This window comes from Pipistrellus kuhlii, unplaced genomic scaffold (genome assembly GCF_014108245.1).
Source record: "Pipistrellus kuhlii isolate mPipKuh1 unplaced genomic scaffold, mPipKuh1.p scaffold_m20_p_3, whole genome shotgun sequence".
In the NCBI taxonomy this organism is placed as follows: domain Eukaryota; kingdom Metazoa; phylum Chordata; class Mammalia; order Chiroptera; family Vespertilionidae; genus Pipistrellus; species Pipistrellus kuhlii.
In genome coordinates this window covers 86,843,890-86,915,223 of record NW_023425529.1, presented here as the reverse complement: position 1 = coordinate 86,915,223, position 71,334 = coordinate 86,843,890, and the positions used below count along the sequence as shown (strand labels likewise).

At 42.3% G+C, this 71,334-nt stretch overlaps 3 protein-coding genes across 7 annotated transcripts; 2 read left to right on the top strand and 1 right to left on the bottom strand.

The window, feature by feature from the left end:
* The first annotated feature begins 24,102 nt into the window (after window positions 1-24,102).
* MTIF3 (mitochondrial translational initiation factor 3) lies at window positions 24,103-42,168 on the top strand. Of its 2 annotated transcripts, none has more exons than XM_045588470.1 (4): window positions 24,103-24,444; window positions 36,769-37,232; window positions 40,297-40,454; window positions 41,487-42,168. In XM_045588470.1, exons 2-4 carry the CDS (start codon window positions 36,770-36,772, stop codon window positions 41,703-41,705), a joined length of 840 nt encoding a protein of 279 aa, XP_045444426.1. In that variant the 5' UTR covers window positions 24,103-24,444; window position 36,769; the 3' UTR covers window positions 41,706-42,168. The 2 variants fall into 2 exon arrangements, with proteins under 2 accessions (XP_045444426.1, XP_036312198.1); XM_036456305.2 differs by lacking the exon at window positions 24,103-24,444 and adding an exon at window positions 31,432-31,451.
* Window positions 41,838-55,848, bottom strand: GTF3A (general transcription factor IIIA). 4 transcript variants are annotated; one of them, XM_036457065.2, is made up of 9 exons: window positions 55,363-55,848; window positions 51,828-51,928; window positions 48,106-48,202; window positions 47,665-47,753; window positions 46,357-46,430; window positions 45,073-45,153; window positions 43,582-43,811; window positions 42,350-42,409; window positions 41,838-42,111 (listed from the first exon to the last, which is right to left on the bottom strand). In XM_036457065.2, exons 1-9 carry the CDS (start codon window positions 55,831-55,833, stop codon window positions 41,947-41,949), a joined length of 1,368 nt encoding a protein of 455 aa, XP_036312958.1. In that variant the 5' UTR covers window positions 55,834-55,848; the 3' UTR covers window positions 41,838-41,946. The 4 variants fall into 4 exon arrangements, with proteins under 4 accessions (XP_036312958.1, XP_045444423.1, XP_045444424.1 ...); XM_045588467.1 differs by having other exon boundaries at window positions 42,350-42,406; XM_045588468.1 differs by lacking the exon at window positions 42,350-42,409.
* Window positions 55,849-58,117: 2,269 nt separating this feature from the next.
* On the top strand, window positions 58,118-60,304 carry LOC118730384 (tripartite motif-containing protein 60-like). Its single transcript, XM_036458332.2, has one exon. It carries the CDS (start codon window positions 58,239-58,241, stop codon window positions 59,613-59,615), a length of 1,377 nt encoding a protein of 458 aa, XP_036314225.1. The 5' UTR covers window positions 58,118-58,238; the 3' UTR covers window positions 59,616-60,304.
* The last annotated feature ends 11,030 nt before the right edge of the window (window positions 60,305-71,334 follow it).

The window sequence follows — 71,334 nt, the reverse complement described above, 5'->3', positions numbered from 1 at the left end:
TCATGAGAGGAACTCAACTGAGTCATTTCAAAGAGTAGATTAATAGTCCCAAATATGGGTGTATCATAATTTAGTAAATCTGTCATAAATTTTTGCCCCTTTATATTATTTATAAGGTTTTTAAAAAATAATGTTACAATTAACACTTTTCAGGTATACAGTTTTTTGCTTGTTAAATTTTTTTTACATAATACTAGAGGCCCTGTGCACAAAATTACCCAGCAGTCACCCTCTCACAGTCCCATAGCCCTTAGGGGATGTCCAGCTGGCGGCTTGGGCCCACTCCCTGCAGGGAATGGGCCTAAGCCATTAGTCAGACATTCTTAGCACTGCAGCAGAAGCGGCGCTGCACTTGCCAGCCATGAGTCCTGTTTCTGGCTGAGCAGTGCTCCCCCTGTGGGATTGAGTCCTTCTGGGTCTTGGGTCCTCCTGCATTGAGCACCTGTTCCCTGGCGGTCAGTTCACATCATAGTGACCAGTCGTTCTGCTGTCCAGTCGATTTGCATACTAGCATTTTATTACATAGGATAAACCACTGGTTATTAACCCTGTCTGTAGTGGTACTACAATCATTTAAGAAACTTAGAGAGAGAAAAAAAAATCAATGTTCAGACTTGACCCTAAGACCATTCAACCGGAATCTCTGGAGAACTGACCAAGAAATTGTGTGTTTTTTTAAAGTCTTCAGAGGGTTCTAATGTGCAGGCAGGGGTGAGAACCACTCCTAAGTGTTATTTAAAGCCTTTCCAAAGATCAGCTAGGACAGTGGTTCTCAGCCCTGGCTGCATATAAAAATTACCTGGAGAGTTTTAAAATGTCTTAATGCCCAGGCTGTTCTCCCCCCAACCCCACAACAATCCTATTGCATCATACTCTCTGCTGGTGGGCTTGGAAATTAGTGTTTTGTTAAACTCTTCAGATAACTCCAACATACAGCCAGGCTGAAGCCCTGATTCCAGGGAGTGATCAAGGGACCCAGAAGAAAAGAGATCTGAAGACTGAACCTTAGTGTCTGAAAGAGGAAAGAGTGGCTAAGCTAGGAGGATAACCAGGAGAGAAAGGGGTGGCAGGCTTCCCCCAGATGTCTGAACTGTGGCTGTCCCTTCCCATTTAAGAATTAAAAATAGAAGATCAGTGTGCATAGGGGAGGTGTGGACTTGTGCTTCTCTGTAGGTCAGTGGGTGCTTCCCAAGGTTCTTTGGGCACTTCATCTCCTTCCCTCCTCAGCCGCCACCTTCCCTGAGCTGCATCTGCCCTCATCACTCACCACCCATTCCCTGGCTGTCTACCTTCCACAAATCATGTTGAAATTCCTTATCCACTGGAAACCTCTCTCCCCATACTCAGTGTTGTTGCTGGTTTACACATTTATATCCATTTAGCATCATTTTCATAGGGTCTTAGAGGGAGAGCAGTTAAATTCAGGTGATTATATGATTATCTTGAACCAGAAATCTATCAACCTTTTAAAATGTGAAGATCACTTTAAATGCTAGACATGTTTTTACAAAACCCATATGATGGAAGTTACATATACTTTCAGTATCCATTAAAGGGCAAAATACAGGAGTGAGAAACCAAGATGGCGGCAAAGGTAAACAACTAAACTGCCGCTTCGCACAACAGTTTCAAAACTACAACTAAAAGACAAAAAGCCGGTGCGTGCCAAAACTGTTATCCCTCCCACATTGGAATAGCCAACCAGCTAAGCATCAGAAAGCTGGCTGAATGGAAGTCTTACAAATAGAAGGAAAGAGAAAGGAGCACAAACGCTGAAAAGCTGAGGTACAGAGGCACGCGAATCGAGCTGGTGGCGGGCGACTAGGCGCACGGCTTTTTTTCAACTCGCAGGGAGACAAGCTGAAATCCAGTTTCTGGGGATATGTGGGAGACCCAGATGCCTATGGAGAGAAGCTGGTCTGTCAGCCATCGGGTCAGAAAGTGAGGGTGACTTTTTTGCAGAGGTGCACTCAGCAATCATTGTTTACTGTGCTGGAGTGTGGGATGCGGGGACTTGGAAACACTGAAAGGCAAAGACGGCTGATGGCAGCCATCACTGTTTGCCATGCCCCAGCCTAGTGACCCTGCCGCGCCCTGAGACCCCGCTGCACCTGAGACGCCGCTCTGCACATTCTATAAATCTGCCCAGGCTCCACACAGCAGCTTTTCCATATAAGTGGCCTGCACCTCCAGTCGGACTGCTCCAAAACCGCCAAATCCCAAGTAGAGAGGAGAAAACTGTAGTGGAATGGCCCATTGTCTTGTTGGAAGAAGCTATCTCCATTGGGATGCGCTATCAACATGATAGGATGAACTTGATCAGCAACGATATTTAGATATGCTGTGCTATTCAGATGTTGTTCCACACAAATTAAAGGGCCCAAATCATTCCAGGAAAACATGTCCCAAACCATAACACTGCCCCTACCAGCTTGAAGGGTACTCATGCATATGGGGTGCATGTTTTCATGCTGTTTCCACAAAATTCTCACTCTACCATTTGCATGATGCCACTGGAAACATGATTCATTGGATCACATGACTTTTTCCCAATGCTCAACTGTCCAATCCTTGTGTTCCTGTGCAAATTGGAGACGTTTATCTTGGTAACTGCAGACAGCAAAGGTGTTCGAACAGGCCTTCCATATCCCATACGATGCAGTGTACAGCTAATTTGCCTACAAACATCAGGCGGTCATAATAATCTGGCCACTCAGTGTGTGTGTGTGTGTGTGTGTGTGTGTGTGTGTGTGTGTGTATATATATATATATATATATATATATATATATAGAGAGAGAGAGAGAGAGAGAGAGAGAGAGAGAGAGAGAGAGAGAGAGCCCCAGTGCATGAATTTATGCATGGGTGGGGTCCAGCCAACCTGGCCAGGGGGCGGGGACATGGGCGATGGTTGGCTGGTCTGCCTGCTGGTCAAACTCCTGGTTGAGAGGACAATTTGCATATTAGCCTTTTATTATATAGGATATACACTGAGTGGCAAGATTGTTATGTGTTCAGAAATCACAATAATCTGGCCAATATATATATATATATCATATAAGCCCAGTGCATGAAATTTGTTCCCAGGGGTGGGGGTGTCCCTCAGCCCAGCCTGCACCTTCTCCAATCTGGGACCCCTCAGGGGATGTCTGATTGCTGGTTTAGGCCCAATCCGGCCTAAACCAGAAGTGGGCCATCCCTCTCACAATCCAGGACTGCTGGCTTCAACTACTTGTCTGACTGCCAGCCTGATCATCTCTTAACCACTCCCCTTCCAGCCTGATAGATGCCTAATTGCTCCACTGCTGGCCCAATTGCCCCCAATTTCCCTCCCCTGCTGGCATGGTTGACCCCAACTGCCCTCCCCTGTTAGCCTGATCACCCACAACTATCCTCCCCTGCTGGTCAACCTGTGGTGGCCATCTTTGACTACATGGGGGCAGCCATCTTGTGTAAGGGTGTGAGGGTGAATTTGCATATTATCTCTTTATTATATAGGATTAAAGGGGTAGGATTTCTGCTTCAAAGAATATGAATACCTTCTAGATTTTGGTGTTACCTTTATAATTTCCAGAAGAGTAATTTTCCACTTCCTTAATATTAATCTAATGGATTATGTTTCAGTTATCTATTACTATCTAGTACACCATTTTATAACTTAGTGGTTTAAAATGGCCAGCATTTTATGCTTTCTCATGGTTTTGAGGGTTGAGCAGGGCTCAGCTGGACAGTTCACTTTGGGATTTCTCACTTTGGGATTTCTCATTCTGGTCTCACTTTGGGATTTCTCATTCAGCTGCAGTCAGAGAGCAACTGAGCACGACCTCAGAATTTAGTATTAAATCACTAGGCTTCTGGCAAATTAACTGCTGAGCTAGACATGAGTAGGAAGGCAGAGAATTCAAAGTGCTTTTAAGATCCAATATTTCAGTATACAATTTTTCCCTCACCTTCCCCACACCAGTTGCATATGAAGGATGAGGGATAAAAGAAGCATAGCAGGGCAAAGTCAGAATAGGGGTCTAAACCCCAAGATATGGGTGGGCTTCAAGAGCATAAAAGTCTTTACTTAATTATTCTAAGAACCTAGCTTTAGCTAGAAATAAAGAGGGTACCAACCTACCCTGAAGCAGCAGAAATAGAATACTTATGTGAACTTTTGTTCTGAATTCTTTCTGCTCCCCACATCTGGGTGTACAGTCAATAATTACTACTTTATTTTTTAAACACTACTTCTGCAAAGCTGGAGTGTCACCAGCTCTAAAACGGACACCAAAGTGTATAAATAGTCCCTCTGAAAGCACAACAAAGGGTGGCTGTAACCTCCACAGAGGAATCAGTATTTTAAATGGGCCTCAGTGCTTCTGAAAACATATTCTATCGTATCACACACACCCGTGCCCCCCTGCCAGCCCTGTCTCCTCCACATCCCACGCCGCTCTTCACCAGCTTTCTCCCACTTCCCACCTCCAAACAAAGGAACAGTAGGGAAAGCTCAAATATAATTGCATACAGTTCCTAGCAACAGCTGGGCTCTCAGCTGAGAACTTCTGGAATGAATGTGGGACTGAGGAGAGGGCTGTGGCATCATCCCTATATTTAGGAAGTTGACAATGGGTGAAGAATGCAATTGGAAAAGTTCCAACTGATCTGCCAATCAAAAACCATCTCCTCCCTGCAGACCAGAAATTCTCCCTGGGAGCTGACAGAAGAGAAGAAGGTGGAGACCGGTCTCAGGTGAGAAGACAGCACTGAGACAGGGAGAGGACTGGTAGACCTTGTGGTGAGGTAAGATCAGGGAGTGATGAGGTGATGCTGATGTCAGGGACCATCCCTGCTTGTCTAGCAGAAGGCTTTCTTGTTGGGCAGACCCAACACTAATTTTTCTTTTGTAGTGGTTCTCACATCACCAGTTTATGGAAACCTGAACTTGCCAATCCTATAGCATTTCATGTAATATTTTATCCTAAAACAATAATGGCAAAATATTGTCATATATAATTATTTTAACTTAGCTTTCTCAATAGCATGTGCCCTGATACCTTTGCTAAAGCTCTTCCACCAGCAGCTAAAGGTGCCCAGGCTGCCATTTCCATCCCTGGCTCTGTACTGGGCAAGGGAAAAACCTATTTGCTACCCATATGCATGCTCAGGACCTCATGCTTTGTGGTGGCACCCACCCATCAGCACATGGTGGTAGTGTCTTATCGCTAGGGTTGTCCTGAGGACTAAATCCAGCCTCTAAGTGAAGAATGTGGAACTGGGTTCCCCCTGGAGCAGGGAACTCAACTACCCCTCAGCCATAACTCCTTAACCTGGATGTAGGTCAGAATCAATGTGGGCATCCTTTCTAAACCCTCACTTAAAATAGGACTTCTGGATCAAGGCCATTCAAATGATTAAGATGTAATACATAGGTCTCAGAAAATGGATATGCCCATTTGCACCAAAAGTGTATGTGAGTGTTCCAGCAAATACTCCTTCATTCCACCAACACCAGGCATTGCCTGTTTATGTCTTTTCCCCCTAGTGTACACAGAAGTCCAGAACCCCAGAGTGAAAGTAGAGGGGAGAGCAGGGGGCCATTACAGACTGATAGACACATGGTTTCTGCCAACCATCTTCTCCACAGACCCCTCCTATTCTGGGGAAGGTGCAGGTTGACTAAATGATGGGCAATCTTTTAAAAAATATATTTATTGGTGAAAGTATTACATTTGTCCCCCTTCTCCCCCCAACCTCATTGACCTCTTTTGGCCCACCCCTACCATGACTAGCAATCTTGAGTTTCTAGCTATTGGCAGAAAGGCTGCCTTGTTCTTCAGCCAGGGCCCTAGCCCTATAATCCTGTCTTTCTCTGCACATCCCTCCTACAAACTTAAATTCCAAAGATTTGTTGGGTCCCAAGAACTGGGATTTTGTCAATATGGATGAACAGTATTTATATATATAATAAAAGGCTAATATGCAGATTGTCCCCTTGACCAGTAGTTCAATCAGGAGTTTAACTAGGGGGCAGGGCTGGTCAACCAACCGCCCACAGCCTCTCCCTCAAGCCAGCTTGCCTGATCAGGGTGGGCTGGCTGGATCCCACTCATGCAAAATTTCATGCACTGGGCCTCTAGTATTGAATAAGAGTGGTGAAAGCAGATATCCTGTCTTGTTTCTGATCTTAAGGGAAATTTTTATAGTTTTTGCCCATTGAATATAATTTTAGTTGTGAGTTTGTCATATATGACCTTTATTTATGTTGAGATATGTTCCCTTAAACCCACTTTGCTGAGAGTTTTATCAAAAATAAATGCTGGATTTTAGAAAAAAAAATTTTTGCATTTATTGATATGATCATATATTTTTATTATTCATTTTGTTTATGTGATGTATTATGTTTATTGATTTGAAGATATTATACTAACTTTGCATTACCAGAATAAATACCATGTAATCCTGGTGTATGATTTTTTAATATATGATTGGGTTCAGTTTGCTAAAGTTTGAAAGTTGTTGTTTTTTTGAGGATTTTAGCATCTATGATCATCCAAATATGTTGGCCTATAATTTTTTTAATATGTTTTTGGAATTAGGATAATCCTGGCCTCCCAAAATGAGCTTGGGAATCTTTCCTCCTCTTGAATTTTTTGGAACAGTTTGAGAAGGATGGGTGTTTATTCTCTTTGAAAGTTTGGTAAAATTCACCTGTTTAGCCATCCAGTCCAGGGCATTTGTTTGTTGGGAGTTTTTCTATTAATGCTTCATTTTCACTAATTATAATCTCTCTATTCAAATTCTGTGCTTCTTCCTGATTCAGCTTTGAATGATTTTATATTTCTAGGAATTTATCCATTTCATCCAGATTGTCCAATTTGTTGGCATATAGTTGTATGTAATATTTTCTTACAATTATTTGTAAGTCTTCCTTTATGTGCTCTGATATTAGGTGCATTTCTTTGGTGCTAGTTGTTACTTCTCCTCTTTCATTTCTGATTTTATTTATTAGGGTGCTCTCTTTTTTTCTTGATGAGACTGATTAAAAGCTTAACAATCTTGTTTATTTCTTCAAGGAATCAGCTCTTAGCTTCATTGATCTTTTGTATTTTTTTTAGACTTTATTTCATTTATTTCTGCTCTGATCTTTATTATTTTCTTTCATCTACTCACTTTGAACTTTGTTGTTACTTTTCTAGTTCTTTGAAGTATAAAGTTAGATTGTTTATTTGAGACTTTTCTTGTTTCTTGAGGTAGGTGGGTAGTGCTATCAATTTCCATCTTAGGACTGCTGCTGCTGTGTGCCATAGATTTTGGGTTGTTGTATTCTCATTTTGATTTGTTTCAAGGTATTTTTTTAATATTTTTCTTGATCTCATTGTTAACTGATTCATTGTTTTTTAACATGTTATTTAGCCTCCATGTCTTCGTGTGTTTTTTAGTGATTTTTTTCTTGTGATTTATTTCCAGTTTCATACCATATGGTCAGAGAAGATGCTTGATGTGATTTCATTCTTCTCAAATTTATTGGGACTTGTTTTGGGACCTAACATGTGATCTACCCTAGAAAATATTGAGTACTTCATGTGCACTTGAAAATAATGTATATTCTGCTGCTTTGGGGTGAAATGTTCAGATGATACCAATTAAATCTATCTGTATGTCTTTTAAAGCTGCTGACTTCTTGTTAATTTTCTTTCTGGAAGATCTATCCATTGATGTCAATGGGGTGTTAAAATCTCCTTTTATGCTTATATGACTGTTAATCTCTCCCTTTATGTCCATGAAGACTTGCTTTATGTATTTAGGTGCCCCTATATTAGGTGCATAAATGTTTGTTGGATTTGTTCCTTTACTATTATATAGTATCCTTCTTTATCTCTTACTATAGCCTTTGTTTTAAAGTCAATGTTGTCATATATAAGTATTGTTACCCCAGCTTTTTTCCTTTCCATTTCCATGGAATATTTTTTTCTATCCTTTTACTTGTAGTTTGTGTGTAACTTTCATTCTAATGTGGATCTCTTGTAGACAGCATAAATATGAGCCTTGTTTTCTGATCTATTTAGCTAGCCTATGTCTTTTGATTCCATTTACATTTAAAGTGATTTTTAATAGGTATCTACTAATTGCCATTTTATTATTTTAACTGTGTTTCTCCTCCCCCTCCTCTTTCTTCTTCTTCTCTTCTCCTCCTCCTCCTCTTCTTCTTCCTCCTCCTCCTTCTCCTACTCCCTCTTCTCTTCCTCCTTCTTATTCTTCCTTCTTCCAGCAGGCCCTTTAACATTCTTATAGTATTGGTTTGGTGAGAACAAACTCCTTTAGCTGCTTCTTGTCTTGGAAACTCTTTATTTCTCCTTCATTTTTGAATGATAGATTTGCTGGATAAACTAGTCTTGGTTGTAGGCCATTGCTTTTCATCACTTTGAATATTTCATGCCAATCCTTTCTAGCCTGAAATGCTACTGTTGAAAAATCAGCTAAAATTTTTGTGGGACATCCCTTATAGGTAAATAATTGTTTTTCTTTTATGGCTTTTATGATTTTTCTTTTTTGTCTTTAACCTTTGTCTTGGCTTGGGCCTCTTTGGGTTCATCTTGTTTGGGACTCTGTACTTCCTGGACTTGTGTGCCTTTTTCCTTCAACAGGGTAGAGGAGTTTTTGGTCATTATTTCTCCAAATAGGTTCTCATTCCCTTGCTCTCTTTCATCTCTGGTGTAGATATTTTACTTCCTGTTATCCCAAAGGTCTCTTAAACTATCCTCATTTTTTAAAAAGTTTTGTTGTAGGTGTTGTGTTATTTTCTATCTTGTCTTCCAAATTGCTGATTCCATTATCTGCTTTTTCCATTCTATTGTTTATTTCTTCCAGTGTATTCTTCATTTCAGATATTGTATTCTTCATTTTTATGGTTTTATGGTTTATGCTTTATGGTTTCTACATCCTTTTACATGCTGTTAAGTATCTTTATAACTATTACTTTGAACTCTATGTCTGATAAATTGCTTGCCTCCATTTCATTTAGCTCCTTTCTGGAGATTTCTCCTATTTGGGGTAGGTTTTGTTTGTTTGTTTGCTTGTTTGTTTTGTCTTCTCATTTTGCTGCCTCTTTGTGTTTATTTTTTGTTTTTGTTTTTCTGTGTATTGGATGTATCTGCTATGACTCCCGGTCCTTTTGGAATGGTCTTATTACTAAGTATCCTGTAGGGTCAAGTGGTACAGTTTCCTTAATCACTTGAGCTAGGGCTCTACGATTGCCTCTTGTATGAATTAGGTGGGCCTTCCTGTTGTAATTGAATCTTGATTGTTATTGGCCTATTCATGCATGAGATTGATTCTCAAGCTGGCTGACTGTGAGTCTCAACTCCAACAATGAATTATGAGATGTTGTACAAGTGTTGACCATATGAAACAGAATTTCCTCACAGGTTATGGTGCCTGCTGAAATCTTCCTTTGGATATGACACTTTTGAAACTTATTGGATTATGCTCTGATGTCTGCAGTTGGTCACTAGATGTGTTGATTCTGGGCCTCTTGCAAGGGAATCTGATGCTGGCTAATATTTGATGATGCATATGACTGTTCCTGGCCATACTGTTTTACAGCTATAAGTAATCCACAGTTTGTGGCTTCTGCTGGTTCTGGTGCACACAGTAAGGACTAAGCTGTGCACCAAGGCTGATTTTTATCAGCACTGGATCTAGAGACAGGTTAGTTAAAGTCCCAAAGCACCCTAAGATCTGCCTCTGCCTACCAGTGCTTGTTGGCTCAGTTACTTAAAGAGCTATGACAGTACTGGAGGTGCACAAGATAGGTTTTCAGTGAGTCATCAAGTAGAATGATGTTCTCCAGAATGATACAAATTCCAACTTAGTGCCAGTTCTTGGTCTGAAGTCACTCAGCAAAAGCCCCAGGGAATACCAAGTCCTACTGCTACCTACTAGAAGCTCAGACACCTTTGTGTGGGGTGGGATATCAGGGAGTTGTCAGGGCGAGACAGGTAGTGTTTATCAAGCCCAAACAGACCAAGGTTCGGCCATGTGAAGGAAGGGCTCTACTATTATAGTTGGACGTGGAAGGGAAAATGATCCCTGTTCTAGAGGCACACAATTCAATCTGTTCCAGCTTCTGTTGCCCAGCAGCATGGGGCCCCCGTGAGTTAGGAGGATGGGGCTAGTGAATTTCCTCTGAGGGAGAGGTGCTGGTCAGGGGGGAGATGGCCCCAACCCCAAAGACACACAACTTAGTCACTGAAAACCCCTGAGTCTTTTTAGACCTCTACCACTATCCAAGCCAGCTAATTCCTCAGTAGGCCCTAAGCTCTGCAGGGTGGGGTGAGAGAGAATCCATAGGGTGGGCCTATTGCTTTCCCCCAGACTCATGCAATTTGGAGGGGATTGCCCCACCCAAGAAAGGTGGCATCTGCAGGGTGGGAGAATGACTCAATACAGGATTCTGGTGGCTGTCCCCTCTTCTCTCTTCCCAGAGCCACAATCCCCAGACTCTCCTCATGTGACTTTAGTCTGCTCTGCTCTACCTCTGCTGGAGCCCAGGTTGAGTGGCTGCAAATGAATTTTTTTCCCTTTTTAAAAAAAATATTTATTGTTGAAAGGATTACAGATGTCTCTCTTCAATTGGTTCCTGCCCCAGACCTTTACACCCTATTGTCTGTGTGCATAGGAAATGCATATATACATATAAGATCCCTGCCCCTTCCTCCTTGCATTCCCTCTGAGATTCATCAGTCTGTCCCATGTTTCCATGTCTCTAGTTCTATTTTATTCATCAGTTTATCTTATTCATAGATTTCTTGTTTGTTTATTTTGATTTTTAGATTCAATTGTTCCCTTGTAGGGGCTCCCTTGTAGGTAACTACTTTTCTCTTGCTGATTTAAGATTGTCTCTTTGTGAGGACCACACCAAGACACATCATAATTAAAATGCCAAGAGCAAAAAGACAAAGAGAGAATATTAAAAGCAGCAAGAGAAAAACAGTTAGTTACCTACAAGGGAGCATCCATACAATTGTCAGCTGACTTCTCAACAGAAACTATGCAGGCCAAAAGGGAGTGGCAAGAAATAGTCAAAGTGATGAATAGCAAGAACCTATAACCAAGATTATTCTATCCAGCAAAGTTATAATTTATAATTGAAGGTCAGATAAAGAGCTTTATAGACAAGAAAAAGCTAAAGGAGTTCATCACCATCAAACCAGTATTATATGAAATGCTGAGGGTATTCTTTAAGAAGAGGAAGAAGAAGAAGGGAAAGATAGAAAATTATGAATAACAAAGTGACAACATATACATATCTATCAACAGTGAATCTATAAATCTGATTAACAGAATAAACTGATGAATATAATAGAACCAGGGGCATAGAAAGAGAGCATACTGACAATTCTCGGAGGGAAGGGGGTATGGGAGGTGTAGAAAGAGATTGGACAAAAATATTACATCTATGGATGAAGAAAGTGTGTGTGTATGTGTGGGGGCAACGGCATGGGAGGGGGTGGGAACTGGTTGGAGGAGAGCTAGGGGGGGGAAAGAGAAACATCTGTAATAATCTGAACAATAAAGATTTTTTTAAAGTATTATCTCTTTGTCTTTAACCCATGTAATTTAAATTATTATATGTCTTGGTGTAGGCGGCTTTGGGTTCCTCTTGCCTGGGAACTCTCCTGGACTTGTATGTCCATTTCTTTCACCAGGTAGGGAAAGTTTCCTCTCACCATTTCTTCAAATAGGATTTTCATATCTTGCTCTCTTTCTTTTCCTCTGGCACCTCTGTAATGGGAATGTTGGTACACTTGAAGTCGTTCCAGAAGCTCCTTTCCCTTCATATTTTTTTTTTCTTTTTTCTCTTGAGCTTGGGTGTTTTTTGCTTTCACATAATTCAAATAATTGATTTGGTTCTCAGAATCCTCTACTCTAATGCTGAATCCTGTAAATTATTCTTTATTTTAGTTAGTGTATGTTTTATTTCTAACTGGCCTTTTTTCATGTCTTTGAAATTCTCACTCGTATTCTTAAAAGTTTCACTAAGTCCCTTGAAGCTCTCATTAAGATCCTTGAGCAACCTTATAACCATTGTTTTGAACTCTGTATTTAATAGTTTACTGGCTTTCATTTCTTTTATTTGTGACATGTTTCTTTGTCTCCACATTTTGGCTATTTCCCCATGTTTGTTTCTATATATTAGGTGGAGCTGCTATGTCTCCTGGAATTGGTAGAGTAGCCTTGGGTAGTAGGTGTTATGGAGGGCCCAGTGGCTCAGCCTCCCCAATCACCTAAGCTGGGCATTCTAGGTGCACCCCTGTGTGGACTGTGTGCACTCTCTTGTAGTTAAGCCTTGATTGCTGTTGGAATCATTGGGAGGAACTGACCTCCAGGTCAATTGGCTGTGAGGACCAGCTGCAGCTGCAATAGAAGAGTTGCTATGCAGGAGACACTCCTATAGAGCAGGACTTGCTTCAATGGAACAACTTTTGGTGCCCCCTGAGTCTGCCCCTTGAGTGTGTTGCCTGTGTACAGTTATAGTCTGGTATGGTCTGAAGCTGTCCACTGGGTGCACTGACTCTAGGGCATCTTGGGAGAAACAAAGTCAGCCACTTCCCAACAGTAGTTACACAAAAATCTGAAGATGGCTGCTACTTGTATTGGGCTTGGAAATGCCTAGGTAAGGCCCAGCTGTGAAGCAAAGTAGGCTGGCATCAGTGCCAGTTTGTGGGCCTTTTATTGATAGGTTGGGGCACAGTGACACCAGCTGCTGCTTCTTTGAGAGGTTTTAACTAAATCTGAAGCCTGTGACGGGACAGGCCATTCATATGGAAAAGCTGCTTCAAATAGCCTGGTTTGTGCTGCAAATTGGATGGGACAGGTCTCTGGGAATCATCAGGACAGATCGAACAGTGTGGTCCATGCTGATGGAAACTCAGATATGGCTGCCAATCAGTTCTATAATGAGGGAGGTCCCAGCACAGGAGCAATGACCCCTGTGAGGACCCCTGTCTTGCAGAAAGTGGCCCCTGAGTTCTTGCCCTCATGCCAGACAATCCAGTTCCTCATTCAAAGCCACCACCCAGTGCGAGAGCTCAGAGGAACAGGACTGTATAAGTTTATGTGCTGGCCCTTTAAGAGGAACTGCATGGGACTCCAACAGCCTCCATATCACTCAGCCACAATCCCCAGCCCAAAGTTACAAGGACTTCTCTTCCCAGTTCTGGAACCCTGGGCTGAGTGTATGGTGTAGGGCTGGGTTCCCTGCTTCTCATGAGAGGCCTCGGGAGATATCCCTCCTGATTAAACCAATTCCACACATGGGTGTTGGATCAGCCTGTTCTGTGCCTCCCCACCTCCTACAAGTCTCAATGTGCTTTCTTCTTCACTTCTCTAATTGTGGAACTTCCCTTCATCCAGATATCAGGTGATTCTTAATGGTGGTTGTTCTGTATTTTAGTTGTAATATTTATGTGGTTATGGGAGGCAGGGAGTACCAGTGTTTACCTACTCTGCCATCTTGGTTCTCTCTTAATCTTTTTCCCAATTAATCTTTGTTTTCCACAAATGAAATTTTGTGTGTTGGCCCTTTAAGTGTCTCTAGCAGACTCCAGTCTCCCCTTGGTGGACAGAAACATTGCTGCTTTTCACATCCAGGTGTTGTGTGGGCACCTCTTCCCAGCTCTGGTGCTTTGGTCTAGGGAGACCTGCTTGGGGTTGAAATCTCATGCTCCTAAGGAGGAACCTTCGCAGCTGAAGTGTCCCTCCAGAACCTCAGCCGCCTCTGTCTGTGGGGGTGGGGCCAGCTCTTTTTGCATCTCTGCTCTTCCTACCAGTCTCAATGTGGCTTCTTTTATAAATCCTTGGTTATAAGACTTCTCTTCAGCTAGTCTTCAAGAGGTTATATAAGATGACTATTCTATAATTTAGCTGTAATTCCAGTTTGGTCATAGAAGGTGGTGAGTGTAACTTCCACCTACTCTGCTGCCCTCTGGATTCTCACACTTCCATTTTAGATTCAACTATTCAGTTTCTTGAAAAGGCAGCAACTACAATATATATACACGTCCACAGGCTACTTATAAACAAAAAATTCACTTCATCAAAAAAGCCTAGGAAAATTAAACTATCTTAAAACAGGCTAAAGGTATTATGAAAAATGAATTAAAATGGCAGGAAATAAGCAAGATTATGTTTATAATCCAATTTCAAATAACATTACAAATAAGGAAATAGGTGATAGAAAATGATTGGTTTTGAATCAGGGAAAATTAAGCTGGTATAATCTAATCTACTGTTGTTCCTACAAGGCTTGTCCATGCCTTTTCTGTGGATGGCACAATTACTTTTCATAGATATGTCTTCTGTTGATTACTTTAAGAGCTAGTATTTGTCAAGCACTTCTATGCTCCAGGAATTGAGTGTTTGGGTCTCTGTGTGTATTTTTTAAATGCTACCAAGTCCATGTGGAATAAACTTTTGTTATCCCCATGTAACAGATGATGAAACAAAGGTTTACAGAGAGTAACTTCACCAAAGAAACAGTGGCCAAGCCAGTTGACCTTCCATGGCCCCAGGTCTGTGTGCCCATTGCTAATCAGTCAGCCATGTGGCTCTCCAGACCTTCCCAAATGTAAAACTCCTCCTTGTCCTGTTTCCTTCTCTGACTTTGTTACATTAATAGTGAAATGCGTCTCTCAGCCCAGATTTGTATTTTCATCCCTGCCGTTGCCTTTGCCTAGGATGGCAGTTATCACCCACTGGGGGCAGCTCCACTCTTGTGTGATGACGTTCATAGGCAGGATCTCTGGTCACTCTTGTGGTGTCCAGGAAGCAGGCAATGGGCTGGCCTAACCAGGTTTTGGGTAAAATGCATCTCCTGTCATACTAGCTATAACTCAGCAGCTTGCCCCCATTCAAGAAAGCAAGTGAGGTAGAGGCCAATTATATATATATAAAAAAATAATAACTTCAAATCCATTCTACTTTGTAAGAAATAAAATTTTAAAAATAAATTCAGTGGCAACTTTTATGACTTAAAAACTTATTCATACTAGTGTGTCACATGTTGACTGAGTATGAAAGGGGGCACTATAAATTTCCAAAGACTACCAATTGTAGTCTATGAGTAATGCATCATAACATAAGGCACACATACTTTTCCACCATTAGCCCACATTATTCTGTTACATGCTCTCATAGTGCTAATTTAAAGTTGCAGTTATAATTGCAGATATAACTTCAATTATATGCAGATATCCATTTTACATTTTATGATGACTATTTTTTACAATAAGTTTTATTACCAAAATAGTTGACCAGATCAGTCATAAAATCCATCAATTATGTACAGAAAATGAGAGAAGTGGTTGGACTGAGTTTCTACTGTGTTGTGTGAGAGATTTCTGTTTTAGAGGCAGCAAGGCCAACCCAATGTTACACATGTGCTCACTTACTAATTCTCTTGACAATGATGATGATTACAGGGGATGGATGCATTTGCAATAAGAGAATCCATACGTAGTAATTAATACAAGGAAACCCAAGACTTCATCATTACTCCTTTATGAAACACAGACTTTCCCTGTGACTTTTCATAAATCATTTAGACTTCCTGTGCTTCTAATTCAGTAATTATTAATTACTATAGAAATAAACATGCTCCTTAGCATAGAAGTTTGTTTCAACAAAAGATGCCAACATCAGCAGTGCTTCCCAGTGACTTAGAAAGATTCCTCCTAAAATAGTAATGAAATCCCTACTGGTCTCTCAGCTCAAAGCTAGGAAAGGAAAGCCTCTAAAAGACATGAAGTCCTACACCAAAGCTCACTCTAAAGCTCACATTTTATTCAGAGAAGGCTGCCTTCTCTTATTTCAGTGACCATTTTTCAAAGGCTTAGTTGTGCATTTTACAGCCCACGACTGTTCCAACTTAATGCACACCAGAGATGCCGGCTTTCGGCGAACTGCTACAACCAATGGCACAGACACAGAAACAGCAAAGATGCAATCAGGCCTTTAATGAGCTGATAGTGGAGAGGGCAAGATATGCCAAGTATTCAAGTAACTTTATATTAGGAGACAGAGAAAAAGAAATACCACAGAATAAGCCTATGTAAAATGACAAGGGTCCAAAGAAGAGAAAGATTCACCAAGAGATGGTACTTGAGCCTGGGTCTGAAAGATGGTTCTGGATTCCAGGCAGAACTTAGGGTACAAATAGGCACAAAGGCAAGAAATATGGTTAAGGATCAGCAAGTAGACATTTGTCTGCTCAGCAGTAGTGGGTGGAAAGAGAGTTGAAGCTGTTAAAATTAGTGGTTGCAATGACAAAAAGTAACAGTAAAAAAATCTGGTCAATAGTGATCTGAAGACAGGAAATGAAGACGAGTGGACCCATTGGGGACTAGAACAGAAAATCATTTCTCACAGGGCCCCACATTCTCTAGTCTTTCTGCATATCTATTTCATTTTCCTCTCTGTAGACTGATTCAATTGTGTGGAGTAAACTTCAGCGTGCACATAGCATTGGCTTACATAGTGAAATAAACAACTTTATAAGGCTTTATAGTGAGTACTGTATTGGTTAGGAGTAGTTTCAGCTGCAAAATAAAAACTTTTTCTTTCACAGTCAAGAAATTCAGGCGTGGTGGGCCATGGTGCCAGGACCCAGGCTCCTTCTATCTCATTGCTCTACATGCACAGTTTCCATTCCATGATCTCCTCATGCCCCAGGCACCATCCCAACTCCAGCTGTCATGTCTACCTTTCAGCCAGCTGAGTAGAGGAAGGAGAGAAGAGCACACTCTCCTTCTAAGAGAACTTTCTGCAAGTTGCATTTATCTGCTTATTTAGGGGGATTGTAATACTTCATCTAAACTGGATCCTTGTAAGAGTGAAAGAGAATGCTATTAATAATTATACCAGAATAATAGGTATAAACTAGGATTTTCCCAGACTTACTAGTACTTGGAATAAGTTATATATGTCTATAGAAATATATTCCATTGGCCAGAACTTAAGTCATATGGCCACACTTATCTGTATTCTGGGCAGCTATGTGCCCAGCTAAAACCCGGCAAAGAGAAGGATGGATAGCCAATTAGTATCTCTGCCACAGTAGCCTTTGACACCCAGCAAGTCTCCTAGTTTGAATTTGCAACTTGTTTCAGCCCGTGGACTGGTTTCCTGTAGGTCAGGCTTCTACCCTATTCCAATCGGCTGTGAACAGGAGGAGTGGGGGGGGGGGGGGGGGGCAGGGCTTTGGGACTGTAGAGCTCCCCTTTCAAGACCCACAAACAGGACCAGAGACTGAGAAAGGGGCCTGGGCAGAGCAGGCAAATGGACTGACTTGTCAAATACAATAGGCTATAGACAGTGACAGAGGGCGATAATCACTAGAGTGGAAAATTACAACCAATGCAGCAGGCAGGCTATGGAAGTCACCAGGAGTTTTTTAGCAAGGAAATGGTGTGAATGGACATCCAGTTAAACAAAGTTAACTTACCTGCGCATTTGGGCTGATTTCAAATAAGGTGAAATGAAAAGGGTAGGTGAGATTGAACTAGACATTGAGCAGAACTTTCGAAGTGGGGAAATTTCTTAAGCTAGGTAGGCAATTATAGCAGCAAGAAGAGGTAGCTGACAGTATAATAGAAAGAAAACAGTAAGAAAACTTATAAACAATAGAGTTACAAATACAAAAACCACAACAGTTTGGGCCACGCAGTATAGTGGCATTTACTACAGATGCAACTGCATTATATACCACTATATTATAATGTGTACTCATAACGATACTCCCTTCCTTTTAAAAATATTCATTATCCTGTGTTTCAGAAAGCAATAAAGTTTTTCACACACTATATAAAATACTTTTATTAAAAGTGGTAAAACATTTTGTGTTCATTTGAAAGATAAGCTTAGGTATCTAGAAGATTCTCTTATACAAAACATCTTATTTTCCAAATAATGATGAGTCCTCACTACCCCTGAAGCAAACCTGTTGTGAAAGGTGCATTATAGTAAGCACGGAAATGTGTATATTACATTCCCCTCGCTGACCATGGGATGAAAACACAGCTCTGGAAACCCAAGTTCAGCATCTTAATACCTCAGCTAAATGAATGTATAAAACTTACTCCAAAAAAAGTCAATCCTATTTATCATAGAAATGCAACTAAATAATATTGAGGCCCTCATATGATGTGGAACACTTGACATCACTCTCAGGTAATCATACCTACTGAAAGGTGTGCGTTTTCAACGGGAAGGCTATAGTTTACATGACTCTTGAAAGAACAATTTCTGTGCCAGTTTAGTCCTTGAACAGAAAATGTGGAGTAACACCATGATAAGAGCATGAAAGACATACACAAAAACCTGTGGCCATATCTTTTGCTTACATAGAAATGTAATAAACAACTGGTTAAGACCAATATTATGCTCTAAATGTAAAGAAATGCATGCATGGAAACTAAGAGGAGGCCTCTTTGGTAATTTTGAATAATGAATGAGAAAACTATGCTAGAATGGTTGGAAGTGAACTACACAAAAAAGCTTCTAGAAATCTGAGCCTCAGCAAGGGGATTTTTTTTTTTTTTTCCGACATCCCTCAGAGATTATTTTTGACTTAGCCAAGCATGGAGTCTATTTTAAAGCTCCCAATTTAAAAACCTTGGAAGCTTTATAAAGTCCTCCACCTGCACGTCTTTTTAGGAGCACGATCTTTTATTCTCTAAAGGATGAAAACTGCTAGCATATAAAAACTTTGTTAAGCTGTCACTATCAATAGGGTAAAAAAATAATAATGGTTGACAAAGAAGAAACAAATTGAAGTTTGCGTGAAGCTCTTGTTAAAAGCTATAACCTCTGATGTTAACTAAATTTAACCCATTCTGACCCGCATCGTGGCCCTTCACCTCTTCTTTCTTCGGTTTCCTGTGGCTGCTGGAGAGAACTGGCCCAGCCTTGGAAAAGCCTTCTCTGTGGCACACAAAGGCCCAGCCTTCCTTCTGCCCCATCAGGAGGCCCAGAATCGACCGAGGGGTCAGCACCTGTGCGGAGGAGCAGGTGACAGTGGACTGCCTGCCTCTTGCCAGAGCAAGTTGTAAGTGTCTACCCTTCAACCATCACACTGCCGTTCAAGCATTCAAGCCACTGAAGTTCAGGTTTTCTTTGTGAATGCAGACTTTAAACAAATTGATCCATTGCTGTTCAACTGACTGTAAAATTAGTAGATTTACTGTTGCAAAAAAAACGAAAGAAGAAAAACTGAGAGCTTTCACTTCCACTTTGGTAAGGTCACAGATGCATCCTAGGCTGCCAACAAAACAGCCTTTAAAATCTTTGCAGCGACTTTGGCGGTGGGGGTGGGGGAGAAGCAGTCAAACAATGACTGAAACGTACAGTGGAAAGTCTTCCCTATACAGTAAGCATGTAAAACTTCACATTTGATGAACTTTTCAAAATGGAATATTTTGCCTTTAATTTCATTTCCCTCAAAGATGAAAAACAGTGGAAGTACAAATTTGCTTTATCACTAACATTATATTTGCTGTCTGTCTGCTTTCCTTAAATATCCTTGTGTCTAAAATGTCTCAAATGGGTGTTTAAAACTTTCTCTAGTTGTATTTCTGTTTTGCTTTGATTTACACAGTAGTAAACCTTGTATGTTTTGTAAGGTTTTCTATAGTAGCTGTTTGTTTCTGCATGAGATCCTATGATGGTAAAGGGAATTATTTGCATTAAGAGTTTAAAAATGACCAAAGTTACCTGAATCCCCCCAAAACTCAATACTTTTTAAATGGAAACACATGACTCTATTATTTTTCCAAAAGAGACTTTTGAACCTATTTTCTGCTTCATTCAGTTGCACAGGAGACTCTTCACATAAGATAAATGGGTCTTCCATATATAAATATTCTTTTATTCAGCAGACATGAAAGCTTTATAAAAAATTAAAATAAAAAAAAGCCGTGGCTGGTGAAGCTCAGTTGGTTGGGTGTTGTCCCGTGTGTGTACCAGAGGGTCACTGGTTCAATCCCGGCCAGGGCACATGCTCGAGGTTCAGGCTCTATCCCGACTAAAGGGCACGTAGGAAGTAGCAGATCAACCACCCTCCCTTCCTCTCCCTCTCTCTCTCTCTCTCTCTCTTTCTCTCTCTCTCTCTCTCTCTCTCTCTCTCTCTCTCTCTCTCTCACCCCTTTCTCCCCCGCTCTAGTCCCCTCCTTCCTACCTCTCTAAAAAAAAAAATAAAGAAAATAAATAAAATAAAATAAAATAAAAAGTCAATTAAAAAAAAGATATGTCATTCCTTTTGGACAAATTTACTTTGCTCATTCACAGCCAGCATTATGCTTTATTTATCTATTTATTTTTTTATTAATCCTCACCCAAGGATGTTTTTTTTCTATTGAATTTCAGAGAGAGTGGAAGGTGGGGGTGGGAGGGACACACCAAGAGAAACATTGACAGGAGAGAGGCTCATTGATTGGTTTCCTCGAGCATGTGTCCTGACTGGGGCCGGGGATGAAGCCTGAAACCAAGGTATGTGCTCTTGATTGGAATCGAACCTGAGACCTTCCCATCCAAGAGCCAATGCTCTAACTACTAAGCCAAAACAGCCAGGGCCACTATCATACTTCAATGATTGGTGCCATCACTCTGTGTCTAGAGCCTAATTAGGAATCTAATGTTATGGGAAATCTTACACATGATAAAGAAATTTATTCTGAATCTAAGGATAGTTTAAGAGTGCATGAGGGTTTTTAACACAGATGTAGTCACCACATGTTCTCCAGCTCTTCTGGGGAAGCAGCATAAATAGCTGAAGGATGAATCTAGGCTACGTAAAGGAAAAGATCCCCTAAGTCCTTACAAATAGTGAATGAGTTACTGATGGAAGGCAAATCACCTTGATGGCATTTTTTTCTGTTTTTCTTTTTAAGTGTAGGGATGTTTATATGTTTTGAAAGGATTGATCACAGTTCTGCCCGAGGATAAATAGCAGAGATTCAGTAAGAAGGCTTCCAGCTTTCAGATATTATGAGAACAGACAGTCTCTTCAGGATGTTTTGATGAGTTATCCCACACCTTGCTTTCTATGTCCCTTTTGACACATTTGCAAACATATGCACAGGAGGGCATGGGTCCTCTCAGTTATTAAATTTATAAAATGAGAAAATTGCCCTAGCTGGTTTTGCTCAGTGGATAGAGCCTTGGCCTGCAGACGGAAGGGTCCCAGGTTCTGTTCCAGTCAGGGCACATGCCCGGGTTGTGAACTCGATCCCAGTGTGGTGCGTGCAGGAGGCAGTGATCAATGATTCTCTCTCATCGTTGATATTTCTATCTCTCTCTCCCTCTCCCTTTCTCCCTGAAATTAATAAAATATATTTTAAAAATAAAATAAAATGAGAACGTTGCTGCCATTTAAGACAAATGCCCTCAGCTAGATCTGGTTGACACTACAGATAAGGAAACTAGTTCAGCCTTAAATAGCTCCGTGAGAGCAAGGACCAAGTGTAAGTGTCCTCCTCAAGTCCACTCTGTCTCCTCTCCTCAGCAAGCCCCAAGGCTGGCCCGTTAGGCATGAGTGTCTGTTGAAATAGTGAAGTGGTAAGCCCAGAAACTCACATGTCTATGACCCAGAGTCCAAGGTTAATATTTGCATGTTGGCCATTTCCAAGTTAAATAAGAAGAGTTAGACATTCATTTTATTCTACGAAAATTATTCCCTAGAACCAAAATAGAAGTTTAGTGGTGATTAGATTTCACACAATAAACTTCAATTCCCCTGTTTTAGCAAAACTGCCCTTATAAGAGCTTACAATCTAATGGAGGAGGGGGCATACAAACTCACTATACTTCATTAATAACTGTTTAGAAATATACTGAATATCTGAACCTACACACACTGTATCACATCTATTTAACTTACAAATAAACACAGGATTTACTCGTGTAAGCTTAGCTCCTTCAAGTAATTGTTGCAGTTATTGTGGCATCAGGATAACAGCCTGGTGTTTCAACAACTTTTATGGGTAGAAACAGTAACAACTGGGAAAGCTCTATACACTTCTGAGAATCCCCTTCTATGCACATAAGGAATCAGAGAGCTTGCAGATTTGTGACATAGTAATGTTACTTCCCCAAACCCAGAAATGGGCCTTAGCAAGTCCTGGAATAGCCAGTTGTCTGCTTTACTATCTTTATTCAAGGGACTTCAAAGTGAGACTCTCAGTGACTCTATAAAAGCTGTCAGGTCTTATTTCAGTTGGAAGTCAAAGCAGAGTTCAAGAGATTAAAAAAAGAAAAACAGGTCTGAGGACACGTCTGCTACCCCCCCCCCCCTTTATGCTCATCTCCTTGTGACATATGACAATGGCAGTCTACAAAACCTCCCATGTGATCTACTCTAGACACGTATCCCTTCAGAGGGGCCACAGAAGGGCTGCTGGCAGGTAGCTCGGGTAACAAGGATTACTTGGTGTGGACTTAATCAAATGGTAATCCTATCAAATGCCAAATCCTTAGTTTGAGTACTAAACTCTTCTATCAATGTTATACTTCCCACTGACTATCTTCACAGATTTGTGAGCCCATGGCTTCACTCATCAGCCTAAGAGACAGTCAGCATTAGGAGCACCAACTCTAGCATGAGGCTCCTGGGGTTTTTATTCTTGGTTCTATTCGCTGGGTGACCTTGGGCAAATTGATTCTTGGATGGTATTCCCTCATTTGTGAAAGGGGTAATAAGGTTGTCCCAAGGATGAAATTACTTGATAGAAATAAAGCACTCAGAACAGTGGCTGGCATACACACGGGTAAATGCTAAAAGTGTGGGCACATATTGTTGAGCACCTACCATTTCTCAAGGTATGTGCTAGTCAACCAAACTTCTATCTTGGTATTAAATAACAATCTTGGTAGAATAAAATGAATCTCTAATTCTCTTGTTTAACTTGGAAATGGCCATGAAAATATTAACCTTGAACTTTGTGTCACAAACATGAGTTTCTGGGTTTACAAATATCAGTGCCTACAGTGTCAGACTTGGGACTTGATGAGTACCCTCAAAGTTGGTCTTTGTGCTCACAGTTATTGAAAGTTGAACTGGTTTCTTCATCTGTAATAAAAGGTAATACCCAACTCAAGAAATTATTTAATGAGAATACAGCAATGTGTTCAGCTGGACTACAAATATTCAATAAATGTAACTTCCTCTCATATGATAAATGAAAGTATTCTCTACTTCTGTGGCTTCACTAAATCACAACTGTATTCTCATTCTGCCATCAGGAATTTCCTACTGAAGAGGTGGGAGGGGCCGGGGGTAGACAGGTGAGGCCTCAAGGTCAGGCAGGTGAGACACCAGAAGTGGAGAACCGCTCTACCGAGCTCTCCCCTTTGTAAACTTGTTGGAAGCTCTCCCAACTACATTCCCTGAAGCCATACACATCCCAGCCAGGGCTCCAGCGACCACAGGCTCAGATCCGGCTGGCCCACTGTGTTACCTGCGAACCCAGGGAAGCCTTTTACTTCCGAGCCTGTTTGCTCGCCTGCCAAAATGGCAGCAGTGCTCCCTGGCTCAAAATAATTAGAAAGAGGTTTATGAAATACTTTATTAAATACAAAATGTTAGGGTTGCTGAAGGAGGAACGCACAAGGCCAAAAGGGGTAAAGAATTATGAATTTATTAGGTCACCTGGAAACCCAAATGAGCTGAGCCCCCAAATGGTGCCAGCACCCAAGGGCAGAGTCAGAGACTTTAAAGGACTCTGGGTGAGCTTTTTCTAGATGGAGAATTCTCTGGGCGGGTTCTGAGGGGGAAGATGGGCTGAGCCCCAGAATGGCGCCAGCACCCAAAGATGGGGAGTCAGTGGTTTTTAAAGGGCTTTTTCTGGGCGGAAAATTCTCTGTGCAGATCTGGATTCCAGGAAGCTCCGGTGAGGAAGGGAGAGATAATGGTCTAAGCAAGTGATGTCCACAGAGAAGTGGCCTAAAGGCAGGTCCCAGCGGAGGGGCTATTGGGTTTTTTTATCTGGCCGAACACAAAAGACGTTTAAGGCTGAGGCTGGCGCAACATAATGCAACTAGAGAAGGAAGGCTCTGATCGCCACACAAACTCAGCACACTAGTTTCCTCCTAACCTCTGGACACACCGGAGACAGGTGGGTAGCAATTATCCCTCAAACCTCGCGCTCGGCATTATTTTTGTCGGAGGAATTCATCAGGGGAGCCAGAAAAGCGCTCCTCCCCAGGTCACCTTTCCTTTAAAAGCCCCGCCCCGAAGCCCCGCCCACTACGGAAAGCGAAGGTGCCTCTCCGCGGAGCGCGCATCCTTTTTCCGGACCTTCGCCGCCGGCCGGGAAAGCCTGGGGCCAGGCGCTGAGCGGCCTAGACAACCTGAGGCGGAAGGACGTGGTCTTGGGGCGACCCTGCGGCGGCGGCGCTGTCCCCAGGTCAGTGTACCCCGGCTGCCGGCGGGCGCGGAGAGGCCTTGCCAGCTCCGCCCCGAGGTCGGGGTTGGGTCAAATTGCGTCCACAGTACATTTGGGCCCCGGCTGCTGCCCGTGCATCCCTCAGTCAGCCCGGCCTTACCGACGCTTGTACGTGCAACGTCTGCGCGCGCGCCGTGCGTCCGTACGCCTCTGGGGTGGGCGTGGTCGCCTCTGACCCAGTCCGCGCCTCTGGGAAGCGCCTCCCGCCGGTGTCACCGCGCTCTGCGCCTGGGCGGGAACACAAGCTGCTGCCGTGGGTCGAAGTGATTGTGGCATTTTTTTTTAACTCCCAGCCTCCAGGGCATAAGGCTTGTGAAAGAAGTAAATAAGTTTTCTTACTGAAAAGTCGCGATTGCAAGTGCATGTTAGGAAAGGCCTCAAAAGTGATGGAAAATCAACTACTGTTTTTTGTGCCAGCACAATACAGCGGAGGGTGAATCGTAGAACTTACCTTCTAGTGAAGAAAACAGTCATGCGATAATAAAAAATTATAATTGTGATAGATGCTTTATGGGGAAGAATCTATACTGGAAGCGTTTCATGTTGGGCGTGAATGTTGAGCTCAACAAACAGATGGGGGAGGCTGAGCAGGGAGGTTTGGGGAGGGCTGGGACGCAATGAGAAGAAGGCTGAGAAAGGTGGCATTAAGCAGTGATCTGGTGCTTCCTAACACAAGGGATGGGAAGGACATTTAAAGCAATCATGTCAAACTCGCAGCCCACGGGGCGCATGAGGCTCACAATGAATATTTTTGCGACCCAGCCAATATAAGGGTATGTAAGAAATGTTTTAATAAAAATTTAGTAACAATTTTCACAATATCATGTTACACATTATTATTAATAATGAACTACAATGTTTGCTAATGACTGATTTCTATAATCGTGTTCCTTTCATTGCCTTACGTGCCTGCGCACCATTTCTCTCCACTAATACTAACAGCGAATATTTTAGCAGTCAATTGACACGTCATTAGTCTTGGACTGACTTGTTTGGTGTGCGCAACAGGAAATATTTCGCTTTCAGAGAACAAGAAAAATAGGTTCACTTGCGTTACGCTTATTAATTTATACAGTTATTCAGTGTCTGGTAAGTTATTGTTCAAGAAAAAATCTTAGAAGAAACTATGATGGGGAAAGAAATCAGAATAATTGTAGCATCTGGATGGGGATGGAGATTGACTTGGAAGAAGCATAAAGGAAGTTACTGGGGTCATGGTAATAGTCTACATGTTGATAAAACTTTTGGTTCCAAAGTGTTTTTACTTGTCGAAAACTATTCAATCAAATGACATGCTTAAGATTTGTACATTTCATTTTATGTAACTTTTGCCTCTGGAGAAAACAAAAAGAATCATAAATACTGAACTCTAGTTAATGATATGCATGCTGAAGTATTTGAGGGTAGGTGTACCAATGTCTGCAGCTTACTTTTGAAATGTATCAAAACAAATAAAATGGAGCTGGTCTGGTTCAGTGGATAAAGCGTCATCTGTGGACTGAAGGATCCCAGATTCGATCCAGTCAAGGGCACATACCCGGGTTATGGGCTCGATCCCCAGTAGGGGTCATGCAAGAGGCAGCTGATCAATGATTCTCTGTCATCATGGATGTTTCTATCTCTTTCCCTCTCCTTTTCTCTCTGAAATCAATAAAACAATATTTTTAAAAATAAAATGGAAAAAGGAACAAATAGGTAGATTGATCAAGGAAAGCAACATGTAGAATCTAGATGAATGGGTATTGGCATGCTCACTGTACAGTCTTTCACCTTTTCTGTATGTTTAAATATTTTTACAATAGAAGTTAGGGAAAGTAGGCCTCCAAAGAATATTGTTCATTTTAAACAACTGAAAACAAATGTGAAAATATAAAGAACACAGCTTTAAACTCACTTAAAATACATAGTGTTGGAAATAGCCACACATTTACTTTAAAAAACAAAAATTCCACTTTTTGCCTTAATATTGAAATCATCTCAATTCTTACAGAGTATGTGGATCACACATTAAAATTACTCTGTGTACTGTGCATTTTGAATAATGCAATTGACCTTTTTTTTTTTTTTTTTTAACCTTGTCCTAGGAAAGTTAGTGATGATGCCAGAGACTAATAAGAGATATGAAGTCTGAAAGGAGCAGGAATTACTGAGAGGGAGTACAGCACAGAGGGTTTAGGGGCCATTTGTCATCTTGTCCTCCAATGGTTGGAAGATGTGGAATTTTCCAGTGATCTGATGTCAAGTAAAAAGTCAGTAGAAGGAAATTATATATGTCTTTTAGAATGTGGAGTCAGCTACTGAATTTAAAACTACCAGTAGATGCAGAGTGATGTAGCACAGTATGATTTCAGTAAGGTCTGAATAATCATAAAATCATAGATATCTCATACAATAAAATGTATACACTTTACGTAACTGATTTTAAGATAATTAGTGTTTGGGTGAACAAAGATGGTAGAATAGATAAATGCCGGTACTTGCCACCTTCCACAACCACATCAAAATTACAACCAAAATACAGAACAACCATAATTCAGAACTGGCTGAATGGAAGTCCTACAACTAGAGAAGTAAAGAAGAAAGTACACTGAGACTCATAGGAAGGGTGGAGGCATGGAACGGGTTGGTCCAACGCCAATGCATGGCGTTTTGTTTTGTTTTGTTTTGTTTTGTTTTGTTTTTAATCGAGAGGGATATCTCTGATTCAGAGACCTTCCATGAGAAGCCAGGGGTCCCATTCCAGGATTCCAGAGTTGGGAAAAGAAGTTCCCATAACTTTAGGCTGTAAAGATCAGTGGGGATTGTGATTGAGTGACATGGAGATTATTGGAGTCCCATGCAGTTCCTCTTAAAGGGCCAGCACATGAACTTACACAGTTCTGCTTCCTCTGAGCTCCAGCACCAGGCGTTGGATTTGGAGGACCCAGGTACGTAAAAGAGGAGGAGCTGGATTGTCTGGCATCAGGGCAGTAATTAGGGAGGCTTTCTCCAGGACAGAGGTGCTGCAGGAGTCATTGTTCTTGTCTGGGACCTCCCCCAGTACATAGCAAACTGGCAGCCATATCTGTGTTTCCATCATTGTGGACCACACTGTTTGGTCTATCCTGATGATTCCCTGAGATCCCATGCCATCCAATTTGCAGCCCCAAGCAAGTTGTTTGTGGCAGCTTTTTCATATGAATGGCCTGTCCTATCACAGGCTTCAGACTTTGCTAAAATGACTCAAACAGGTAGCAGGTGTGTTTGCCCCAACCCTATCAATAAAAGGTCCAAGACCCAGCACTAGCACCAGCCTACTTTGCTTAACAGTTGGGCCTTGCCAGGGCACTTCCAAGCCCAATACAAGTAGCAGCCATCTGCAGATATCTCTCTGTAGCTCCTACTGGGTAGCCCCAGGAAGTGGCTGACTTTGGTTCTCTCAGGAGGCCCTAGAGCCAGTACACCCAGTGGACAGCTTCAGACCATATCAGATTACAACTCCACACACACACAAGTGATACACTCAAGGACAGACTCAGCACCAAAGCCGCACTGAAGCAAGTCCTGCACAGCAGCTCTTCTACTTAAGTTGCAGTAGGTCCTCACAACCAGTTGGCCTAGAGGTCAATTCCTCCCAGTGATGCTGGATACAGAATTCAAAACAATGGTTATAAGGTTGCTCAAGATCTTAATGGGAGCTTCCGGGGAGTTAGTGAGACTTTCAAGGATCTTAGTGAAAATCTCAAGGACATAAAAAAGGACCAGTCAGAAATTAATCTTACACTAACTGAAATAAAGAATAATTTACAGGGATTCAACAATAAAGTAGAGGATTCCAAGAATCAAATCAATGATTTGGAATGTGTGGATGCAAAAAACATCAAGCAGAAGAGTTAAAAAAAAAAAAAAAAGGATCTAAAAATATGAAGATAATGTAAGGAGCATATGGGACAAATTCAAGTTGTAGGGGTGACTGAATGTTCCCATTATGTGGGTGCCTGAAGGAGAGGAGAGAGAGCAAGATATTGAAAACTTATTTGAGGAAATAATGACAGAAAACTTCCCCTATCTGGTTAAAGAAATAGATTTACAAGTCCAGAAAGCACAAAGATTCCGAAGCAGGAAGAACCCAAAGATGTCCACACCAAAACACATTAAAATGCCATGGGTGAAAGATAAAGAGAATCTTAAAAGCAGCAAGAGAGCACCTACAAGAGAGTATCTATACAACTGTCAGCTGATTTCACAACAGAAATTTTGCAGGGCAGAAGGAGGTGGCAAGAAATATTCAAAGAGATGAATAGAAAGGACCTACAACTAAGATTATTCATCCCAGCAAAGCTATCATTTAGAATTGAAGGTCAGATAAAGAACTTCACCAACAAAAAAGCTAAAGGAGTTCCTCGCCACCAAACTGGAATTACATGAAATGTTGAAAGGTATTCTTTAAGAAGAGAAAGAAGAAGGAAAAAAAAAAAAAGATTAGAAAAATATGAACAATAAAATGGCAATAAAAACATATCAATAATTGAATCTAAAAATCAAAATAAATGAACAAGAAATCTAATGAACAAGATAAACTGATGAATGAAATAGAATAGATAAGGAAGCATGGAACAGAGATGAATCTCAGAGGGGAGGGGAGAGGAAAGTATGAGAAGAGATTAACCAGAGATCTTTTATGCATACTAGAGTCCCAGTGCACAGATTTGTGCACAGGGCCGGGGTGGAGTGTTCCTCAGCCTGGCCTGTGCACTCTCGTAATCTGGGACTCCTTGGGGGATGTCTGACTGGTAGTCTAGGCCCGATCCCCTAGCCTGGCCTACGGGGATCAGGCCTAAACCGGCAGTCAGACATCCCTCAGGGGATGTAACAGTGCACCAAGCAGCAGACAGCCAGGGAGGAGCCCCAGCTGGGCTGGGCACCGCACCTTACACTCATCCTGGCTACTGCACCTGGGCTGCTGTTTGGTAGCGCTGCCATGGATTTGGGAGAGGTTCCTGCTGCTGCAGCTGTGCTTGCCAGCTGTGAGCCTAGCTTCTGGCTGAGCGGCTCTCCCTGTGGGAGTGCACTTACGACCAGGAGCGTCTGCCTCCTGGTGGCCCATGAGAGTCATAGCAAATGGTTCAGTCGTAATGGTTGCGTAGGCTTTTATATATAGATAGATATGTATTACCTATGGGCATAGACAATAGGGTGATAAAGGTCTGGAGTGAGGCAGGAATCAGGTGGAAGGTGGTAATGGGGAGAAAAATGGGGGACAGCTGTAATACTCTCAACAATAAAGATTATTAAAAAATAGTTAAAACAGTAAAAACAAAACGATAACTAGCTGTTAAAATATTTTGGGATGTCTCAAAGGTTATTTCTGGAAGAGTCATTGAACTCACCAATATTATAAAAAATGTAAGAATTTTTATTTTGACTTAGACAACTGGTTCATTCAGCTTATTTATTGGACAGAGGCATCAAAGACATTTCATCAGAAATCCTGGTGTCTAATTTTTATCAACCTTAGTAGGTTAAGGGTAATCCCAGACATTCTTCCTTAAAGTACTTGAACCCACTTACATTACAATATTTATTACTTACTTTTTTTTCTTTCTTTACTCACTTTTTTATATCATATTTTTTTAGGGGGAAGCCTAACCCAGTAGCTCTTAATACTAGAAGAGGGAGGAAACATCCTGGGTTGTGAAAAAGCATCCCCAGGTGACGCTGGTAGATTTCCTGTTTCTGCTCCAAACTAGACATGTTAACTTTTTTTAAAAATATATTTTATTGATTTTTTACAGAGAGGAAAGGAGAGGGATAGAGAGTTAGAAACATCGATGAGAGAGAAATATCGATCAGCTGCCTCTTGCACACCCCCCACTGGTGATGTGCCCGCAACCCAGGTACATGTCCTTGACCAGAATCGAACCTGGGACCTTTCAGTCTGCAGGCTGATGCTCTATCCACTGATCCAAACTGGTTTCGGCTAGACATGTTAACTTTTAACTGTTGGCATGAGTAGTGAATTTTTCTACTCCATAAGCTGTTGATTCTTTTTTTAAAGAAACTTTTTATGAAAAACATACAGAAAGTGGAAAGACTAATAACTAAATATCCATATACCCATAAACTAGATTCAGCAACTGTTGCTATAATTACTATATTTCCTGCTGAACCATTTTAAAGTAAATGGCAGAAGTCATAAAGTAAATGGCAGAAGTCATGAGACCACTCTAAATACTCCAGCATCCGTTTCCTGAGAATGCCATTGTCACACCTAACTATTAACAATACTTTCCTGAGAGTATAATCCCTCATAAATCTAGGCTATATGCAGATTTTTCCTTTATTCCAATGTCTTTTTAGTTGCTTTAGTTCAAACACACTGCACTTTACCATTATGTCTCCTTAGTCCTTTCATTCAAGAATAGCCTCCCCCTACCCTTTTCTTTCCCGAAGACACTAACTTTTTTTAGGACACCATGCCAGCTGTCATGCCTCACACCTGGATTTGTCTGATTGCTTCCTGTGGTCGAATTTGTTCTGCTCTGAGGGTGGCCCTGGGATTCCTTGGAAACTGAAAGCTAAGTCTGGAGGTTGGGCTGGGTTCAGGTGAACCTTTGGCTGGACTGATTCACAGAGGGCACCCTCAGGAGCCAAGTCACGCCTGGAGCCGTGTGCTCGGATATCAGGTGGTTCCACTGCTGAGTGTGACCTTTGGTTGTCAGGGTGACAACCAGAGTGTGTTTTTCCCATTTCAATTTAGAAGTCATCTTGGGGACATCCTTTGGCACCACTTGTATACCTTGTTTCCTCACCAGCTTGTTACCTGATGATTTTTGTATCCATCCTTCTCTGAATCAGAGATTTGATTGGCAATGACAAAATGGTGGTTTTCAGATTATTTTTACTTTTCCATTTATTAGCTGACATTCTCATCTGAAGAAGAGCTTTTCTTCATTAGCTAGAGATATTTCTAGTTTTTTCATAAAAAGGTAGAATACATGCTTAGTTCTTTACCAATTTTCAAAGTAAGATGTCAGGTTAATAGTCACATTGTTATGGCAAATGATATTTTTGTAAAGTAGGGTTTTGCATATTTAATTTGTTGAAATGAATTTTAGTCATTAGTGTTTAAGTTACAACACATGTGGCCAGTGGGAGGCTCTTCATGTTACCAAACTATAAATGAAATGTATACAAGCAGAATTATACTATCAGGGAAATCTGAAAATTGGATGTCTAATGATATCAAGGGATGTTCATCAGTTGGGATAATGTTAATGTGGTGATTTTAAAAAGTACAAAAGACCTTACCTCTTCGTATGTACTGATGAGATAAGATTTACTTTGAAATAGTTCATGGATGGGTGAGGGCAGGAATAATTGAGGGTAGAGATGAAACAAGCTTGGCCACATACTAGTGATGGGTGCTTACGTCTTATTATTCTTTCTGTAAACGTTTCAAACTTTTCCTAATAAGAGCTTTTGTAAACTGGTTTGGCTCAGTGGATAGAGCATCGGCCTGCGGACTGAAAGGTCCCAGGTTCGATTCCAGCCAAGGGCATGTACCTTGGTTGCGGGCACATCCCCAGTTATGGGTGTGCAGGAAGCAGCTGATTGATGTTTCTAAATCTCTATCCCTCTCCCTTCCTCTCTGTAAAAAAAATTTCCAGTAAGAGCTTTTGTAATTATTTGAGTTTCTGTGGATATTTGCAGTTCAAATTTATAACACATTCTTCTTTACTTTGTATTTATATTTTTTCTATTAAAAGCTTATTTTAAAGGAGTGTGTACATCTTCAACTTTGCTGATCTAAAGTAAAAAATTAACTAGTATTGAAACTTAATTGCTGTATAAGTCAAAAAATTTTAAAACTTTTTTGAAGTACTTACAAATTTAAGTAATGGTAAAGGATTTTAAAAAGAAGTACTTATTGTACAAATTTAAGTAATGGTAATGGACTTTAAAAAAACACAGGTATATAGTACTCCTACACTTTACCTTTTTCTCTTCCTGGAAAGTGTTTTTAAATCTTAAAATATTCTACATCATTTTTCTGAAATAGTCTTTATTTTATAAATAAGTATAACTTATTTACTAGTATAAAAATACTTTCTCATAAAAAATGCTGAGAAATAATTATTTAGGAAGAGTAGGAGGAAATCACTATATTTTCAACCTCAAGTTACAGGATTTTTATAAATTTTATCTTTTTCTATGCCTAGTTTATTTCCGTCCTTGTTCTTAAAAATCATACATTTTGAAATAATATTTTCCATTTAATGTGTTGATGATTCATTTCACAATGCACTTTAGCTTTTATCATAACTCATAGTGAAATTTGGGACATGCTGTTGCTACTTTTCTGATAATAAATGGAAGAATATCTTCTCTGGTCTCATCAGACTTTTCTGCTTTTTGGTTTGAGACCTTCCTCCACCAACAAATATCTGACTTTTTTTTTATCAAACACTAGAGGCCCAATGCACAAAATTCATGCATGGGTAGGGTACCTAGACCTGCAGGTATCAGGCTGACACCAGCTCTCCAACATCCCTGAGGAGTCTCAGATTTCAAGAGGGCGTAGGCCAGGCCGAGGGACCCCAAAATGTACGAATCCATGCACCAGGCCTCTAATAAATATACACTGAGTGGCCAGATTATTATGATCATCTGATGTTTGTAGGCAAATTAGCCATACACTGCATCATATGGGATATGGAAAGCCTGTTCAAACACCTTTGCTGTCTGCAGTTACCAAGATAAAACATCTCCAATTCACACAGGAACACAAGGATTGGACAGTTGAGCATTGGAAAAGTCATGTAGTCTGATGAATCACGTTTCCAGTTGTATCATGCAGATGGCAGAGTGAGAATTTCAAGGAAACAGCAGGAAAGCATGCACCCCATATGCATGAGTACAACCCTTCAAGCTGGTGGGGGCAGTGTTATGGTTTGGGGCATGTTTTCCTGGTATGATTTGGGCCCTTTATAATAATTTGTGTGGAACAACGTCTGAGTATCACAACATACCTAAGTATCATTGCTGATCAAGTTCATCCTATCATGTTGATGGCGTATCCCAGTGGAGATGGCTTCTTCCAACAAGACAATGCGCCATGCCACGGTGCTTGTATTGTGCAGGAGTGGTTTCAACAACATGAGGGAGACCTTGCTTAGGTGGCCCCCACAATCACCAGATCTCAATCCAATTGAGCATTTGTGGAACAAAGATAAAAGATCCTTCAGGCATCTGGTTCCACAACTGTTAAATCTCACAGAACTGGACAGTGCTATTCATCAGGCATGGTGTCAGATTCCACACATCACCTTTCAACATCTTGTGGAGTCAATGCCAGGAAGAATTGCCGTAGTATTGAAGGCAAAAGGTGGCCCAATGAAGTACTATGGGGTGGTCATAATAGTTTGGCCACTCAGTGTATATATAATATATCAGGCAATGGATTTTTTCCCAATGGGTTTGAAAGTGATGGGATGTGCAATTTTATAAGGAGTCGACAGGGAAGGCCTCATTGGGGGTAACATTTGAACAGAGATCTGAAGTAAATGAGCCATGCAGCTGTCTGAAGGGAGTGCCTGGGTGCCAGGACCCAGAAGAGGGGCAGGTCTTGTGTTACAAGGAACAGCAAGGAGGCCAGCAAGGTTGGAACAGATTGAGCTGGAGGAAGTAGGGTCAGCACTGTGGGCAGAGGAGGTGGAGGCCACGTTAAGGGGGCATCATAAACTCCAACCTAGGCTTGGCTTTTTCCCTGAGATGGGAGCAAATGGAGGGTTGTAAGCACAGGAGGCATTGTAATATATATGCGTGTGAAATAATAATAATAATCTATAAATATATATTATTTCAGAGGGGGAGAGGGAAAGAGAAACATTAGTGATGAGAATCATTGATCAGCTGCTTCCTGCACCCCCCCTCCCCGCCCCCCCCACTGAAGATCAAACCCACAACCTGAGCATATGCCCTGACCAGGAATCAAACCGTGGCCTTTTGGTTTATAGGTCAACGTTCAGCCACTAAGCCATGCAGCTGGACTGCAAGAGGCATTTTTAAAGGATCACTCTATGTGCCTTGTGGGTGCTAAATTATTGGGGGGGGGGGGGGCAGTGAGGAAGGACGGAGCAGGGATACCAGTCAGGAGGCTATTACTGTAATCCAGGGAGAGATTATGGTGGCATTTGGGGGCAGGGTGATAGTAGTGTAGAAAGAGAAGTGGTTGGATCCTGGATGTATTTTAGCAGTTGAACAATAGGATTTGCTGATGAATTACTGAGAGAAAAAGAAGAGCCAAGGATAACTTGGCCGTTTTGGCCTGAGCAACCGGAAGGATGTGTTGTCACCACATGAGATCAGGAAGACTGAGGGAAGAACAAGTGTAGGTGATTTCAGTCTTGGACATGCTCATTGTAGGGTTACTGTTGGATATCAAGTGGAGAAGTTGGGGAGTGGCAGTTAACTCCACACATTTGGAATTCAGTTAAGAGTGGGAGCCAGAACAATGAATTTCAATGTTACCAAGCTAGATAAGGAGGGAGGTAAAGATATGTACATTATATGCACTTTCTATTCAATTTGTTGAGTTTTGCCCAGTTGGCATGGCGCCGTGGTTGAATGTTGACTTATGAACCAGGATGTCACAGTTCAATTCCTGGTCAGGGCACATGCTCAGGTTGCAGACTCAGTCCCAGTAGGGGTAAGCAGGAGGCAGCTGATTAATGATTCTCTCATCATTGACATTTCTCTTCCTTTCTCTCTACCATCAATTAAAAAATTTGCTGAACCTTTTTTCCCATATCACTTGTCTAAAGGGGTATGAGAAGTATTGGTGGGTAAGAACAATGGGTTGGCAGGTGGGATCAAAGCTAGGGACCAGAGAGAATTTCCAGTCTTAACAGCTCAGGTGAGTATTGTGCAGGGTATCCTGGGAACATTCTTTGTGAAGCACTAGGTAAGACACTTCATCCTTTCCTTTTTCATCTTTGACAAGGCATACCTTTCCTAGTTCTTAATTTCTCAGCAAACCTTAGATGAAAAGATGAATGTGTCCTCTCATCCCTCCTTCAGCCTGCACTTCTAATCTTTACCTAACATTACATAAAAAGTAGAAAGAGAGATATTTACGGTGGCAGAGGAGCAACTAAAAAATCAAAATGCCATTTATAAGTGCAGCACTATAACCATGAAACCACTATCACCATATGTGCCTGATGCTTAGTTAACTTTCAGAAGTAATGTCTTACTTGTCTTGTGAGTGGCTTTGATACTTAGATCAGCACTTTGATTAATATCAGGGTATTTCCTTTCTGATAGTCTCAACCAGTTCTTCCAGTGGGTCAGCTTTCCTCATAGAGTCCACTTTGCCATAATAGTGCTCTTATATTTTGTGTATCATCAAATATATTGACAAATTGTTAAATGTATTAAAAGTTTATGAATTGGACTGGACCGGTTTGGCTCAGTGGATAGAGCGTCGGCCTGCAGACTGAAAGGTCCCGGGTTCGATTCCGGTCAAGGGCATGTACCTTGGTTGCGGGCACATTCCCGGTAGGGGGTGTGCAAGAGGCGGCTGGTCGATGTTTCTCTCTCATCGACGTTTCTAACTCTCTGTCCCTCTCAATTCCTCTCTGTGTAAAATCAATAAAATATATTAAATAAATAAATAAATAAAATAAAAATAAAAGTTTATGAATTGGCCTGGCTGTTGTGACTGTGTTGAACATCGACCTATGAACCAAGAGGTGACGGTTCGATTCCTGGTCAGGGCTCATGCCCAGGTTATAGGTTCCATCTCCAGTACTGGGCGTGTGGGAGGCAGCTGATTAATGATTCTCTCTCATTGATGTTTCTATCTCACCCTTTCCCTTTCTGAAATCAATAAAAATATATATTTTTTTAAATAAAGAAAAATGGTTATGACTTGGTGTTTATGAATCACTAAATATTTTATATGCTGCACCCTCCCAGATAAACCCTTCAGATTTTGCTTTAGAAGTTGGCACTACAAGATCCATGGGAAATAGAATCAAATAAAATACTGTTTGGTGAAGAAAAGTGCACTGTGCAACATGATTTATTCTAACAATAACATACTGGGGACAGTACTACCATGAGTGTAAACATGCTCACCTGATGTCCATGTTATTTGTGTAAATTTTCTAAACGCAGATCCGGAACATTCACAGATAACATAGTTTCCACAGCCTCACACACACACCCTCCTTGTACCACAATATCAAACCACAAGAACAAATTATTTAATTTTAATCAACTGTTCTCCCTACTTTTTAGGATGGCTGCTATTTTTCTAAGGTCAATAATATTACAAACCATAAAGACTGAAAATAACTGTCTTAGAAGATGTTTGGGTAAATACATCGTGCAAAAGATGGCACTAGCACAGTTGCCCCTCACTGCTTCTGTCCCAAGACTGTCCTATCTAATTCATGCAAAAGCTTTTAGTACTGTTGAAGACTCCCAGCATGAAAGAAAAAAAAGAAAAAATAATGAAACTGATTTTAGTAACATTGGAAGAAAAATTAGTGAGCGAATCATTCATGTATTTGATGAGAAGGGCAATGATTTGGGGAACATGCACCGAGCAGATGTGATTCGACTTATGGATGAGCGAGACCTGCGACTTGTGAAAAGGAAGCCCAGCACAGACCCTCCCGAGTACCAGCTCATGACAGGCTCACAGATTCACGAAGAGCGGCTGAGACTGAGAGAGAGGGAAAAGGCTAGACCTAAAACTGGTAGGTAGTTTGCTCTTTGCCCCTTGAATTCCTATAAATCAGCAGTTTAAATTGGGCATTTGTAGAATGCCTGTGACAATGGGTTGAAAAACAAAAATTTACTGTTTCACCACTGTTTCCAATGCTTTTTCATCCCTCGTTTCTGTTCCTTTTTTAATTTTCCTTGTATCCTGTGTCCATTACCTTTTTCAAACTTATGTAACATGATGAAAAACAAGGTAAACACCAAAATAATAGGAAATATTTTTCCTTTTCCCTTAGCTTTGTTTCCTAATGCCCAGGCAGGCAGAGTAACTGATGGCTGTAATATAATAAAACTCAGAAGAGACGGATTCAAGTTTCGATTTCTGTCCTGAGCCACTCATTTACTTTCCTTTAAAAAAAAATTTTATATATATATATGTATGTATATGTATATCTCAAAGTGGGAGTTTTTGGCTAATTCCACAGAGGCACTTTTTAAACTCGGAAGTGATTTATAGAGCATCTATGCCTGAGTATTTTGTTATGATACTGGTAGTAAAACTCCTTTACATATTTTGCCAATTACCTTAAAGGCTTTTGTCATTTAAACCTTATAAAAGCCATTAATTGGATAAGTGAAAATGTTGGTTTTTCATGGTTTTTAATTATTACTGATCATTACGAAAGATAGTTCAGTGGAAAAGGCACTAGAGTGGGGGTCAGAGGACTAGTTCCAGTGAGGTTGTGTGTCTTGAGAATGTCACATGTAATCTGTAGCTCAGTTTGTAACACCACACTTAGCACGTTTCAGACCAGTAGTTTTATTGCTAGCTGTACCCAGTGGCCAGATAAGTTTCTATTGAATGAATACAAAAATCATTTTACATAAATGTTAAAGGCACACTTTAAAATTAAATATCCATTGCATTTTGAAGTTGTTTATTAGATGTTCTTACAAACTAAAATCTTTTTCAAGAATTCTCATGATTAGCCACAAACCTTAGAACAGAAAACATGATAATTCTCATAATCCATCCGCAATGTTTAACAAGGATGCTGACTGGCAAACCAAAACTTCTCAGAAGAAGCCAACTAGGGGATGTCATCAAATTATATCTATGGGGGGGAAAATTTGACAGGCTGGAGAAGACACCTCTCTGTGTTCAGAGATTGTCAAAGGCATGACTTTGTCCTGATAGGAAACTACGACCACCTGATTGTAGCTTTAAGGAAGCAAGATGGTGTTAATAAAAGAACTCTTTTTTTAGAATTACCCTTATTTTGGAAATTAGAAGCAGAAAAATAACTCTTATCACACAAAATAAGCAAACATTAACATTGTAATACTTCAGCCGGGACCGGTTTGGCTCAGTGGATAGAGCATCGGCCTGCGGACTGAAAGGTCCCGGGTTCGATTCTGGTCAAGGGCATGTACCTTGGTTGCGGGCACATCCCCAGTGGGAGATGTGCAAGAAGCAGCTGGTCAATGATTCTCTTTCATCGATGTTTCTAACTCTCTATCCCTCTCTCTTCCTCTCTGTGAAAAATCAATAAAATATATTAAAAAAAACCCAAAACATTGTAAAACTTCAGATTTCTTAAACCAAAAATTACAGAGAAGTTGAAGTCCTGTGCTTCTTTCTCCTGTTCCACCCTTTTTCCCCAAAGGCTCCCCTCACTTCTCATGGACTCGGTGGAGATCCATGCCACCTTGTTAAGCTCATTACAGACAGATACAGTCACAAACAGGATATAGAATCATTTTGTATGCATAAAATTATAAAGGGCACACTGTAGTTTTCAAGATGTTTATATATTAGCTGTAGCTAACTAATTACCAAGTGACATTTCATTATAAGCATGTACTATAGCTTTATTAATCCATTTTCTTGGCCACTGGGCTTGTTTCCAGTTTTCATTATTATAAACAATGAGTATATGCATGTATCAGTATCTCCTTGTGCGTGCTCAATTCCTATGGGGCAAATCAGCATGCGGTATATGGACCTTTCTCTCCATTCTCACCCACTCTCGGTACTGGTGGGCTCCAATTTTTGTCATGCTAATGGGTGAGAAACCATATCGTTTTAATTTGTAGTTCCTTTTACCATTTGAGTTTCCTCTTCTACAAATTGCCTATTCATATTCCTTTTTTCTTACTTTGATGGTTTATTTTTCTTCCTAATTTGTAGGATTCTCTGTTCTGTATGAAGCAAAAGCTTTATCCTAGATTTTTCGCTTTTGTTTTTCCTTTGTCCAGGTCATAAGTATATCCATTCTTTTCTTCTATTTGTATTAAAGTGTTTTTTTCTCCCACATTTAGTACATATGGGGAGATCTTTGTATGGGTTAAAACCTAACTTCCAAATTGAAAACTCCCAATTGTCACAATGCCTTTAATGAGTAGTCTGTTCCTTCCCTAAAATAAAATTATATATATATAACAGCCTTATATGTAAATTGTCCCCTCCGGAGTTCGATCACTCACTAAGATATGCACTGACTACCAGGGGGTGGGGTGGAACGAAGGAAGGCCCTGGCTGGCTGCTGGGGAAGGGAGGCCCTGGCCGGCAGCTGGAAGGCCCCAATGGGCCCTGATGGCTGGCCAGGCCGAGGGACCCTACCTGTGCATGATTTTGTGCAGTGGGCTGCTAGATTTCTAATAATTGGGATATGCAAAGTAGAGTGAATGAATAAATGCAGGGTGCAGTCTGGATGACTCCACTGTACTTAGGAGGGCATCACCAAAGAATAAGAATAGTACTTCCCAGACAGATCCACACCCAAAAGAAAAACAATAAGTTTACTATAAAGCTAAACTTTGAAGGACCATTCTTTTTGTGTCTTTTCATCAAATGATGTCAACAATAAGTGAGTACATTTTATATTTAAATGTCATTGACAGGAGAAACAAAATGGTACCTGTTTGTCTGTCTCCTATTTTTAAAAAAGTGTTTAATGGTCTGTGAAACTAAACAGGTGAGAGGACTGTTAGGGCCCCTATGGTAAACTAAGATTTTCTGAAGTATATGTGGTGAGGTTAGTTTAATAAACAAAGTAGTCAATAGTCCCAGCACCAAGTCTCACTGTTTCAAACTAGGACCTGCTCTGACAAAGGAACTAATTTTTTCTTCAAATATCGGACAACATGATTTGGACACAAAGACTAAACAGATTCAGCAGTGGATTGTGAAAAAATATAAAGTTCAAGTTACTATAAAGAAAGCAAAGAATGCAGAAGAGCCAGAAAATAAAACAGTAAGTAAAAACAGTAGTAACTGTTTTTTTGTTTGCTGATCTAAATGTAAAAGCAAAGTAAGTCATTCCACTAGTGATAATAGCTTTCCAATTTGTTTTTCAAAATGTAAGCATACTGTATATATGTTACATTTTCCATTGTAGGATATTTTGCCATGTGAAAACATTCTACATCATAATTTAAAGGCTGTACTACCCTATTTTACAAATTGTAGAATATCTAACATTTAATAAGAAAACTAGAAACTTGATAGATTCATTTTTAAAGTCTGTTTCCTCTTTATAAATGCCTATAAGAAGCATCATATTTAAAGGCAAATTGTCTTCAAGAAAGTATTTGTTTACAATCCCAGGGTAAGTTTATGGCATATCTATTTTGCTTTATTTTTTAGTTAATCCTCACCCAAGGATATTTTTCCATTGATTTTTTTAGGAGTGGAAGAGAAACATCAATGTGAGAGAAACACATTGATTGGTTGCCTCCTGCACGAGCCTGGAATCAAACCCAGGACCCTTTGGTCCACAGGCCGACGCTCTAGCCACTAAGCTAAATTGGCTAGGGCTCTTTTCGCTTTTAGAGTTAGTTAACTTATCAGCTAAAAAGCAACATCAGCCCAGTGGTGGTCAACCCTCGTTCCACATTAGAATCACTAAAGCCCTAACTGACCCAGAGTCTCTAGAACCAGTGTATTTTTCTAATACCCCAAGTGACAGTGAGTGCTGGAAACTGCACTGGGCTAACAATACGGGGATAGTTGGTACTCTGCCAGTACCCAAACCTAATGCTTTATACTTGTTTTTGCAAGAAGAGAGAGCTTGGGGCCAAACACCCAGAGCAGTGACAAAGTAGGATTTTTTTAGTGACTTAGTTTAGTTACCCGGAGTTTGTATAACTTCCTGGTTACTGCACAGGTTTCAATCAGCTTAACTGGAATGATTTAGCTAATCCACTGAAATAGCAATTCAAGAATTGGGAATTAGAGAATCAAAACACTGGTTTTAAGCTAATCTTTGGCTGTTTTTCCTTCTTAGGAGGAGCTGTTTAATCAAATCCTCCAGACTATGCCTGGAATAGCTACCTTCTCATCCAGGCCACAACCTGTTCAAGGAGGAAAAGCTGTAAAATGTGTTCTTCGTCATTTGAGCGAAAAGGAAGAAATTGCATACAGACAAACTCAAGAGACCCAGGACGGAAACCCTTTAAACAAAAAAAATGAAAACGACAAAAAATCAGATATTCTGCATCAGTAATTAAAGAAAAATGTGGTTCTGAGAGAAAATACAAGAATACCTCATTTTATTGTGCTTCACTTTACGGTGTTTTACAGATGTTGCATTTTCCCCAAAAAAAATCAAAGGCAAGACCCTCCTCCACAAGCAAAAGCATTTCAACTTGCTTTAGTGCACTACCTGTTTTAGTGCAGTGGTGTGGAACCACCAATCAGGTCTGCCTGTAACTGAGCTGGCTGGTCTGTGGAAAACAATTGGATGTTTAGCTGAGGGTAAGAACTGCAACTGTCGAGAGCACTCTGTCGTCAGTGCTGTTCAGCAGCTCTCCAGTTTTAGGCAAAGATAAGCCGTGTGCTTGTTTCCCTTTAGGAGGAATGTATCCACTGAGACGGGAAGACAAACTCCGTTTTCTACAAGCTTGTTTTACCTTTGGAAAAAGGAAAATAATTAGAATTCAAAATAAAAATTACCTGAACTAATTTTACAATAGTTGTACACTCTGATAGGTACACAACCCTCCTTTATAAGTAAATAAATACATCTAATTACTTTCAATAGTGGTATAGACTCAGTAATAAGAGTCAAAAATATTCTAAATAGATTGCATCTTACTTCAATCAGCAATTCATGTTTTAAAAACAGCTCGTCTGTGGCTCCCAACTTACTTTGGGCTCCATTTTCTTTCTGTCGGGGTCGTGCACCACGGCATGCCTAGTGAGACTCTGCTGCAGTGAAAGAAAGAACAAGTTCTGTTTTTAAAACACTGCCATTTGGTACCTATTAACGTGAAAACTCCATGAATTATTTAAACAAACAGCCTTCTTTCTGTTACATTCTGTGAGGGGTGTGGCCTCTACCTACAAGGATTCCACGAGAGGATTCTTCCTCAAATCCTAGAGTGAATCACTGCCTCTTCCAACAACTCAGGTCAGGAATTTGTAATCTTGATCTCCTGTGGCTTCTTAGCTCTTCCGTGAGTAAGAGCGTGGGGAAAGCTAGTTCTGAATTAACTATTCCAAACTAAAGGAGGTTCGTTTAACTGAAGCCATGTCCACAGCATCCCCAAACCAGAGGCATAGATGGCCCAAGTCTTGCTGTTTTTGATGATAATGCCAATCACCAGCAGCTCCAAGTTGTGTTCTAATGGTTCAGCCTATGCTGAACCGGCCTCATTTCTCGCTTCAGCCTTCATTGTAATTCACAGCTTAAGTGCTTGTAAGTGCACCAACCAGTTAGAGTCTGTAAAACTGCACAGGCCCCTCCACTTAGTGTCATGTTCCCAACCTATAGAATCATACCAAGGTGAACACTGGGTAGATTCCCAAGTTTATAGCCCCTCACATCCTTTTGTACACTTCCCTTCTCAATCCTTACATGATTGTGGTCTAAAAAGGTGGCTCCTAGGTGAGAGCAGCCTAAAATACCAGCACACTCTTGAATAAGCATTTGGTACCATAAGCCACTGGTTCTCAAAGACAGCCCACACGAGTCACCTAGATCAGCGGCTGCCAATCCTTAGGACCTCCCCGAACACCACATCGGTTGGCGACTGCTGACCTACAGGGTTTGTTAAAAAGCATTCCTGGGCTCCTGACCCCCAAGTTTCTGAGTCAGCAGGTCTGGAGTAGGGCAGGGGATAGGCATTTTTTGCAAGTTTCCAGGTGACATTAGTACTCCTAGGCCAGGGCCACACTCTGAGAACCACTTGGCAGAGGCAGATCTGTGTATGGCAGGCTTTACCTCAGAGCCACTCCAGTTAAGAGCGGAAGGTCTTGGAGCCCTCTTCACCTGCCTTCCCACTGCAGGCCCTAGGGCACCATCCTGGAACCCAGGGCTCCTAGGAACCCGGAAGCAGCCTCGCCCTGGAAGGACTGCACCTGTGAGGGTGAGTACTTACTTTCATGGCAAAAGTTTTGCCACAGCCAGCGTGTTCACAAACAAACGGACGCCTTTCCTCATGGAAAGAGAGAATATGGCTCTGGAGATTGAACACAGTTGTGTAGGTTCTACCACAGCCTTCCCTTGGACATCGACACACATCCCTTTCTGGGTTATGTGTTTTCATATGTTGTTTCAGATAATCTTTGCGTTTAAATGTTTTCTGGCATACTTCACATATTATTTTCTCTGGTGAATAGACAAAAAATTTTAATCAGTTTTCCCAGGAATTATCACACGGAAAACATTAATATCTAATTATATAACATATTCAATACCTAAAACCTTATGACCTCACATAAGTCAGAAATTTCAGAGGAAACTAACTCCAGTTTTTATTGCTTGAATCTTTATCTCAAATCTCCCAAGTTCTTATATTACATAAAGTCACTCTTTTTATTTGATTTTTTTTACAGAGAGGAAGGAAGAGGGAGAGTTAGAAACATCGATGAGAGAGAAACATTGATCAGCTGCCTCCTGCACACCCTCTACTGGAAATATGCCTGCAACCAAAGTACATGCCCTTGACAGGAATCGAACCTGGGACCTTCAGTCTGCAGGCCAACGCACTGAGCCAAACTAGTTAGGGCCATAAAATCACTCTTGCCACGGAGCAGGGGCCTCAGCAAGGTAGCTATGGGCAAAGGGAGAAAATTAAATAGACCAGTTTCCTTCCTTGTCCTCAGTACACAGGGCATTCTTTCCCAAAACTGTCCCAGAACAGTGCCGCCCCAGATTATTTACTTGCCATAGCCTTTAAACCACTAAGGATGGCCGAAACAGGTTTGGCTCAGTGGATAGAGCATCGGCCTGCGGACTGAAAGGTCCCAGGTTCGATTCCGGTCAAGGGCATGTATAATACTTTGGTTGCGGGCACATCCCCAGTAGGGGGTGTGCAGGAGGCAGCTGATCAATGTTTCTCTCTCATCGATGTTTCTAGCTTTCTATCCCTCTCTCTTCCTCTCTGTAAAAACTCAATAAAATATATATATTTTAAAAAAATAAAATAAAATGCTAAGGATGCAGAGTAGCTCAAAGAGACCCAGAATAGCTCTTCCAAACCTGGGACCATACGTCTCTATTCTCATTTGTCAAACAGTTGAAGAGCATAGCTCTTCACAAAACATTTATTAAGTGCATATTTAATATTTCTCTTTAAAAGCACTAAACCAGTTCTACGGGGGTAAATGATTATACCAAGCCATTCAAGTGTATCTTACCCCATTTATTTTTCCTTTATTGATTTTTAGAGAGAGGAAGGAAGAGGGAAAAAGACATAGAAACATCAACCAGAGAGAACTATCAATCAGCTGCCTTCTGCATGCCCTGTGTTGGGGATTGAGCTTGCTTTGCTACCCGGGCATATGCTCTGACCGGGAATCGAACCAGGGACCTCCTGGTTCATAGGTTGATGCTCAACTGCTGAGCCACACCAGACAGGCTGCCTTACCTTTATGGGTTTCTCTCACATGTTTCAGAAGCTCTGTCCATGTTTTTGCCACAAAGGAACATTCTTTTTGACATTTATAACCTATTTAAAAAAAAATAGATAGGTGTGTTGCCTTTTGTAAATATTCAATGTAAACAACAATCATAATTAAAAAAGGAAACCTACATGTATATGTAATGTTTCTTCTACCTCCCAATAGTATTCTATTCTGTTAGTCTCAAGAGGTGACAGTAAAAACTGAGGTGGTATTTTACAGTGAAACCAAACAGTTGCTTATCAGGGTACTTCATGTAGGATATGAGCTTAGCAGACTTCATAAAGCTGCCTCTTTCCCTTTCCTGCTTTCTCAGTAAGCTGACTGTACTGCACATGGACACCCAGCTGCTTTAGTTTCCCCCACCTCCATGGCGCATGGCCCCTCACCCACCCTGCCTATGGTAGCCTCTCTTTCTCCTTAGCAGGAAAGGTGGTCCTTTGTCCTTGGCAAAACACCAACACGAGATCTCAGCAGTTATATGCCCACCCCTGACTTCTCTAGTCTTACCATCTTGTAAGTTTCATATGGCAAAAAAGAAGCAGGGTAAAGCTAAGTAAGAAAATAAACTAGAATAACCAGCAACAAAGACTGTGAACAAAAACTGAATTTCATAAAGCACTAGAATTAGATTAATCAGTCAATATAACAGCCAGCCTGAGTTTTACCCAACTAAATTCCAGATAGAAACAAAGAATAAGACTGCCTGTCACTCTTAGCTACTAGCCTCTAGTTTAAAAAACAAAACAAAACACAAAGTCTAGGGCTTGAGAGTTGGAGTATAGATATCAAAAATCCTATATGGAAACATAATAGAGTGAAGTAGTCAGTTTAATCAAGTCTTAAAGTTTCAATCTGATTGCTCTGAAAACTCCAAACTATTTTCTAAACCGTTTGAGCGCTCCTAGGAGAAGAATGGCACAGGAAGTAAGTAGAAGGGGTTAAAAACTACTGTGAAGAAGCAACGCCTTCGCAGGAGCACCTGCATATCACAAGACACAGCACAATGTTCTGAACAATTCAATGTGGACTTTGAAAATGGCAGCGGCGTGGAAGAATGGACACAGCACACAGTACCTCTTTGGTCAAGAGTTAAAACCTGGACGAGCAGAATGGTGCCCCGCCTAGTTCCAAGTTGCTCAGTATGATCATGGAATAGAGCAGAAAGCAGCAAGTACTCAGACTTACACACATACACCATGTGGCTGGCGTGTTAGTAAAGTGAACACTACAAAGGCCCACGTACGCACCCTCATGGACCTTCCCATGGCGCTTCAGCCTGCTGGGCGAAGCGAAGTGTTTCCCGCAGCCTTCCTGGGTGCACCTGCGTTAACAAGACGAGGCATCAGCCGGTCCATTTCACAGAGAACTTCACTTAGAGGCAATAGTACTTTGTCTTATTTCTCCAACCAAAGTCTTCTCTCCCCACAACCAAACCGTCATATAAATATGAGACCTTATCATAGTATAATTCAAATTACTTGACCAAACTTGGAGCAAAACAGAGAAAAACGTCACATTACATTTTTTAGCTTATGTGGTCAAATTAGACACTTTTTAAAAATGTTTTTCTTATTGATTTTAGAGAGGAAGGGAGAGGGAGAGCTAGAAACATCAGTGATGAGAATCATTGATTGGCTGCCTCCTGCACACCCCTTACTGGGGATCAATCCTGCAACCCGGGCATCGGCTCTTGACCGAAATGGAACCCAGGACCCTTCAGTCCTCAGGCTAATGCTTCACCCACTAAGCCAAACCGGCTAGCGCTCAAATTAAACACTTTTTATACTTCTGAAAACATACTCCGTGTTTTCATGGTTACAAAAAAGATGGCTTAGGTCAACATTTAAATAACTAAGTCATTTCTATCTAGTTTTTCCAACAAGGCTGCATGGGAATGGCGTGAAAAGAAAACAGAGCAGTAGCTTCACAGCTCTGGTGAGCAATGAGAAGGACATGCCAATTCGGCGTTACTGCCGCCAGCAGCAGCAGCGGCAGCAGCAGACCTGCAAGCACTGTCCCGGCGGCAGCTCCCAGGCGAAGGGCAGCCTGTGTGAGCGGAGGAAGGCTCTGCCAGCACGGCAGTGCCGGAGTCCGTGCTCTTCAAGAGTGACATCTGTGCAGGCAGTGGGGATTCCTCGATGCCCTGGGCACATCTAATGTTTCCTGTCACCTTTTCCTGTTCCTCATGAAACCCTCTCTAATGCAGGCTAAGCGCTGCTTTTGTTTTTTAGGTAAAGTATAGCTAGGGTCTTCATAATGACATGTCATATTATTGACCAGGCTCTATTTGCTAAGTCACTTATTAATCTTCCCTTCAAGCTTAACCACATTTTACTAATCTTACAGAGTATTCTGAAGCATATTAAATATTTCTTTTAGAGAAACAAGCAAAATTGAACTTTTGGAATAGTCCAAAATATAAAGGGGCGTATACTATACAAGGCAACAGAAAAATACTGATTAATAAACTGTTTCAGAACATTTGTACCCAACCTTTGCATTTCAGTTTACTCCCTGAAATTTGCGATGTGGATGTCTCCTGGGAGAGTACCTACGTGAACAATGGTTCGTTGGTGTGCTGGCACTGATGGGTTTTCAGCTGCTGATGCTTCCTAAAGGTCTTCTCACAGCCTCCAAACGTGCACTGTTCAGTAAAGGTTTGTTAGTCTTGAAAAACATCAAAGAACAGTTCATAACAATACTCAAGATAAAAATACTGTGATTATAAACTTGCTACTTTTCACCCATTTAGTTACGGTAAAATGCTTTGTCAAGAAACTTTAAAGACAGATAGTTTTCATTTGGGGTAATCTACCAATAACATACTTTAATTAGCACAATAATGTTTGCTTTCAAAATAAAACAATTATGATAGCATGTACCAGGCTAAATCCAGATATTTGACAGACAAAATTTGGTTGATGAAACTTTTAGAAACAGACAATAAGCATAAAAATATTCAGAGAATTTAAGCATAGAATATCATTCTTACTTACCACATATTGTTTTTGTTGATTTTCGTGTTTGTGTTCAAAATGTTTCTTCAAGTTTGATTTTGTGTTGAATTTTTGGTCACAGCCACTAGCTGCACAACTGTGAGAAATTATAAACCCAAATATTAACAAATCAAGGAGAAAAAATTTTAAGATTTCATAAAAGCTAATAATGCCAGAGAATCATATAAAATAATCTTTAACAAATTCCAAAGTGTAAATCACATCATGTAGACCTCTCTGTTTTGATGTGATCACCATGTAACAAGACGAACTTCACGCGAGGCTTTTGAAATTAAGCACACGGCATCAGACTCCTCTGTACAATGGGCAGAGGGGAGGTGAAAAACACCGATTCCAAAGGCCCAGACCCTGTTTAGGCTTAAATGATGTTTAAGTCAAATTGTTCTCAGTCTAGAATGTGATCATCTAAATTTTGCTTGAAATGTCACTGTAAACTGCCTTTCCAAACAGAAACCCCCCCACACCAAAAACAAAAAACAACAACACAAAAAACGGATTTCAGCTTATAAACCGTTGTCCTGTGGCATATCACCAGGCTGCTCAAGTACTCTTAAAGAGCATTTCTGTATCCTGGCCTTGAATTACTAAAATTCTTTGTGAAGTTGTATTTTTAAAATATGTGATCTGTTTGTGACAAGTTTTCATCAGCCTGATGGATGAGGCGGGGCTTCCTTTATAAGCCCACATCACAGCTATAAATGATAAATGATGAATAACGCTCATATGAAGCACCGTGCTGTCCATATGAGCAGACTAACGGTGCAGTGACCGTGGGAGATGCGCCCAGAAGCCCACTGGAAACACGCAGGAGGGACAATTTGGCAGAAACCACTCGAAGTTCCAAGTGTTCCTGACCTCAGGAACAGAATGCTGAGTGAGTTTCAGCTGGGTACATGGCCAACATAAAGAGCTTTTTCCAGCATCCGTTGTATTTAGGGGTGGCACCAGGCTAAGTTCTGGTCCATGTTGCTTAAATCCCACATGTAAAAAGGGGGCACACCTCTTCGCACCTTCCTTCATCCTGGTGGCTGCAATGCTTATGTGACAGCTGGAGCTCCAACAGGTATCTTGGACCATGATGCTGAAGCCCCAAGAGAGGATGGCAGAGTTGGAAGGGGCTCAGACCCAGATGATTACAGATCTTCCATTGACTGTTTACTGTGCATTTCAGTTATGCAAGAGAAAAAGACTATTTTGTTTAGGCTTCTACAGAGGTGGGTTTTCTGTCACTGACTTTAAGCCTGACCCAGGCATCTAACCTAACAAAGGTGTGGGGCAGGATAGGGCCCAGGAAAGTCCTGACAAGAGCCAAATAGCAAGCACAGGGCCACTGAAGACACTGACAACGTTAGCAGGGTAAACAGGAGGAGGCTGCTGGTCAGTTAAGCATAGCTGGATCATAAGTTCATGTCTGAAATTCAAGCAAATGAGTCAAGATAAGCCCAAATGGCCAAATCACAAATGTCATTTATGTGACATACTAAGAACCTGGACTTCATTATGTAAGCAGTGCTTAAAAACTACTGCACTATTTTAAGAAGGAAAGCAACCTGGAGGCTAATGTGGGAGAGAGCCAGTCATGCCAGGAGTAGGGCCTGAAATAAGAGTGGCAGCTGGAGCAGGAGAGTGGGAGTTGAGGGATCGGAAACAGGGCTGAACAACCTACGTGCTGGAGAGGAGAGCAGAATGAGGTGGCCAGAGGAGTTGCCTTATCTTTGCTGTGAATCACTGGATACACGGTGATGCCACCTAACAAGAACAATGGAGAAGGCCAAAGAGAAAGCCCAGCTCAGAACGGCTTAGTGAATTTAAGAAGCCACAAAGACAGTGAAATAGCACTGTCCAACCAGCAGCTGGCTACGGGGATCTGGAACTATCGAGGGGGTGGTCTGGGCTAGAGAGAAAGCTGGAAGAGAGCACATTGTTCCAACAGGAATAATCCTCACTTTTCTCATTCATCCTCTGTATCTATACCCAGACCCACTTTTTTCTTACATTATATGTAACAGTATACAGTAACATTGTTCAGAAAAGCATAAAAAGGGACTCGGATACATAATGTTTCCTTACACCCCTGCTCCTACCCACCCAGTATTCCCCATGGACTCCCAAGGCAAGTGACATTTTTAGTTTTATGAAACTTTTCATGTTTCTTATACATATACAAGCAAACATAACTGTAGGTTCTTCCTGTCTATACCACTCCCTTTTTATACACAAAAAAATGTAGCCCTTTATTTGCTTGGTTTTTCACTTAACACGCCGGAGAGATTTCCCCAGTTTCATAGAGATCAACTGCATTAATTTTTCTAGCTGTATAGTATTCCACTCTGGTGATACACTTTAACCCCCCTGATGGGCACACTGTTTGATTCTAATGCTTTGCTACTATTAATAATGTTGCACATGACCATGTACATGCCTTTAACATAGGAACAAGTGTATTTGTAGAATAAATTCCCCAAAATGCAATCTCTAGAACAAAGACTATTTTCCAGCCCTATTTTCCAAATCACCTTAGTTACTCTTCGCTGGTATAGTTGAACTATATTTTGAAATAATAATCTTCACTTAATGTCATTGATTTTGAGGACACTGCTTGAACAGGGGCTGAATGACATCTGCTTGTCCTCAGCGCTTTGCCTCTTTCCCTCTGGCTGGTGTGCTGTCAGAGGGAGAGGAGATGGCCTTCCATAAGGAACACAACAATGAAGACTGTCCTGTGTCAACAGCTCACTTTCTTCAGACTTTGTGGACCTTAGTGAGACATTCATCAGCTTAGAGCTAATAGAAATCAACTCGGGTCATTAGAAAACTCTACTGCTCCAGGAACTGTCTCATAGAACAAAATTATGATTTTAAATCCTAATTTTTTGCAAAACCTGCCATATAGCTATTTCCTGATATTGTCTGCAACATACAGTTCTGAACAGCTATTAGATTTTTTTTTTTCCTAGAAAAATTTAATGTTTTCCTGAAACATTCTGTTTAATGGTTCTAAGTGTGGTTGCCTGAGCAGCACCATCAATATCACCCAGGAATTACAAGAAATGCAAATTCTCAAGCCCCATCCTAGACCTACTGAATGAGATGCTCTGGGGTGGGGTTTAGCAAGCTGTTTTAAGAGCCTCCAGGTGATTGATAAACCCTAAATTTGAAGTCCGCTGCTTTAAAGAAGTATGGATTTAAAAGAAAAATTGTATTTTCACCCTTTCAGATAAACAATCAGCAACTCTAAGAAGAATAAAATTAAAACCGGTATGACAGAGGTGCTGGGGCTTAATCCAAAGAAATACAAAATACACTCTTAAAAGCTCGACTTCTTCATGCCTTTACCTCTTATCCCAGCAGTGTATCAATTCAGAAAGACCCTTACAATGCAGTCAATAACCTGCCAAGCAATCATTTTCCATCTGATCTAAACTGTGTTTCCTGTTTGATTTCCCAATCAGTGAACACTTTAAAGGAGTTGAGAGGATGCAAATGCAAGAGAACTTCAGATTAACTTCTTCCTGGAGTTATCAACACACATTGCCCACAAAACCCTTACTCATTCCACACATTTAAAACCTGGTCTCCTCTTATGTCAAGAGATGCAAATGAAGCTTCAGTTCTCTTGATCTTGAGGTAATAATCAGTTTTTTTACCAGGTCAGTGCACCACACGACCATTTCAAAGCTCCAACCCAGTTCTCTACTTACACAAAAGGCTTTTCTCCAGTGTGAACCAGGGCATGGCGGCTCAGGTGGTAGTCCCTGACAAAGGCTTTGCCACACCCTTCATGGTCACAAACAAATGGTCTCTAGCAGGAAGGAAAGAAAAGAAATGTGTCAATTCTGCCCACATTAGTAACGCTAGTATTATCTAAAGGCTCAGGTGTCTAGTCGGCAAGGCCATGGACGCAGTCTCTGCAGACGGTTTTCACTCAGTACTGAGCAGCTGTCACACCAAGGCCAGACAAGGTTGTCCTGCATGCAGTTACACATCAATGTCACAACTTCTCGACAAAGTCACTGCAGCAGACCTTGCTCTATGAATAGCATATGCAATAAGCGGGCAGCCTTCACAGCTGCATAATCTCCTAACCTGACACCTGGCTTTAAGTGCAGCCCCCTCTTAAGACTGCTTGCCTAGCCGAAACCGGTTTGGCTCAGTGGTAGAGCGTCAGTCTGCGGACTGAAGGGTCCCAGGTTCGATTTCTGTCGGGCACGTGCATTGGTTGTGGGCACATTTCCGGTAGGGGGTGAGCAGGAGGCAGCTGGTCAATGTTTCTCTCTCCCTTCCTCTCTGTAAAAAAATCAATAAAATATATTTAAAAAAAAAAAAAAAAGAAGAAGAAGACTGCTTGCCTATTATTAGGTCTAGTAATAATTAATGTCGTTTTCTTATACTTTCTTAAATCGAATTTATTTAAACAATACAACAAAATTTAATCAACAATATAGTTGCCGTTGTTTTCTACTACTTGTGCCCAATGCTCAGGAAGCATTTTAATCCCTCTGTTGTAAAATTCTTGTGATTTTGATGCAAAAAATTCGGTCAATGCATTTTTGAGGCATTCTTCATTATTAAATTTTTTTCCAAGAAGAAAGTTTTGCAAAGAACGAAACAAATGGTAATCGGAAAGGGCAATATCAGGAGAATATGCAGGTTGAGGGAGAACTTCCCATTCCAACTGGCGCAGTTTTTCAGCAGTGATTCTTGCAGTATGCGGTCGTGCGTTATCGTGGTGAAGAATTACGCCCTTCCGATTAATCAGCGCGGGTTCTTTTTCTCTTAAAGCTTGTGCTAACCTTTCCAATTGGGCACTATACACTGCACTTGTAATCATTTGGTTAGATGGTAAAAGTTCATAATGAAGAATTCCTTTAAAATTCCACCAAACACACAACATCACTTTTTTCGCATGCAAGTCAGGTTTTGGCGTGGGCTGCGGAGCCTCATTTTTGTCCAACCATTGAGGCCGCCTTTTCAAAATAACATACAGCACCCATTCTTCATCTCCGGTAACAATTTGCTCTAAAAACGGCAAACGGTTTTGACGAGAGAGGAGCGAACTGCAAATTGTGACTCTTTGATTTCGGTTGTTGTCGGTCAACTCATGAGGAACCCATTTTCCAAACTTTTGGACTTTTCCAAGTGCATGCAATTCATTGGAAATTGTTTTTTGTGAACAATTTAAAGTTGTCGCAAGCTCTTGTTGGGTAATTTGAGGATTTTGCACCAAAAGAGCTTGAAGAGCTTCTTGATCAAAATTGGACACACAGCCTGGACCACTCTTGTCATCTAACAAAAAATTTCCCTCGCGAAATTTCTCAAACCAACGCTGGCATTTTCTGGCGCTAACTGCATCTTGACCAAGAGCACTACAGATGTTTTTTGCAGCCTCACTTGCTTTTCTTCCTAATTGGAACTCATAAAGAATGCAGTGCCGAATATGCTCTTCATCCGCCATCTTCTTAGCCCTAGTTTTGCAACAAAAACCAAACCAAACACAAACTTTTTCAAGCAAAACTTGTTAATTGCACTTCACACGTTCTGTAGATACCACGTGTTTGAAGGTTATGTCAATACAAGTCAACGCCAAGCAAGATTTTAAACGAATGTTTAAAACGACATTAATTATTACTAGACCCGATAGCACGGTCTATGCACACAGATCTCCACCACAGCGTGTGCACGCCCACCCAAAGGCCAGGGAAGAATGTGCAGGTGCCGCCTAATTCTGGACAAGCCCAGTGCCTGCGCTAAGGAACAGATCCACAGAACTTTGCAAAACTCCTGTCATGGATTAGGCTCAATCAATATTTGTCAACTTAATGTGTGAGATTTGGGACAACAACGAAGACTTCAAGTTTTTCTGTATGAGGAAGCTGGTAGTACCAATAGTCAAAATATGACACACATGTCTAAAATTAAAGGTAAAGTCTTAATTTGGACATACTGGCTGTACAGTTCAGATTTGGAGGGATAGGGTGGGTAAGAGGAAGATCAGGTACAGTTCAGATTTGGAGGGATAGGATGGGTAAGAGGAAGATCAGGAAGCAAAGGATTATAAATGTTATGAGTGAACCCAGTACTGGATAGGCCTGCCAGAACAGTAGAGGCAGAAGATACGCCAGTGAAAAGGGTCAGAGGAAGAGAACTGGAGAAGGTCCCAAGAAAGAAATGGTCAGCCCTTAAATTCTGGAGATGGTAGGAGAATGGGTGTCATGGGAGGAGTGGCCCCTAAGTTCGGTAGGTGCTGGGAGCAAAGGCAAGGACTGCAGGCCTCTAACTTAAGAAATTAAGGGCCTTTAGCTGAGGCAGGGAGAAGCAGGCTCTGCCAGAACCTGGGAAATTGGGCAGATTCCTTGGCCTCCATGAGTCCCACTTCCTTCAACTGTCTTACTCCAAAATACTTCATTGCCCTCCAAGTAAAACACACTCCAAACCCATCTGTTCCCTGGCCTACAAATGATCCCACCAAGCCTGGTTCTCAGGAGCTTCTCTTGTAGAGTCCCCCCAATAATACTGGCCTACCTCCCCCACCCCCACCCCCACCCTCCCCCACACACACCCGCTCTACAGGCTCTCCTGGCAGTTTTCTTGGCCCAGACTTTTTTCCCCTTAAATGGCTGCATGGCTGGATCCTTTCCTTCTCAGTCAGAACAAGAGGCCTTTCCTAAGCACCTTCCAGCAGCCCTCGCTTTACTGCATCTCACTCCTACCTATTCCTTTATCTGTCTGTCCTGCTTAAAGCAATAGGCCCGTGACCACGGATGCCTTGCCTGTTTTGTTCACTGCTCTCTCTCTCTCCAAGGCTAGGATGGCACTGTGTTTTGAAAGAATGACTGCATGCTGCTTGCCACACCTCCAGGGAATAGCCTACGCCCAAGTTCTGGGAGAGAGGTGCTTAAGGCAGGTGTCTATGGAATGATAAGTCGTGCAGTGTTTACAGATTACCAGGAGGTAGTGATGGGCCAAGACTCATGAAAGAAGGGGGAAAGTTTGCTCTGTAAACCCCGGAGCCACGGCAAGGATACCTCGGTGCTAGGACTTCTTGTCTACCTCCTCAGCTGCTTCCCTAACGCGCAAGGCATGGTTGGTTCGCTTCTGTGGTCCGTGTGCCAAAGCTGAACACTTCCTGCAAAGCCAGGCCAGCGATCCACGCGCGCGGATCCCACCTGGCGGGCCATGTCACTAGTCCCTGCGCCTGGACGCCCGGCCCCTCGGTCCCCGCTTCGGACCCTTTACCTCCCCCGTGTGCTTGCACAGGTGCGCGTCTAACTTCCAGGCCTTGTTGTAACTGGCGCAGCAGTTCGGGAAGGAGCAGATGAACCTCCCCGGGAGCGCCGGGAGCGGCGGCGCGGGGCTCTCGCCGGCCCGGACGAACGCGTCGGCGATGGTGAGGGAGGAGACCGCCGCAGCGACTGACGCCGGCGGCTCCAGGGCGCCCGGGGCCTGGCGCTCAGCCACGTGGCGAGCGGCGAGCGGGACCGGAGGGCGCGGCCCACGCCCAGCCCAGCGCCCGCGGCTCCCCACAAACTCCGCGGGACTCGGCGCACTTCCGGGTCTGCGGCACTTTCCCCGCCCCGAGGGGCGGGTCTGCGGCGCAGGCGCATAGGCAGCAGGCTCCGCCCCCGCGGGCGCCTGGTTCGCGCTTGCGCAGGAAAGCCCTCGTGGGCAGCGTCCCTCCTGCTCCACAGCAGAAAGGCATTTGGGCATCAACAGATTGGGAGGCACGGATTAAATGTGACAAGTTTCCCACCCGCCACCACCCTATTCAAAGTACTAACCTTGCAAAATCTATCCTGTCCTCGCCACGTTATCAGTTTGTTTTCTTTATGGGTTCATTTCCTTGCCTGCAATCAGCTTGCTTTCTCTGTAAGCCCCAGAACAGTGCTTCCTAAACTTGGCTGCAGATTAGAATCACATGGAGATCTTTTAAAATTCCTAACCCCGGGCCGATGAAATTACAATTTCTGGTAGTGGGAAACCAGAACCAGCACTTCAGAAATTCCCTGGGTGACTCCACTGCAGAAAGGTTTGCTAACTATAGTACTTCCAAAGGCCTTGCTGCTCAAAGTGGGATCTGTGGACCTTCAGCATCATTAGAAATCACCTCAGATCTATTTGAATCAGAGAGATCTCCGGGTGATTTGACGACATTAAAATTTGAAAAGCACTAGAGGCTTGAATGATGTGTGTCTTGATTTATGAAGACCACGTGATTAAAGGCTATCCTTGGGTGAGAATAACGGTGATGGATGGCCTGATGTTCCTCCAGGTCTGTATTTTTCACAGCCTGCATCATTCCAAATCATTATGCAAGCCCTTGTTGGAATCAGATTAATAGGTTCCAACAGAGACCAAGTCAGTGTCCAGCAGTCAGCCCTGACCTGGACTCTTACATCAGACTCACTCCTGAGCCTCAGTCTTCACATCTTTAAAGTGGAGATCCTTTTTCCACGCTCATGGACCTCCGCACCTCAAAAGCTCCTGAGGCTCAGCGTCCTTTTCTCTTTTTTTCTAGTTGGTAGAGCTTCCACTCAGCCAGCTTTCTGTAGGTTCTGGACAATGTCCTCTCTGTTTTCCAGTTGTAATTTTAAAATTGTGGTAGGCTACATTTAGGTGTTTACCTTATGCAGCCACCTTGGTTTCTATCCACTTATTATATTTCAATTGTTTCATGATATAATATGAGACTACTACCGGTATGTGGTGTGTTCTACAATTTCCTCTTTAAAAAGTAATTTGAAGAGCTCTAGCCAGTTTGGCTCAGTGGATAGCCTGTCGATCTGTGGACCAAAGGGTCTGAGTTCAACTCCCATCAAGGCCACATACTTTCATTGCAGGCTCTTCCCTGACATGGGCCATTGTCTGGACTCATGAAGGAGGAACTAATTGTTGTTTCTCTCACATCAATGTTTATCTCTGTCTTTCCATCTCTCTTACACTTTCCCTAAAGTTCAATGGAAAAACATTCTTGAGTGAGGATTAACAAAAAAGTGGATAAATAATTTATAAACATTTATTTGATCCCAAAATTATGACCATTGCTGTGAAGCAAGATATCAAATGCTCCCTACAGTTTGCTTTTTACAAAAAGTATATCTACAGCTTTTGGTTTTGTTTTTCACAGCCACATGCAGACATATTTCATGTATTGCTTGAAACCCACTCCAGAGAGGCACTTGTGATGTTGATGGTGTGTTCTCTGGTCACTACCTCCTTGATGGCAGAAAGGTCCTTCTTCTCTCCATCTTTCTTTGTGGGAGCCCACATTGGAAAGAAAGCAGAGATTTTATGTTTATTATTATTTAAATATATTTTTATTGATTTCAGAGAGGGAGGGAGAGGGAGATAAAAACATTAATGATGAGAGAGAATCATTGATCAGCTGCCTCCTACACGCCTCCCACTGGTGATTCAATCTGCAACCTTGGTATGTAACCTTTGACCTGAATCAGACCTGGAACCCTTCAGTCCATAGGCTGATGCTCAATCCACTAAGCCAAAACAGCTAGAGCAAGATTTTACTTTTCATTTAATCCTCCTCAGCCAAATAGGATTGAAGCGTGTTGAGAAGTTCAAGGGAGGATTACAAAGGTGTAAATCAGATTATGCATTAACAAGATTAGTCTGCCCTAATCTGCAGGAACAAGAGGAGATCCCATCAGCCAGACTTCTGAACATCCTCCTATCCCTACCCTCGCCCAGGAGTCCCACCTCCAGGGAGGAGCCTTACTGGGTGAGGTCTTAAAGAGATTACCCTCCTAGTGATATATAGAGGCCAGAGTCACATTACTAAACATTTAACTGGAAGGAGACTGGCTTCAGAGACTCTTCTTGGAGACACATTCAAAGGAGCCGGCTAAGAAACCACTTATGACTTGGATTGAGCTTGGCTTTTGACCTGGAGCACTCTACATCCCTTGTGCGATGTGTTGTTAAATACAGGAGAGGGCAGCAAGAAGACGACATCAGCTGGTGGCTGGAACTCTTAGAAACTCCTAGTGCCTTCCACAGAGAGGGAGGTCTGAGCAGACCTCAGCTTCTCACTTTTCGTCACTTCTGGAGGATTACACCGACTGAAGAGACTGTCTTGGGACAGACACCCTCACTGCACCATGGCCTTTGCAACTGCCCTGGTGGCTGAGTTCCAGGAAGAGGCCATCTGCCCCATCTGCCTGGATTACATGACAGACCCAGTGACAATTGCCTGTGAGCACAACTTTTGTCTCTCTTGCATCCTCCAGCGCTGGGAAGGCCTACAGGGCACCTTTCCCTGTCCTGTCTGCCTTCACCACTGCCCTGACAGGAGCTTGAAGAGGAACCCCCAATTATGTCACGTGATGGAGACTGTTCAGCAGATTCCCACCATGAAGGTAAAGAGAAAAAGGCAAGAGGAACCCCTGTGTAAGAAGCACCATGAGGTTCTGGCTCTGTTCTGTGAGAAGGACCTGGAGCTGCTGTGCGCCCAGTGCAGGGTCTCCCCTGATCATGGGGATCACCCCCTGATTCTCACTGAAGAAGCTGCAGCTACTCACAGGAGGAAGCTCAAGAGCTGTATTGTGTCCTTGAGCAAGCAGATTAAAGATACTGAAAATCGGTCAGAAATGCAAGTGCTGAAATGTTTTGAATTAAGACAGAAGATAGAAAATCAAAAGGATGAATTGCAAACTGAATTTAAACAACTTAAACATTTCTTGGAAAAGAAACAGATGGAAACTCTTACTAGTTTGCTAATTGAAGAAATAAAAGTTCAAGAAAAATTAATTGAGGAGAAAAACCAAATATCAAACCACAGTTCCATATTAAATAGTCTGCTTAGTGATATTATCAGTAAGTGTTTGCAGACAGACGTGGATTTACTCGCTGGTATTGTAAGTATCCACAACAGTTATGAAAACCTAGAAACCCCACCCATCTTTTTATATGAGTTAAAGGAGGAGAGTTTTGAACTCCCCCCATATTATTTGGGCCTGCATAAAATGATCCGCACGTTTCATGTAGATTTGACATTGGATCCTGAAACTGCCCATCCAAGTCTCTATATCTTAAGAGATAGAAAAAGTGTGGTCTATAGAACATCATTTGGTCGTCATAACCTTCAGGCACCCACTTCTTGCGCAGCTGTCCTGGGTTCTGAGGGGTTTGACGCTGGCAGGCATTTTTGGCAGGTAGAAGTAGGAGGCACAGGGATGTGGTCCTTGGGCGTGTGTAGGGAATCTTTGCCCAGGGATGCTCTGATGTCACCATTCCCAGTGAATGGCTGCTGGAAACTTCAGCTCTGGGCTGATACATCTGTCACATGCCGTTCAGTCAACTGGGGACCGATAGGCATTTTTCTGGACTATGAGCTGGGAGAAGTTTCATTTTATAACTTAAGAAAGAGATCACATTTGTATACTGTCAGCGAAAGTTTTACAGAAAAACTTATGCCCTATTTCTGCCTTGGACCTTCTTCAAAATCACTTGTAATGCGTATAGCCAAAGATAAATGATGAACTGCCTTGTAATCTGTTCCATGCATTCTACTTTCTTCTGTGTTAATAGAGAGTGCTTGTAATAAAAACACAATTCTGATAAAAATAAAAAATTAAAAAACAAAGTGGAGTTGATGTTAATAACGCCTGTCACACGAGGACTGAGAGGGTGTCTGGGACATGTGCCCACTTGTTGCTCTCATTGGCCACTCCAGCCCCTCCAGGATACAAGTCCACACACATTCCTCCTACAGCCCTGGAAGTCTTAAATAGTTTCCCTTGTGTTGCATCTTTTCTCACCTTTATACTCGACTGTTAATACCCACCTGTTACAGTCATTTTTTGAATGAATGAGATTATACTTCATCTCTACCCCCTGTGCTGGCACTTTTACCACCAACTTTTAGTTTTCCCAACAACTATGCTTGTAAAGCCGCTTATAGGATCTAGGCCAGGACTTTTTCCCCTCTTTTTCTTTCCTGTGAACTGATCCATGGCTCTACCTCTTTCCTCTTTGCAGTTTACTCTTCAATCTGTTTTCCCAGTGCTACATTTCTAAATGATGAGTAGATTTTTATTTCTATTTGCACATCATGCAGTGACCTCAAACACCACATAATTTGTAAGTCAATATCACCATCTCCATTTGGCTACCTCCCTCTCTCTCTCTCTCTCTCTCTCTCTCTCTCTCTCTCTTTCTCTCTCTCTCTCTCACACACACACACATATTTCTTCATCCCACTCTACCATTTACTTTTGACAAGGAAACAATTATTTAGTCCCTCTAAACTTAGTCTGTGTAAAGGGGATGATACCTATGCCACAGAGTTGTTGTGAGAGTTATATGAGGCAATTAATTCATGTGAGATGCATAGCACATAATAAATAATCAAAAATAGTGGCCTTTATTCCCCCACACACACTTGCTTCTGGCTTATGCCTTTCATTCCTAAACTATAGTTGTGACTGACAAACTTCAAGGATAGCCCCCAATAATCACCGTTTCCTGATATTCATGTCCTTGTGTAATTACTCCTTTCCTTGGGTATGAACTGGACCTGTAAACTGCTTCTAACTAATAGAATATGGCAAAAGTGATGGGATATGCTATAATATGAAATATTGGGATTTCCATTTTCTTAGAAGAGGTACTGTGGGAGGTTGGCTCCAGAGCACGTCCAACCTATCTTGCTCAGTCCCACCCCACTGGCCACCTTCTAATTAATTTTCTTTCAATGTGCACAAATCTGTGCACTAGGGGCACTATCTATACTAATAAAAAAGTAATATGCAATTAGACTGGGGCCGATCGGCCATCTTCCAGACATCTGACTTCCTTTCAGACAAAGCCATGGTGGTGGGGGCCAAGGCATAGGCAGTTAGGGGTGATAAGGCCTGCAGGGGAGAGCAGTTAGGAGCGAGATCAGGCCAGCAGAGGAGGGCAGTTGGGGGTCATCAGGCCGGCAGTGGAGGGCCATGGTGGCAACCAGGCCAGCACGGGAGGGCCATTGGGGGTGACCAGGCCAGCAGGGAAGGGCAGTTGGGGGCATTAGGCAGGCAGACAGGTGAGTGGTTAGGAACCAGTGGTCCTGGATTTCGAGAGGGATGTCCAACTGCTGGTTTATATAAGGCCATTGTCCTGTGGTAGGATAGGACCTAAACCAGCAGTCAGACATCACCCAATGGGTCCCAGATTGAAGAGGGTGCAGGCCGGGCTGAGGGACACCCCCCTGTGCGTGAATTTCATGCACTGGGCCTCTAGTTTCTCAACAAAATCCCCACCAACATCCTTCAAGGAGCCTCTAGGAGTTACTGATTATCTAATTGCCCAATTAGGAGAGGTCCCTGTATCTCTGTCCTTACTCCCAGGTGTATTGGGAGAAGATTTCTCACCCTCTCAGCATCTACATCTGTTCTTTGAATGTCCCTACATGGGCCTTTGGAATCATCCAGTGCTTAGACCCACTGGATGATTTTTGGTTTGTGGCTGTCCACTCATCGTGGCTTCTTGGTTTATTTTAGGGTAGAATCCATCCATGCCTCTTCAGCCCCTCTGCCCCAATCTCAGTGTGCTATCATCTCACCTGATCTCTAGGTGCATCCCACAACCAGACTCACCTTCCGAAATATTTTCTCCATACTATGGTTTAAGGCACATGTGTCAAACACAAGGCCCGCGGGCCAAATCCGTCCTGCCAGGCCTTGCAATGTGGCCCGCACCGCGCTGTCATCACTGCACTCCGCTGTGTTTCCATCACAATGACAGTTTATGACTGTTCAGTAAACCATTCGGCCCGCGATTTAGGCTGGATTTTAGATTTTGGCCCCTTCTCTGATTGAGTTCGACACCCCTAGTTTAAGGGATCCTTCTCAAAATCAGGGATTTCAGGGTGTCCCATAGCCTTTGGGATAAAGCTCCACCTACAGGTGCCTCGCAAAGCCTCAGCGAAGACAGCATTACCTCCCAGCCTCCTTTCTCACTTCCATCCATCTATCCATCCATCCATCCACCCTCTGAGCTCCCTTCACTGCCCTCTCTCATTTCCCTCAGACTTCCCACATCCTCCCCACCTGGTTTGTACCACTCTATCCTTCTTGTACCCTGCTGTCCCTCACAAGCAGCAAATGTCAACTATCAGGTGATAGCTTAGGGGTCAATTCCTCCAAAGAGCTTGACATTGACAGACGTGTTCCAGCTGGCCAAAGGGCCTACTCCATACCCCACCAGACTCTGCACCTCCCTCCTCACAGCACTCTGCACGATTGTCAAACTGACCTCCCACAGCAGCTCTTTGCAAGCTCTGAAGGGTAGGCTCCATGTCTCCTAGTCACCACTGGTTCCCCAGCACCTAGGGCAGAGCCGGGCACATGGCAGGCGCCAATAAATATTTCTTGACTGCATCAGTACCTTTCCTACCGCTGCAATGAAGCAGCAGAAATAACAGTGGAAGTTTGTAAGGAATTTCAGTCAAACATTTACTGGTCCACATGAAACATTAATTTTGGGCTTAAACAAAAGACTTAATTATCGCTTTCTGGAATTCCAATGGAGTTTTAAATTTTCTCTCATGCTTCACAAGTTTCTGTAAATTGACTTTGAAAACCCCCCTCTCCCCCACCCCTGCCACACATACCCTTTTCTTCTCAATTATTTTAGGGTAATTTTTGGCCTATTTCTATACAAAGTACTTGTTTAATCCTCATTTATTCCCCCCGCTAAATGTTTAAGGAAGACATTATTATTCCTTCACACAGGTAAGGAAGCCTCGTGTCTTTGGCACGTGCTGTGTCAGCTAAGACAAATATTAGAAATTATATGAAGATTTGCCACAGTTGCATATGGGGGGGGGGGGGGGAATTAAAGGCAGGGCAGCACCCTCATTTGGAGGCTGGCACAGCATGCAGCCTACACTGATTCTGCCTGTGGTTTTCCAAGGCACTCTCAGGGAATGGAGCAGACCCAGAATTTTCCAAGGTGGTGCAGGCCCTGCTCTCAGCACTGGGAAGCCGACCAATGAACAAAGCAGGCCAGGCCCTGCCAGGGTGCAGGCACCAGATGCTGCTGTTACCTGGCATGGAGGGCAGCCAAGGGCACCGGGGGCCTGTGGGGGGCAGAGGAGAGGCTTTCACTCCCCAGAAAGGGAGGCTGAAGTCACAGCTTCGCCGCCTGCTCAGGACTCCGGTCCTTCACAAAGCAGCAGAAATAACAGTGGAAGTTTTAAGCAGAAATAACCCTGGAGCCCATGTTGCTTCTGAGAAGAAACCATGCAGAGCCATCTTGTGGTGGAAAAAAGGCACCGGTTTCAGCCTGCAAACTCTTTTATATGACACCATAGGTGTAACTACCTGTGCATGGTCCTGTACCTTGATTCCTCCCATACCCCAGGCAGCATTTTAAAGCTGTCAGCAAATGTTGACAGCCATCTCCACTTGTCGCATGAACACATTTACCACAGGTAATTAACTTAACTGCCTGATAAAAATGTAATTGGCGTGTTGTAATGCCAGCCATTGTCTGAAAAGAGTTTGACAGAGTGAGTTATGTTGCCTCTTTGGTTATCTTTATAGGCACATAATCAAATCCAAATTTGGTCATTCATTTGTGATTTGATTTAAAGTAAACAGCTAAATTGAGAGATCATAGATCTTGAAAGACTGAGTATTTGCCTCAGTTATGTGCTTTGGGTTTTTGTTTCTTAGAAAATAAGATGGCTGTCGTTGCTGCCAGATGCTGTGCAGCTGCATTCTCCGGGAGGCATAGACCCCGTTCGTCAGAGGACACAGGCCTGGGCTACCCTCTGTATGCTTGAAGGATACCTGTGCCTCTTGTGCTTCAGTCATGTGGGCCTTTTCTTGTATCGCAAACAGCAGCCACACACACTGCAGTCTATGGGAGCACATTGAACGGGCCCCTACCCCCACCTGGGGCACAGGCGACAGACCTCACTGGCTACTGCCCAGCAGCCTCTACCCGAATACCTGCTAACCCAGGCACAGTGGTCACCGTGTGTGCAGGACAGTGATGAAGCAGCCTGGACAGTGCCGAGGGCTCCACCATGTGGCTGGTGATGTACCTGTGCCTTTTTGCCCACTGACTTCAGCTCTCAAGTAAGCACGTCACCTCTCACCTGAGCTCAGGGGCCACTCCTGTCCCGGACACCTTTACACGAGACTTAATGTGATGACTGATGAGGGCTTTTCTCACTACCCAGAGAGGGGTCACAAGGCTCCGGAGGCTTCCTCTGATTTGGGCCACTCCTAAGTCACCTGCCCAAGCCGGGAGGAGGTGGCTTCGGGGCTTTAGACCATGAACAATGAGACGTGGCTCAACATTTCCAGACCCTGAGGACCACCCCTAAGCCAGACCTGGGGAGAATCTGCTACAAATGGCCTTGGTCATGCCTTTGATGTCAGCTAAGACTGAATTCAGTTAGATTTCAAAACAAGTAGTTTTCCCCGAGTCCTTAGACAACCTAGAATGTTTCCTGCTCCTCCACACTGATCCAGCCCTCACCCTGTGCCAACCTGACCTTTGCCCAGCAGACGCAGAGGCTCCTGCCCAACCTAGTCCCTTGGCCACAGTTCAGCTCCTGGCTCTGCCGGTCTTACCCTGTCATCTCGTTGTTCCACCTGTGCCATGTGATACCCACCCGCATCTCCCCAGGAGAAAGTAAGGGCCACGAAGGCAATGGGCAACAAGTGTAAAACAGGATTTGTTTGTTTGTTCAACAAATACTGAGGGCCTGCTCTGGGCCAGTCACTGCTCTAAGCCCCGGGAAGACAGCAGTAACCAGATAGGCCAAGACTTTGTTTCTATTCCAATGGAAGGCCGACAATGAGCAAAGACCTACATCACATTCTAGATGTAGAACTTGAAGCATGGTCCAAGGTCACCCAGAAATCTGGGGGTCAAAGATGGGAGTAAAATCAGAGTCCTCAGTGATGGGCGTCAGCCAGACTTCCCAGCTTCCAAGTCTACTGTGCACCAGGGCGCACCGGTGTCCTGCACAGGGCAGCACGTCTGCAGACGAGGTTCTGGCTCAGAATTTGTGCAGCTCCCAACATCTTAGGAATCCAGGCTTCAATGCAGCAATCCTCACAAAATGGCCAGCATTTGTCCCACTGAGGGACCTGCGTAAGGATGGGGCGTGGCCATGACAAGGCTATTTCCGGCTGCTGTGCGCGCCTTGTAATGCTCCTCTCCACGCGGAGGCCCACAGGCAGGAGGTTGCCTATGCCGCTGAGTTCAGATTGCCCTCAGCAAACACAGTTCACTCTAGAGAGCAAACAGGATTACCCAGTTACCTTATGGGTGAGAGGGAAGGAACTTTACCCATCATTAATGTTTTACTACCTTTCAAAATGTATAACCTTTAACCCCAAGTCAGCTCTAACCTGAAGCTGAGGAGGTCCGGCTGCGGGGGCCGTTCCGGTGCCTGTCTGTCACCCGGCCAATGCTGTTTCTATCGGGAGAAACAAACAGAAAGATAAGCTCTTAAAATGCACGCGAAGCAGATCGAGAACTTCCCAAGCAGAGATAACTGGTTGCTAGGCCTCTGTAGAGACCAACATAAGGGAAGCCCTTCCAAGGCCTGAGAAAGTGTGGCCTCGTGCTAACTGCAGAAATTCTGTGATTGACGTGGCCCTGGCACCAACTGACTGATGGAACCTGAAAATCCTGTGCCTCCACAGAGATGCCATACCTGTCCTTCCTACCGGACAGGGCTTCCTTTAGCACAGACTCCGAAGGCTGAGCCACGCTGGGTGGAAAGAGCATTTACCTGTGACATGTTAGGAGGCCACAGAATTCCCTGGAATCCGGTGCCTGGGCTTACCCGGATGCACAGGCCACTTGTGCTGAACCCTCCCTTCCTTTCTGATGTGGAAAAAGGACAGGTATTCCAGACACATTTGTTTTCATAGATGACTAATGCCTGATTATTTGTGACCTAAGAAGTGAGTCCTTAGGAGTTGGTACAATTTATTATTTATGAACTAATATTAGCACAGGACTAAAATATACTGAGGGTTCCACTACAGTTCCCAGAAGTCTGGCTGCCCAGCAAGGCTTGGCTCTGTGGCACAGCCAGCATAGCTGGGGTTCCTGCAGTTCGGGGGAACACTGTGCTATTCGTGCTGTCTTGAGGTGGTCATGCCTTTTACAATTGCTGCAATTCTTGCTTTTAAATTATAACTTACTGTTGGTTCAGCTCCTTCACTGTCAATTTAGTTTGTTGTGTGTTGTTAGTTCGGTGCAGCATCTGTCTGCACTTTCCCAGTGACTACGGGTTAATGCATAAATGCATTGAGGTTCAAAGTTGAACCACCACACGCCTATAGCTAAATTAGAAACGTGCATAATTCTGCTGAACGTGTTTGAGGAGCCCTTTTTCTATGCCAAACGAAAACTGATCAAGGTAGGTGGACAGGGAGGTTTTTAGCTTGTCAAAGTGGGTTGCTCTCAAAAAAGTTTTGCAGGCTACTGTCCTGAAAGTCTGGAATTACACTGTACCAGTATGTGCAGAAGTATGCTAGTAGATATTATATGCTGGTAATTATTAGCAACCAACTCCCGAGGGTAAAAGTGTGTGCTTGTGTGTGGGTGTGTATAATGTGTTTAATATATAAGTTTATTATAAATTTTCCTGAGGTAGAAGATGTGTGAACCAGTTTATAAATTTTAAAAAAATTCAGTACTCATGATTATAAATTCCATATAGCCAACTTATTCTCACAGAATCTTCTAGTTGATTTTTGTTGCAACTGATAAACAAGGGAAGGTCCTACATAAATGTTAGTTGACATCTTTGTTTAAAAGTTAGACAAAAGTAAAACAACAAAGACTATGTCTAAACTTCAGTTATTTATTAATGACATATGTGAATTCTTGCTAAATCAGATAATATTTTTAGTTTCTTGGCTATTCACAATTTAATAGCTATCCACATACACAAGTTTAATATGGATTATTAACATTTTCTCCACCACTAAACAATCAACAGAACAATAAACCAAGTCCTCATTTGTAGCATTCTGTCAATTTCTATGGTGCAAAAAACACTTGCATTGCATGAGGTCATTTTCAATCTAGCGACATGATGTCACTGAGTGTGGGGCTAGAAGCGATGCCCAGGGATGACCCTTATGTAATATTCCCACCACACTTCGGCCATTCCCAGGAGCCCCAAGAACATAGAGAATAGTGAAATGCAGCAAGAAACAAACAGGAAGTGACCAGCTTTGAGTATTACCAGCTTTGTTTCTTACACAATTCCATTACTAATAATGGCCATGTTTAATAACTGACTTGGAACATTCCTGAAGATCCTTGTGAGACTGCACCAGCCGGCCAGGCACACCACTGAGTGTATGACAGTGAAGATAGCTGTAATTTAACAAAGGCCAATTATGCTTTCAGACATAATTGCAGTGGTTGTGCTTCCCATTCCAACTTCCCTCAGTTTATAATTTGGCCAACATCTAACCTGGCCTCAGTGTTAGCCCAGGCCTTTGCCACAGTCTTGGGCCCTGTGTCCACCCCCTGGGACTGCGCAGTGGCCTGTCTGCAGGGAGGTGGGCCGGGCAGGTCCCCGCTTGTGACCTGGCAGGAAGCACAGCCCCGCCATAAAGAGGAAGTGCTAGGAGCAGTTTGGGAATTAGGAAGAGAGTGCCAGCCGGTGACAAAGGCCTAGTGCCGTCATAAAAATTGGCCTGGGGTTACATCTTGAGAAACAAGGTGTTGGCTGTTAAAGTGCTCAATTTTCTTTAAAAACTAAACCCAAAACTTTAATTACAGGCAGATCTTAAACTCAAATTCTAGTATCAAACAGCATGTCCAAGGACAGGTATGTATGATTTAAACATCTTGTAATGCTTTATCAAATCACTAAAAATGGTATTTTTTACTCTGTATAACTGTGTTAGTCCTTTGATGGGTTGGTGGAATTTTTAAGTGTTATTTTTCATAGTATCTAACTCTTAATGACAACAAATCTTAATGTCTTTCTAAAAGGGTCTACTTATTTAAAACTATAATAAGACACAGCACTAGCCGGTTTTGCTCAGTGGATAGAGCATTGGCCTGCGGACATCAAGGGCATATACATGGGTTGCAGGCTCCTCCCTGGCCTAGGCCCTAGTCAGGGCATGTGCAGGAGGCAACCAATCCATGTGTTTCTCTCACACAGATGTTTCTCTGTCTTTCCCTCTCTCTAAAAATCAATGGAAATATACCCTTGGGTAAGGACTAAAAAAATGAAATAAGTAACAAGACAGAAACATTTTCTCCATCTCCCACACCCGTTTTGCTGTGGAAATGGCTGGGATCCTGTAGGTGGGGACTGCCGTCTCCTTGCTCTCCATCCAGGCCTGTGCCAGACCTGCCTCGGCCTCCCGCTCTGCACAGGCCATTCCAGGAAGGAAGCAACATCCACTTTGCAACTCTTCTCAGAAGAACCCTCTCCCATGGTCTTCTTGGGATAAACTGTTTTCAAAACAAGCAAACAAATTACAATTTGCAAGCCATTCTGGAGTTTTAAACACTAACTCTTTAAAAGATACTATGGAAAAATGTATTTAAATCAATACCTTCTATTCATGGTAGACATGTGGTAATAGGTTGAACAAGGAAAAAAAAAAAAGATAAATTCTTGTTGATCTAAAAAGCCTTTCTTTAGTCAGGAGATGGCAATCTTGAGATACACCGACCCCATCTGGTTCCCAAGAAGACTCTGGAGAAAAACAGCGCAAGTGCCACTGGCTGAATCAGAACTCTCCCCTCCAGCTTGAACAACTTCAATGCTAACAGCACTCACAAGCGTTCACATAGACTCTGTTCCTTGTGCCAGATGGTGTATTGACATAACTGCTTTCATGAAAAGGCCTTTTGATCACAAACGTGTTTCAGTTTTGAAGGAGGAAGCGCTTCTGTTATGTTTAACTGATGAGGTTTAAATGTTCCTTTTTTTTTTTATAGTAAATCGAGTTCTCACCCATCTCATAGCGTTAAAGCCCAGGATGCAGGGAGCGGTGGACTGGGAGTGGCTGGGGTAGCAGTTTGCCCGCATCTCCTCGGGGCTCACTGAATCACCCTGTACGTCTAGGGTCTGCTCCCTCTGTACCTCCATTCATGCCTGCTGTATTGGTATCCTAACAGTCACTTCTCTCCTGCTCCTGAGCAGGTTGTGAGTGCAGAAGACAAAGTAGTGACCCTGCTTTATCTTGAACATGCTACAGCTCCAGTCTTGCCTCCGATTTCCCCAGCCCCAACCCATGTAGGGGTGAGGTTCTCCAGTTGGCCAAGAATATAAAATTGGGTATTTGGCCTGGCTGGTGTGGTTCAGTGGTTGAGCATGGACCTATGAATCAGGAAGTCATGGTTTGATTCCCGGTCAGGACACATGCCTGGGTTATGGGCTCAATCCCCAGTAGGGGGCGTGCAGAAGGCAGCCGATCAATGATTCTCATCATTGATGTTTCTCTCTCTCTCCCTCTCCTTTCCTCTATAAAATCAATTTTTAAAAATACATAGTGTTTTGGTTTTTTTATTAAAAAAAAAAAAAAAAAAAAAAGGCGCCAAGACCGGTTTGGCTCAATGGATAGAGCGTCAGCTTGGGGACTGAAAGGTCCCGGGTTCGATTCCGGTCAAGGGCATGTACCTTGGTTGCGGGCATATCCCCAGTAGGGGGTGTGCAAGAGGCAGCTGGTTGATGACTCTCTCTCATCGATGTTTCTAACTCTCTATCCCTCTCTCTTCCTCTCTGTACAAAATCAATAAAATATATTAAAAAATAAATAAATAAATAAATAAATAAATAAAAGGCTACTTAAACCAAAGACTCTTTCCTGAGTTTATGAAACTGTACCTTTTGCCCAATCTAGAAATCTGGGAGATGTTCAATGAGGATGTAGAATTGACAGCATTTCTTAGAACATTTCTAATAGGTGTTGCTAAATAGGATTATGATTCTTATCACATAGCTCCTCACTATTTTAAAAAAACAAATAATCACCCAGAGAACAAGAACCAACATGATTTAAGAAACATTTAATAAATATATTTTATGCTGATGATAACACACACTGTCTTATATATTTGGATCACTATGTTAAAATATTTTTGCATCTGTATTAGCCACGAGATGACTGATCTAAGGCCCAAAGGAAAATAATACTTCATATCAGTGTGTTTGCAATGTACAATATGGGGCAGTCACATTCTCTACATAATGTGGCCATATATCATACTTTGTGCTTTTAAATCACAATGTCATATATTTGAACTTTATTAAAAATTATAAGAAAATGTGTTGTTTCTACTATATAGAAAAATAAATTAGAATATGTAGGTTTTTTTAAATGTTGAATAAATATAGGGGAAATGACTTTCCAAAAGTTAAGTAATTCTGTGGTAGAGCTGAAATAATAAGCCTGGTCTCTAGGCTCCCAGTTCACTGATCTGCCCCTTTGCCACCTGCAGAACCTCAGAGGTGCCTCAAAAGCTCTCTTCTGAGATCCTTCACGGGCAGGCAGGGGCCTGAAGGAAACATGGTCCTTCCCAATCCACCTCCTGTCCTGGGGTTCTAAGGCCAGGAGGGTAAAGGGACCTTATGTAAGACAGGTATTTGGTTTCCCAAACTCCTTGATAAGAAAAACCACAGAAGATATGTTTTAGCAGAGGGATGACACTGATAATTGTAGGTAAGATGAAGAAAAATTTTATTGCTCTAATGATTGAAAATTACTTGCAAACAATTGTGCAATTGCCCATAAAGAATGGAGAGGGGGGCCCAGCTGGTGTGGCTCAGTGATTGAGTGACCACCTATAATCCAGGAGGTCACAGTTGGATTCCTGGTTGAGGGCACATGCCAGGGTTGGGGGCTTCATCTCCAGTAGGGGGAGTGCAAGAACCAGCCGATCAATGATTCTCTCTCATCATTGATGTTTCTATCTCTCTTTCCCTCTCCCTTCCTCTTTCTGAAATGAATAAAAATATTTTTTTTTAATTTTTAAAAAATAAATGCTCTATAAATCAGGGAAGACAAGAGGAGACCAAATTAAAAAATAAACATTGTTCATTAGTCTTTAGACATTTAATGAGTATAACTCTGATAACTTCTTCAACAAATATATTTATTCTCTCTAATACATTATTTATTTTTTTTTAATTGTGGTAAAATGCAAATATTATAAATTGTATCATTCTAATCATTCTTAGGCTTATAATTCAGTGGCAAT

Coding starts and splice junctions, on each gene's coding strand:
- MTIF3 (XM_045588470.1), top strand. CDS start 36,770: ATGGCTGCTATTTTTCTAAGGTCAATAATATTACAAACCATAAAGACT. Junction 37,233..40,296: donor AAAGGCTAGACCTAAAACTG/GTAGGTAGTTTG, acceptor GTTTCAAACTAG/GACCTGCTCTGACAAAGGAA. Junction 40,455..41,486: donor AAGAGCCAGAAAATAAAACA/GTAAGTAAAAAC, acceptor TTTCCTTCTTAG/GAGGAGCTGTTTAATCAAAT.
- GTF3A (XM_036457065.2), bottom strand. CDS start 55,833: ATGCCCAAATGCCTTTCTGCTGTGGAGCAGGAGGGACGCTGCCCACGA. Junction 51,929..55,362: donor TGTGCAAGCACACGGGGGAG/GTAAAGGGTCCG, acceptor CCTTCCTGCTAG/AGACCATTTGTTTGTGACCA. Junction 42,112..42,349: donor GAAAGAAAATGGAGCCCAAA/GTAAGTTGGGAG, acceptor CTTTTTCCAAAG/GTAAAACAAGCTTGTAGAAA.
- LOC118730384 (XM_036458332.2), top strand. CDS start 58,239: ATGGCCTTTGCAACTGCCCTGGTGGCTGAGTTCCAGGAAGAGGCCATC.